This window comes from Lutjanus erythropterus, chromosome 17 (assembly GCF_056507025.1).
Source record: "Lutjanus erythropterus isolate fLutEry1 chromosome 17, fLutEry1.hap2, whole genome shotgun sequence".
In the NCBI taxonomy this organism is placed as follows: domain Eukaryota; kingdom Metazoa; phylum Chordata; class Actinopteri; order Lutjaniformes; family Lutjanidae; genus Lutjanus; species Lutjanus erythropterus.
The window spans coordinates 29,561,092-29,633,180 of record NC_139333.1 but is presented as its reverse complement, the minus strand read 5'-3'; positions in this window follow the sequence as shown (position 1 = coordinate 29,633,180).

Genomic DNA, 72,089 nt, shown 5'->3' with positions numbered 1-72,089 from the left:
CATCTCCGGGAGCTCCTGGCCCTCTCACCACTCATACCAAGGAAACACCAGCTCCATCTCCGGGACCTCCTGGCCCACTCACCACTCATACCCAGTAGACACCAGCTCCATCTCCGGGAGCTCCTGGCCCTCTCACCACTCGTACCGAGGAAACAAACAGACACCAGCTCCATCTCCGGGACCTCCTGGCCCTCCTGGACGACTCCCCACTCATACCCAGGAGACACCACCTCCACCCCCGCTACACTTACGCCAACACCCCGGGACCTCCGGGACCTCCGGGACCACTCACCACTTATACCCAGGGACACCGCCGCCGCCGCCGCCGCCGCCGCCACCACCGGACTCCATACACCCACAACCGGGGCCGGGGCCGGGGCCGGGGCCGGGGCCGGGGCCGGAGCCCGGTCAAGACCCCTTCTCCGCAACCTTTACCTCCGGGCGTGCCCGGGTACCCACGCTTAAGCACCCCCTCCCGCCGACTAAACCCACGAGTCCGCGGCGTCTGGAAGTCGGCGCCCCTGGTACTCCGGGCAAAGGCTCGTGCCCCTGGTACTCTGGAAGTCGCCGCCCCTGGTACTCCGGACAGTACCGGGGGCAGCCCAGCACCTGCCGTGCCTGCCTGCCAGACAGACAGACAGACAGACAGACAGACAGACAGACAGACAGACAGACAGACAGGCAAAGTCATGCGGTGGCCGCTCACCACGCATAACCAGGAGACACCACCACCACCACCACACTTACACCAACTCCCCGGGACCTCCGGAACCTCCGGGACCTCCTGGACGAATCCCCACTCATACCCAGTAGACACCAGCTCCATCTCCGGGAGCTCCTGGCCCTCTCATACCGAGGAAACAAACAAACAAACAGACAGACAGACAGACAGACAGACAGACAGACAGACAGACAGACAGACAGACAGACACCAGCTCCAGCTCCATCTCCGGGAGCTCCTGGCCCTCTCATACCGAGGAAACAAACCCCAGCTCCAGCTCCAGCTCCAGCTCCAGCTCCAGCTCCAGCTCCATCTCCGGGAGCTCCTGGCCCTCTCATACCGAGGAAACAAACCCCAGCTCCAGCTCCAGCTCCAGCTCCAGCTCCAGCTCCAGCTCCATCTCCGGGAGCTCCTGGCCCTCTCATACCGAGGAAACAAACCCCAGCTCCAGCTCCAGCTCCAGCTCCAGCTCCATCTCCGGGAGCTCCTGGCCCTCTCATACCGAGGAAACAAACCCCAGCTCCAGCTCCAGCTCCAGCTCCAGCTCCAGCTCCATCTCCGGGAGCTACTGGCCCTCTCATACCGAGGAAACAAACCCCAGCTCCAGCTCCAGCTCCAGCTCCAGCTCCAGCTCCATCTCCATCTCCATCTCCGGGAGCTCCTGGCCCTCTCACCACTCATACCAAGGAAACACCAGCTCCATCTCCGGGACCTCCTGGCCCACTCACCACTCATACCCAGTAGACACCAGCTCCATCTCCGGGAGCTCCTGGCCCTCTCACCACTCGTACCGAGGAAACAAACAGACACCAGCTCCATCTCCGGGACCTCCTGGCCCTCCTGGACGACTCCCCACTCATACCCAGGAGACACCACCTCCACCCCCGCTACACTTACGCCAACACCCCGGGACCTCCGGGACCTCCGGGACCACTCACCACTTATACCCAGGGACACCGCCGCCGCCGCCGCCGCCGCCGCCACCACCGGACTCCATACACCCACAACCGGGGCCGGGGCCGGGGCCGGGGCCGGGGCCGGGGCCGGAGCCCGGTCAAGACCCCTTCTCCGCAACCTTTACCTCCGGGCGTGCCCGGGTACCCACGCTTAAGCACCCCCTCCCGCCGACTAAACCCACGAGTCCGCGGCGTCTGGAAGTCGGCGCCCCTGGTACTCCGGGCAAAGGCTCGTGCCCCTGGTACTCTGGAAGTCGCCGCCCCTGGTACTCCGGACAGTACCGGGGGCAGCCCAGCACCTGCCGTGCCTGCCTGCCAGACAGACAGACAGACAGACAGACAGACAGACAGACAGACAGACAGACAGACAGGCAAAGTCATGCGGTGGCCGCTCACCACGCATAACCAGGAGACACCACCACCACCACCACACTTACACCAACTCCCCGGGACCTCCGGAACCTCCGGGACCTCCTGGACGAATCCCCACTCATACCCAGTAGACACCAGCTCCATCTCCGGGAGCTCCTGGCCCTCTCATACCGAGGAAACAAACAAACAAACAGACAGACAGACAGACAGACAGACAGACAGACAGACAGACAGACAGACAGACAGACACCAGCTCCAGCTCCATCTCCGGGAGCTCCTGGCCCTCTCATACCGAGGAAACAAACCCCAGCTCCAGCTCCAGCTCCAGCTCCAGCTCCAGCTCCAGCTCCATCTCCGGGAGCTCCTGGCCCTCTCATACCGAGGAAACAAACCCCAGCTCCAGCTCCAGCTCCAGCTCCAGCTCCAGCTCCAGCTCCATCTCCGGGAGCTCCTGGCCCTCTCATACCGAGGAAACAAACCCCAGCTCCAGCTCCAGCTCCAGCTCCAGCTCCATCTCCGGGAGCTCCTGGCCCTCTCATACCGAGGAAACAAACCCCAGCTCCAGCTCCAGCTCCAGCTCCAGCTCCAGCTCCATCTCCGGGAGCTACTGGCCCTCTCATACCGAGGAAACAAACCCCAGCTCCAGCTCCAGCTCCAGCTCCAGCTCCAGCTCCATCTCCATCTCCATCTCCGGGAGCTCCTGGCCCTCTCACCACTCATACCAAGGAAACACCAGCTCCATCTCCGGGACCTCCTGGCCCACTCACCACTCATACCCAGTAGACACCAGCTCCATCTCCGGGAGCTCCTGGCCCTCTCACCACTCGTACCGAGGAAACAAACAGACACCAGCTCCATCTCCGGGACCTCCTGGCCCTCCTGGACGACTCCCCACTCATACCCAGGAGACACCACCTCCACCCCCGCTACACTTACGCCAACACCCCGGGACCTCCGGGACCTCCGGGACCACTCACCACTTATACCCAGGGACACCGCCGCCGCCGCCGCCGCCGCCGCCACCACCGGACTCCATACACCCACAACCGGGGCCGGGGCCGGGGCCGGGGCCGGGGCCGGAGCCCGGTCAAGACCCCTTCTCCGCAACCTTTACCTCCGGGCGTGCCCGGGTACCCACGCTTAAGCACCCCCTCCCGCCGACTAAACCCACGAGTCCGCGGCGTCTGGAAGTCGGCGCCCCTGGTACTCCGGGCAAAGGCTCGTGCCCCTGGTACTCTGGAAGTCGCCGCCCCTGGTACTCCGGACAGTACCGGGGGCAGCCCAGCACCTGCCGTGCCTGCCTGCCAGACAGACAGACAGACAGACAGACAGACAGACAGACAGACAGACAGACAGACAGGCAAAGTCATGCGGTGGCCGCTCACCACGCATAACCAGGAGACACCACCACCACCACCACACTTACACCAACTCCCCGGGACCTCCGGAACCTCCGGGACCTCCTGGACGAATCCCCACTCATACCCAGTAGACACCAGCTCCATCTCCGGGAGCTCCTGGCCCTCTCATACCGAGGAAACAAACAAACAAACAGACAGACAGACAGACAGACAGACAGACAGACAGACAGACAGACAGACAGACAGACACCAGCTCCAGCTCCATCTCCGGGAGCTCCTGGCCCTCTCATACCGAGGAAACAAACCCCAGCTCCAGCTCCAGCTCCAGCTCCAGCTCCAGCTCCAGCTCCATCTCCGGGAGCTCCTGGCCCTCTCATACCGAGGAAACAAACCCCAGCTCCAGCTCCAGCTCCAGCTCCAGCTCCAGCTCCAGCTCCATCTCCGGGAGCTCCTGGCCCTCTCATACCGAGGAAACAAACCCCAGCTCCAGCTCCAGCTCCAGCTCCAGCTCCATCTCCGGGAGCTCCTGGCCCTCTCATACCGAGGAAACAAACCCCAGCTCCAGCTCCAGCTCCAGCTCCAGCTCCAGCTCCATCTCCGGGAGCTACTGGCCCTCTCATACCGAGGAAACAAACCCCAGCTCCAGCTCCAGCTCCAGCTCCAGCTCCAGCTCCATCTCCATCTCCATCTCCGGGAGCTCCTGGCCCTCTCACCACTCATACCAAGGAAACACCAGCTCCATCTCCGGGACCTCCTGGCCCACTCACCACTCATACCCAGTAGACACCAGCTCCATCTCCGGGAGCTCCTGGCCCTCTCACCACTCGTACCGAGGAAACAAACAGACACCAGCTCCATCTCCGGGACCTCCTGGCCCTCCTGGACGACTCCCCACTCATACCCAGGAGACACCACCTCCACCCCCGCTACACTTACGCCAACACCCCGGGACCTCCGGGACCTCCGGGACCACTCACCACTTATACCCAGGGACACCGCCGCCGCCGCCGCCGCCGCCGCCACCACCGGACTCCATACACCCACAACCGGGGCCGGGGCCGGGGCCGGGGCCGGGGCCGGGGCCGGAGCCCGGTCAAGACCCCTTCTCCGCAACCTTTACCTCCGGGCGTGCCCGGGTACCCACGCTTAAGCACCCCCTCCCGCCGACTAAACCCACGAGTCCGCGGCGTCTGGAAGTCGGCGCCCCTGGTACTCCGGGCAAAGGCTCGTGCCCCTGGTACTCTGGAAGTCGCCGCCCCTGGTACTCCGGACAGTACCGGGGGCAGCCCAGCACCTGCCGTGCCTGCCTGCCAGACAGACAGACAGACAGACAGACAGACAGACAGACAGACAGACAGACAGACAGGCAAAGTCATGCGGTGGCCGCTCACCACGCATAACCAGGAGACACCACCACCACCACCACACTTACACCAACTCCCCGGGACCTCCGGAACCTCCGGGACCTCCTGGACGAATCCCCACTCATACCCAGTAGACACCAGCTCCATCTCCGGGAGCTCCTGGCCCTCTCATACCGAGGAAACAAACAAACAAACAGACAGACAGACAGACAGACAGACAGACAGACAGACAGACAGACAGACAGACAGACACCAGCTCCAGCTCCATCTCCGGGAGCTCCTGGCCCTCTCATACCGAGGAAACAAACCCCAGCTCCAGCTCCAGCTCCAGCTCCAGCTCCAGCTCCAGCTCCATCTCCGGGAGCTCCTGGCCCTCTCATACCGAGGAAACAAACCCCAGCTCCAGCTCCAGCTCCAGCTCCAGCTCCAGCTCCAGCTCCATCTCCGGGAGCTCCTGGCCCTCTCATACCGAGGAAACAAACCCCAGCTCCAGCTCCAGCTCCAGCTCCAGCTCCATCTCCGGGAGCTCCTGGCCCTCTCATACCGAGGAAACAAACCCCAGCTCCAGCTCCAGCTCCAGCTCCAGCTCCAGCTCCATCTCCGGGAGCTACTGGCCCTCTCATACCGAGGAAACAAACCCCAGCTCCAGCTCCAGCTCCAGCTCCAGCTCCAGCTCCATCTCCATCTCCATCTCCGGGAGCTCCTGGCCCTCTCACCACTCATACCAAGGAAACACCAGCTCCATCTCCGGGACCTCCTGGCCCACTCACCACTCATACCCAGTAGACACCAGCTCCATCTCCGGGAGCTCCTGGCCCTCTCACCACTCGTACCGAGGAAACAAACAGACACCAGCTCCATCTCCGGGACCTCCTGGCCCTCCTGGACGACTCCCCACTCATACCCAGGAGACACCACCTCCACCCCCGCTACACTTACGCCAACACCCCGGGACCTCCGGGACCTCCGGGACCACTCACCACTTATACCCAGGGACACCGCCGCCGCCGCCGCCGCCGCCGCCACCACCGGACTCCATACACCCACAACCGGGGCCGGGGCCGGGGCCGGGGCCGGGGCCGGAGCCCGGTCAAGACCCCTTCTCCGCAACCTTTACCTCCGGGCGTGCCCGGGTACCCACGCTTAAGCACCCCCTCCCGCCGACTAAACCCACGAGTCCGCGGCGTCTGGAAGTCGGCGCCCCTGGTACTCCGGGCAAAGGCTCGTGCCCCTGGTACTCTGGAAGTCGCCGCCCCTGGTACTCCGGACAGTACCGGGGGCAGCCCAGCACCTGCCGTGCCTGCCTGCCAGACAGACAGACAGACAGACAGACAGACAGACAGACAGACAGACAGACAGACAGGCAAAGTCATGCGGTGGCCGCTCACCACGCATAACCAGGAGACACCACCACCACCACCACACTTACACCAACTCCCCGGGACCTCCGGAACCTCCGGGACCTCCTGGACGAATCCCCACTCATACCCAGTAGACACCAGCTCCATCTCCGGGAGCTCCTGGCCCTCTCATACCGAGGAAACAAACAAACAAACAGACAGACAGACAGACAGACAGACAGACAGACAGACAGACAGACAGACAGACAGACACCAGCTCCAGCTCCATCTCCGGGAGCTCCTGGCCCTCTCATACCGAGGAAACAAACCCCAGCTCCAGCTCCAGCTCCAGCTCCAGCTCCAGCTCCAGCTCCATCTCCGGGAGCTCCTGGCCCTCTCATACCGAGGAAACAAACCCCAGCTCCAGCTCCAGCTCCAGCTCCAGCTCCAGCTCCAGCTCCATCTCCGGGAGCTCCTGGCCCTCTCATACCGAGGAAACAAACCCCAGCTCCAGCTCCAGCTCCAGCTCCAGCTCCATCTCCGGGAGCTCCTGGCCCTCTCATACCGAGGAAACAAACCCCAGCTCCAGCTCCAGCTCCAGCTCCAGCTCCAGCTCCATCTCCGGGAGCTACTGGCCCTCTCATACCGAGGAAACAAACCCCAGCTCCAGCTCCAGCTCCAGCTCCAGCTCCAGCTCCATCTCCATCTCCATCTCCGGGAGCTCCTGGCCCTCTCACCACTCATACCAAGGAAACACCAGCTCCATCTCCGGGACCTCCTGGCCCACTCACCACTCATACCCAGTAGACACCAGCTCCATCTCCGGGAGCTCCTGGCCCTCTCACCACTCGTACCGAGGAAACAAACAGACACCAGCTCCATCTCCGGGACCTCCTGGCCCTCCTGGACGACTCCCCACTCATACCCAGGAGACACCACCTCCACCCCCGCTACACTTACGCCAACACCCCGGGACCTCCGGGACCTCCGGGACCACTCACCACTTATACCCAGGGACACCGCCGCCGCCGCCGCCGCCGCCGCCACCACCGGACTCCATACACCCACAACCGGGGCCGGGGCCGGGGCCGGGGCCGGGGCCGGAGCCCGGTCAAGACCCCTTCTCCGCAACCTTTACCTCCGGGCGTGCCCGGGTACCCACGCTTAAGCACCCCCTCCCGCCGACTAAACCCACGAGTCCGCGGCGTCTGGAAGTCGGCGCCCCTGGTACTCCGGGCAAAGGCTCGTGCCCCTGGTACTCTGGAAGTCGCCGCCCCTGGTACTCCGGACAGTACCGGGGGCAGCCCAGCACCTGCCGTGCCTGCCTGCCAGACAGACAGACAGACAGACAGACAGACAGACAGACAGACAGACAGACAGACAGGCAAAGTCATGCGGTGGCCGCTCACCACGCATAACCAGGAGACACCACCACCACCACCACACTTACACCAACTCCCCGGGACCTCCGGAACCTCCGGGACCTCCTGGACGAATCCCCACTCATACCCAGTAGACACCAGCTCCATCTCCGGGAGCTCCTGGCCCTCTCATACCGAGGAAACAAACAAACAAACAGACAGACAGACAGACAGACAGACAGACAGACAGACAGACAGACAGACAGACAGACACCAGCTCCAGCTCCATCTCCGGGAGCTCCTGGCCCTCTCATACCGAGGAAACAAACCCCAGCTCCAGCTCCAGCTCCAGCTCCAGCTCCAGCTCCAGCTCCATCTCCGGGAGCTCCTGGCCCTCTCATACCGAGGAAACAAACCCCAGCTCCAGCTCCAGCTCCAGCTCCAGCTCCAGCTCCAGCTCCATCTCCGGGAGCTCCTGGCCCTCTCATACCGAGGAAACAAACCCCAGCTCCAGCTCCAGCTCCAGCTCCAGCTCCATCTCCGGGAGCTCCTGGCCCTCTCATACCGAGGAAACAAACCCCAGCTCCAGCTCCAGCTCCAGCTCCAGCTCCAGCTCCATCTCCGGGAGCTACTGGCCCTCTCATACCGAGGAAACAAACCCCAGCTCCAGCTCCAGCTCCAGCTCCAGCTCCAGCTCCATCTCCATCTCCATCTCCGGGAGCTCCTGGCCCTCTCACCACTCATACCAAGGAAACACCAGCTCCATCTCCGGGACCTCCTGGCCCACTCACCACTCATACCCAGTAGACACCAGCTCCATCTCCGGGAGCTCCTGGCCCTCTCACCACTCGTACCGAGGAAACAAACAGACACCAGCTCCATCTCCGGGACCTCCTGGCCCTCCTGGACGACTCCCCACTCATACCCAGGAGACACCACCTCCACCCCCGCTACACTTACGCCAACACCCCGGGACCTCCGGGACCTCCGGGACCACTCACCACTTATACCCAGGGACACCGCCGCCGCCGCCGCCGCCGCCGCCACCACCGGACTCCATACACCCACAACCGGGGCCGGGGCCGGGGCCGGGGCCGGGGCCGGGGCCGGAGCCCGGTCAAGACCCCTTCTCCGCAACCTTTACCTCCGGGCGTGCCCGGGTACCCACGCTTAAGCACCCCCTCCCGCCGACTAAACCCACGAGTCCGCGGCGTCTGGAAGTCGGCGCCCCTGGTACTCCGGGCAAAGGCTCGTGCCCCTGGTACTCTGGAAGTCGCCGCCCCTGGTACTCCGGACAGTACCGGGGGCAGCCCAGCACCTGCCGTGCCTGCCTGCCAGACAGACAGACAGACAGACAGACAGACAGACAGACAGACAGACAGACAGACAGGCAAAGTCATGCGGTGGCCGCTCACCACGCATAACCAGGAGACACCACCACCACCACCACACTTACACCAACTCCCCGGGACCTCCGGAACCTCCGGGACCTCCTGGACGAATCCCCACTCATACCCAGTAGACACCAGCTCCATCTCCGGGAGCTCCTGGCCCTCTCATACCGAGGAAACAAACAAACAAACAGACAGACAGACAGACAGACAGACAGACAGACAGACAGACAGACAGACAGACAGACACCAGCTCCAGCTCCATCTCCGGGAGCTCCTGGCCCTCTCATACCGAGGAAACAAACCCCAGCTCCAGCTCCAGCTCCAGCTCCAGCTCCAGCTCCAGCTCCATCTCCGGGAGCTCCTGGCCCTCTCATACCGAGGAAACAAACCCCAGCTCCAGCTCCAGCTCCAGCTCCAGCTCCAGCTCCAGCTCCATCTCCGGGAGCTCCTGGCCCTCTCATACCGAGGAAACAAACCCCAGCTCCAGCTCCAGCTCCAGCTCCAGCTCCATCTCCGGGAGCTCCTGGCCCTCTCATACCGAGGAAACAAACCCCAGCTCCAGCTCCAGCTCCAGCTCCAGCTCCAGCTCCATCTCCGGGAGCTACTGGCCCTCTCATACCGAGGAAACAAACCCCAGCTCCAGCTCCAGCTCCAGCTCCAGCTCCAGCTCCATCTCCATCTCCATCTCCGGGAGCTCCTGGCCCTCTCACCACTCATACCAAGGAAACACCAGCTCCATCTCCGGGACCTCCTGGCCCACTCACCACTCATACCCAGTAGACACCAGCTCCATCTCCGGGAGCTCCTGGCCCTCTCACCACTCGTACCGAGGAAACAAACAGACACCAGCTCCATCTCCGGGACCTCCTGGCCCTCCTGGACGACTCCCCACTCATACCCAGGAGACACCACCTCCACCCCCGCTACACTTACGCCAACACCCCGGGACCTCCGGGACCTCCGGGACCACTCACCACTTATACCCAGGGACACCGCCGCCGCCGCCGCCGCCGCCGCCACCACCGGACTCCATACACCCACAACCGGGGCCGGGGCCGGGGCCGGGGCCGGGGCCGGAGCCCGGTCAAGACCCCTTCTCCGCAACCTTTACCTCCGGGCGTGCCCGGGTACCCACGCTTAAGCACCCCCTCCCGCCGACTAAACCCACGAGTCCGCGGCGTCTGGAAGTCGGCGCCCCTGGTACTCCGGGCAAAGGCTCGTGCCCCTGGTACTCTGGAAGTCGCCGCCCCTGGTACTCCGGACAGTACCGGGGGCAGCCCAGCACCTGCCGTGCCTGCCTGCCAGACAGACAGACAGACAGACAGACAGACAGACAGACAGACAGACAGACAGACAGGCAAAGTCATGCGGTGGCCGCTCACCACGCATAACCAGGAGACACCACCACCACCACCACACTTACACCAACTCCCCGGGACCTCCGGAACCTCCGGGACCTCCTGGACGAATCCCCACTCATACCCAGTAGACACCAGCTCCATCTCCGGGAGCTCCTGGCCCTCTCATACCGAGGAAACAAACAAACAAACAGACAGACAGACAGACAGACAGACAGACAGACAGACAGACAGACAGACAGACAGACACCAGCTCCAGCTCCATCTCCGGGAGCTCCTGGCCCTCTCATACCGAGGAAACAAACCCCAGCTCCAGCTCCAGCTCCAGCTCCAGCTCCAGCTCCAGCTCCATCTCCGGGAGCTCCTGGCCCTCTCATACCGAGGAAACAAACCCCAGCTCCAGCTCCAGCTCCAGCTCCAGCTCCAGCTCCAGCTCCATCTCCGGGAGCTCCTGGCCCTCTCATACCGAGGAAACAAACCCCAGCTCCAGCTCCAGCTCCAGCTCCAGCTCCATCTCCGGGAGCTCCTGGCCCTCTCATACCGAGGAAACAAACCCCAGCTCCAGCTCCAGCTCCAGCTCCAGCTCCAGCTCCATCTCCGGGAGCTACTGGCCCTCTCATACCGAGGAAACAAACCCCAGCTCCAGCTCCAGCTCCAGCTCCAGCTCCAGCTCCATCTCCATCTCCATCTCCGGGAGCTCCTGGCCCTCTCACCACTCATACCAAGGAAACACCAGCTCCATCTCCGGGACCTCCTGGCCCACTCACCACTCATACCCAGTAGACACCAGCTCCATCTCCGGGAGCTCCTGGCCCTCTCACCACTCGTACCGAGGAAACAAACAGACACCAGCTCCATCTCCGGGACCTCCTGGCCCTCCTGGACGACTCCCCACTCATACCCAGGAGACACCACCTCCACCCCCGCTACACTTACGCCAACACCCCGGGACCTCCGGGACCTCCGGGACCACTCACCACTTATACCCAGGGACACCGCCGCCGCCGCCGCCGCCGCCGCCACCACCGGACTCCATACACCCACAACCGGGGCCGGGGCCGGGGCCGGGGCCGGGGCCGGGGCCGGAGCCCGGTCAAGACCCCTTCTCCGCAACCTTTACCTCCGGGCGTGCCCGGGTACCCACGCTTAAGCACCCCCTCCCGCCGACTAAACCCACGAGTCCGCGGCGTCTGGAAGTCGGCGCCCCTGGTACTCCGGGCAAAGGCTCGTGCCCCTGGTACTCTGGAAGTCGCCGCCCCTGGTACTCCGGACAGTACCGGGGGCAGCCCAGCACCTGCCGTGCCTGCCTGCCAGACAGACAGACAGACAGACAGACAGACAGACAGACAGACAGACAGACAGACAGGCAAAGTCATGCGGTGGCCGCTCACCACGCATAACCAGGAGACACCACCACCACCACCACACTTACACCAACTCCCCGGGACCTCCGGAACCTCCGGGACCTCCTGGACGAATCCCCACTCATACCCAGTAGACACCAGCTCCATCTCCGGGAGCTCCTGGCCCTCTCATACCGAGGAAACAAACAAACAAACAGACAGACAGACAGACAGACAGACAGACAGACAGACAGACAGACAGACAGACAGACACCAGCTCCAGCTCCATCTCCGGGAGCTCCTGGCCCTCTCATACCGAGGAAACAAACCCCAGCTCCAGCTCCAGCTCCAGCTCCAGCTCCAGCTCCAGCTCCATCTCCGGGAGCTCCTGGCCCTCTCATACCGAGGAAACAAACCCCAGCTCCAGCTCCAGCTCCAGCTCCAGCTCCAGCTCCAGCTCCATCTCCGGGAGCTCCTGGCCCTCTCATACCGAGGAAACAAACCCCAGCTCCAGCTCCAGCTCCAGCTCCAGCTCCATCTCCGGGAGCTCCTGGCCCTCTCATACCGAGGAAACAAACCCCAGCTCCAGCTCCAGCTCCAGCTCCAGCTCCAGCTCCATCTCCGGGAGCTACTGGCCCTCTCATACCGAGGAAACAAACCCCAGCTCCAGCTCCAGCTCCAGCTCCAGCTCCAGCTCCATCTCCATCTCCATCTCCGGGAGCTCCTGGCCCTCTCACCACTCATACCAAGGAAACACCAGCTCCATCTCCGGGACCTCCTGGCCCACTCACCACTCATACCCAGTAGACACCAGCTCCATCTCCGGGAGCTCCTGGCCCTCTCACCACTCGTACCGAGGAAACAAACAGACACCAGCTCCATCTCCGGGACCTCCTGGCCCTCCTGGACGACTCCCCACTCATACCCAGGAGACACCACCTCCACCCCCGCTACACTTACGCCAACACCCCGGGACCTCCGGGACCTCCGGGACCACTCACCACTTATACCCAGGGACACCGCCGCCGCCGCCGCCGCCGCCGCCACCACCGGACTCCATACACCCACAACCGGGGCCGGGGCCGGGGCCGGGGCCGGGGCCGGAGCCCGGTCAAGACCCCTTCTCCGCAACCTTTACCTCCGGGCGTGCCCGGGTCCGGGTACCCACGCTTAAGCACCCCCTCCCGCCGACTAAACCCACGAGTCCGCGGCGTCTGGAAGTCGGCGCCCCTGGTACTCCGGGCAAAGGCTCGTGCCCCTGGTACTCTGGAAGTCGCCGCCCCTGGTACTCCGGACAGTACCGGGGGCAGCCCAGCACCTGCCGTGCCTGCCTGCCAGACAGACAGACAGACAGACAGACAGACAGACAGACAGACAGACAGACAGACAGGCAAAGTCATGCGGTGGCCGCTCACCACGCATAACCAGGAGACACCACCACCACCACCACACTTACACCAACTCCCCGGGACCTCCGGAACCTCCGGGACCTCCTGGACGAATCCCCACTCATACCCAGTAGACACCAGCTCCATCTCCGGGAGCTCCTGGCCCTCTCATACCGAGGAAACAAACAAACAAACAGACAGACAGACAGACAGACAGACAGACAGACAGACAGACAGACAGACAGACAGACACCAGCTCCAGCTCCATCTCCGGGAGCTCCTGGCCCTCTCATACCGAGGAAACAAACCCCAGCTCCAGCTCCAGCTCCAGCTCCAGCTCCAGCTCCAGCTCCATCTCCGGGAGCTCCTGGCCCTCTCATACCGAGGAAACAAACCCCAGCTCCAGCTCCAGCTCCAGCTCCAGCTCCAGCTCCAGCTCCATCTCCGGGAGCTCCTGGCCCTCTCATACCGAGGAAACAAACCCCAGCTCCAGCTCCAGCTCCAGCTCCAGCTCCATCTCCGGGAGCTCCTGGCCCTCTCATACCGAGGAAACAAACCCCAGCTCCAGCTCCAGCTCCAGCTCCAGCTCCAGCTCCATCTCCGGGAGCTACTGGCCCTCTCATACCGAGGAAACAAACCCCAGCTCCAGCTCCAGCTCCAGCTCCAGCTCCAGCTCCATCTCCATCTCCATCTCCGGGAGCTCCTGGCCCTCTCACCACTCATACCAAGGAAACACCAGCTCCATCTCCGGGACCTCCTGGCCCACTCACCACTCATACCCAGTAGACACCAGCTCCATCTCCGGGAGCTCCTGGCCCTCTCACCACTCGTACCGAGGAAACAAACAGACACCAGCTCCATCTCCGGGACCTCCTGGCCCTCCTGGACGACTCCCCACTCATACCCAGGAGACACCACCTCCACCCCCGCTACACTTACGCCAACACCCCGGGACCTCCGGGACCTCCGGGACCACTCACCACTTATACCCAGGGACACCGCCGCCGCCGCCGCCGCCGCCGCCACCACCGGACTCCATACACCCACAACCGGGGCCGGGGCCGGGGCCGGGGCCGGGGCCGGAGCCCGGTCAAGACCCCTTCTCCGCAACCTTTACCTCCGGGCGTGCCCGGGTACCCACGCTTAAGCACCCCCTCCCGCCGACTAAACCCACGAGTCCGCGGCGTCTGGAAGTCGGCGCCCCTGGTACTCCGGGCAAAGGCTCGTGCCCCTGGTACTCTGGAAGTCGCCGCCCCTGGTACTCCGGACAGTACCGGGGGCAGCCCAGCACCTGCCGTGCCTGCCTGCCAGACAGACAGACAGACAGACAGACAGACAGACAGACAGACAGACAGACAGACAGGCAAAGTCATGCGGTGGCCGCTCACCACGCATAACCAGGAGACACCACCACCACCACCACACTTACACCAACTCCCCGGGACCTCCGGAACCTCCGGGACCTCCTGGACGAATCCCCACTCATACCCAGTAGACACCAGCTCCATCTCCGGGAGCTCCTGGCCCTCTCATACCGAGGAAACAAACAAACAAACAGACAGACAGACAGACAGACAGACAGACAGACAGACAGACAGACAGACAGACAGACACCAGCTCCAGCTCCATCTCCGGGAGCTCCTGGCCCTCTCATACCGAGGAAACAAACCCCAGCTCCAGCTCCAGCTCCAGCTCCAGCTCCAGCTCCAGCTCCATCTCCGGGAGCTCCTGGCCCTCTCATACCGAGGAAACAAACCCCAGCTCCAGCTCCAGCTCCAGCTCCAGCTCCAGCTCCAGCTCCATCTCCGGGAGCTCCTGGCCCTCTCATACCGAGGAAACAAACCCCAGCTCCAGCTCCAGCTCCAGCTCCAGCTCCATCTCCGGGAGCTCCTGGCCCTCTCATACCGAGGAAACAAACCCCAGCTCCAGCTCCAGCTCCAGCTCCAGCTCCAGCTCCATCTCCGGGAGCTACTGGCCCTCTCATACCGAGGAAACAAACCCCAGCTCCAGCTCCAGCTCCAGCTCCAGCTCCAGCTCCATCTCCATCTCCATCTCCGGGAGCTCCTGGCCCTCTCACCACTCATACCAAGGAAACACCAGCTCCATCTCCGGGACCTCCTGGCCCACTCACCACTCATACCCAGTAGACACCAGCTCCATCTCCGGGAGCTCCTGGCCCTCTCACCACTCGTACCGAGGAAACAAACAGACACCAGCTCCATCTCCGGGACCTCCTGGCCCTCCTGGACGACTCCCCACTCATACCCAGGAGACACCACCTCCACCCCCGCTACACTTACGCCAACACCCCGGGACCTCCGGGACCTCCGGGACCACTCACCACTTATACCCAGGGACACCGCCGCCGCCGCCGCCGCCGCCGCCACCACCGGACTCCATACACCCACAACCGGGGCCGGGGCCGGGGCCGGGGCCGGGGCCGGGGCCGGAGCCCGGTCAAGACCCCTTCTCCGCAACCTTTACCTCCGGGCGTGCCCGGGTACCCACGCTTAAGCACCCCCTCCCGCCGACTAAACCCACGAGTCCGCGGCGTCTGGAAGTCGGCGCCCCTGGTACTCCGGGCAAAGGCTCGTGCCCCTGGTACTCTGGAAGTCGCCGCCCCTGGTACTCCGGACAGTACCGGGGGCAGCCCAGCACCTGCCGTGCCTGCCTGCCAGACAGACAGACAGACAGACAGACAGACAGACAGACAGACAGACAGACAGACAGGCAAAGTCATGCGGTGGCCGCTCACCACGCATAACCAGGAGACACCACCACCACCACCACACTTACACCAACTCCCCGGGACCTCCGGAACCTCCGGGACCTCCTGGACGAATCCCCACTCATACCCAGTAGACACCAGCTCCATCTCCGGGAGCTCCTGGCCCTCTCATACCGAGGAAACAAACAAACAAACAGACAGACAGACAGACAGACAGACAGACAGACAGACAGACAGACAGACAGACAGACACCAGCTCCAGCTCCATCTCCGGGAGCTCCTGGCCCTCTCATACCGAGGAAACAAACCCCAGCTCCAGCTCCAGCTCCAGCTCCAGCTCCAGCTCCAGCTCCATCTCCGGGAGCTCCTGGCCCTCTCATACCGAGGAAACAAACCCCAGCTCCAGCTCCAGCTCCAGCTCCAGCTCCAGCTCCAGCTCCATCTCCGGGAGCTCCTGGCCCTCTCATACCGAGGAAACAAACCCCAGCTCCAGCTCCAGCTCCAGCTCCAGCTCCATCTCCGGGAGCTCCTGGCCCTCTCATACCGAGGAAACAAACCCCAGCTCCAGCTCCAGCTCCAGCTCCAGCTCCAGCTCCATCTCCGGGAGCTACTGGCCCTCTCATACCGAGGAAACAAACCCCAGCTCCAGCTCCAGCTCCAGCTCCAGCTCCAGCTCCATCTCCATCTCCATCTCCGGGAGCTCCTGGCCCTCTCACCACTCATACCAAGGAAACACCAGCTCCATCTCCGGGACCTCCTGGCCCACTCACCACTCATACCCAGTAGACACCAGCTCCATCTCCGGGAGCTCCTGGCCCTCTCACCACTCGTACCGAGGAAACAAACAGACACCAGCTCCATCTCCGGGACCTCCTGGCCCTCCTGGACGACTCCCCACTCATACCCAGGAGACACCACCTCCACCCCCGCTACACTTACGCCAACACCCCGGGACCTCCGGGACCTCCGGGACCACTCACCACTTATACCCAGGGACACCGCCGCCGCCGCCGCCGCCGCCGCCACCACCGGACTCCATACACCCACAACCGGGGCCGGGGCCGGGGCCGGGGCCGGGGCCGGAGCCCGGTCAAGACCCCTTCTCCGCAACCTTTACCTCCGGGCGTGCCCGGGTACCCACGCTTAAGCACCCCCTCCCGCCGACTAAACCCACGAGTCCGCGGCGTCTGGAAGTCGGCGCCCCTGGTACTCCGGGCAAAGGCTCGTGCCCCTGGTACTCTGGAAGTCGCCGCCCCTGGTACTCCGGACAGTACCGGGGGCAGCCCAGCACCTGCCGTGCCTGCCTGCCAGACAGACAGACAGACAGACAGACAGACAGACAGACAGACAGACAGACAGACAGGCAAAGTCATGCGGTGGCCGCTCACCACGCATAACCAGGAGACACCACCACCACCACCACACTTACACCAACTCCCCGGGACCTCCGGAACCTCCGGGACCTCCTGGACGAATCCCCACTCATACCCAGTAGACACCAGCTCCATCTCCGGGAGCTCCTGGCCCTCTCATACCGAGGAAACAAACAAACAAACAGACAGACAGACAGACAGACAGACAGACAGACAGACAGACAGACAGACAGACAGACACCAGCTCCAGCTCCATCTCCGGGAGCTCCTGGCCCTCTCATACCGAGGAAACAAACCCCAGCTCCAGCTCCAGCTCCAGCTCCAGCTCCAGCTCCAGCTCCATCTCCGGGAGCTCCTGGCCCTCTCATACCGAGGAAACAAACCCCAGCTCCAGCTCCAGCTCCAGCTCCAGCTCCAGCTCCAGCTCCATCTCCGGGAGCTCCTGGCCCTCTCATACCGAGGAAACAAACCCCAGCTCCAGCTCCAGCTCCAGCTCCAGCTCCATCTCCGGGAGCTCCTGGCCCTCTCATACCGAGGAAACAAACCCCAGCTCCAGCTCCAGCTCCAGCTCCAGCTCCAGCTCCATCTCCGGGAGCTACTGGCCCTCTCATACCGAGGAAACAAACCCCAGCTCCAGCTCCAGCTCCAGCTCCAGCTCCAGCTCCATCTCCATCTCCATCTCCGGGAGCTCCTGGCCCTCTCACCACTCATACCAAGGAAACACCAGCTCCATCTCCGGGACCTCCTGGCCCACTCACCACTCATACCCAGTAGACACCAGCTCCATCTCCGGGAGCTCCTGGCCCTCTCACCACTCGTACCGAGGAAACAAACAGACACCAGCTCCATCTCCGGGACCTCCTGGCCCTCCTGGACGACTCCCCACTCATACCCAGGAGACACCACCTCCACCCCCGCTACACTTACGCCAACACCCCGGGACCTCCGGGACCTCCGGGACCACTCACCACTTATACCCAGGGACACCGCCGCCGCCGCCGCCGCCGCCGCCACCACCGGACTCCATACACCCACAACCGGGGCCGGGGCCGGGGCCGGGGCCGGGGCCGGGGCCGGAGCCCGGTCAAGACCCCTTCTCCGCAACCTTTACCTCCGGGCGTGCCCGGGTACCCACGCTTAAGCACCCCCTCCCGCCGACTAAACCCACGAGTCCGCGGCGTCTGGAAGTCGGCGCCCCTGGTACTCCGGGCAAAGGCTCGTGCCCCTGGTACTCTGGAAGTCGCCGCCCCTGGTACTCCGGACAGTACCGGGGGCAGCCCAGCACCTGCCGTGCCTGCCTGCCAGACAGACAGACAGACAGACAGACAGACAGACAGACAGACAGACAGACAGACAGGCAAAGTCATGCGGTGGCCGCTCACCACGCATAACCAGGAGACACCACCACCACCACCACACTTACACCAACTCCCCGGGACCTCCGGAACCTCCGGGACCTCCTGGACGAATCCCCACTCATACCCAGTAGACACCAGCTCCATCTCCGGGAGCTCCTGGCCCTCTCATACCGAGGAAACAAACAAACAAACAGACAGACAGACAGACAGACAGACAGACAGACAGACAGACAGACAGACAGACAGACACCAGCTCCAGCTCCATCTCCGGGAGCTCCTGGCCCTCTCATACCGAGGAAACAAACCCCAGCTCCAGCTCCAGCTCCAGCTCCAGCTCCAGCTCCAGCTCCATCTCCGGGAGCTCCTGGCCCTCTCATACCGAGGAAACAAACCCCAGCTCCAGCTCCAGCTCCAGCTCCAGCTCCAGCTCCAGCTCCATCTCCGGGAGCTCCTGGCCCTCTCATACCGAGGAAACAAACCCCAGCTCCAGCTCCAGCTCCAGCTCCAGCTCCATCTCCGGGAGCTCCTGGCCCTCTCATACCGAGGAAACAAACCCCAGCTCCAGCTCCAGCTCCAGCTCCAGCTCCAGCTCCATCTCCGGGAGCTACTGGCCCTCTCATACCGAGGAAACAAACCCCAGCTCCAGCTCCAGCTCCAGCTCCAGCTCCAGCTCCATCTCCATCTCCATCTCCGGGAGCTCCTGGCCCTCTCACCACTCATACCAAGGAAACACCAGCTCCATCTCCGGGACCTCCTGGCCCACTCACCACTCATACCCAGTAGACACCAGCTCCATCTCCGGGAGCTCCTGGCCCTCTCACCACTCGTACCGAGGAAACAAACAGACACCAGCTCCATCTCCGGGACCTCCTGGCCCTCCTGGACGACTCCCCACTCATACCCAGGAGACACCACCTCCACCCCCGCTACACTTACGCCAACACCCCGGGACCTCCGGGACCTCCGGGACCACTCACCACTTATACCCAGGGACACCGCCGCCGCCGCCGCCGCCGCCGCCACCACCGGACTCCATACACCCACAACCGGGGCCGGGGCCGGGGCCGGGGCCGGGGCCGGAGCCCGGTCAAGACCCCTTCTCCGCAACCTTTACCTCCGGGCGTGCCCGGGTACCCACGCTTAAGCACCCCCTCCCGCCGACTAAACCCACGAGTCCGCGGCGTCTGGAAGTCGGCGCCCCTGGTACTCCGGGCAAAGGCTCGTGCCCCTGGTACTCTGGAAGTCGCCGCCCCTGGTACTCCGGACAGTACCGGGGGCAGCCCAGCACCTGCCGTGCCTGCCTGCCAGACAGACAGACAGACAGACAGACAGACAGACAGACAGACAGACAGACAGACAGGCAAAGTCATGCGGTGGCCGCTCACCACGCATAACCAGGAGACACCACCACCACCACCACACTTACACCAACTCCCCGGGACCTCCGGAACCTCCGGGACCTCCTGGACGAATCCCCACTCATACCCAGTAGACACCAGCTCCATCTCCGGGAGCTCCTGGCCCTCTCATACCGAGGAAACAAACAAACAAACAGACAGACAGACAGACAGACAGACAGACAGACAGACAGACAGACAGACAGACAGACACCAGCTCCAGCTCCATCTCCGGGAGCTCCTGGCCCTCTCATACCGAGGAAACAAACCCCAGCTCCAGCTCCAGCTCCAGCTCCAGCTCCAGCTCCAGCTCCATCTCCGGGAGCTCCTGGCCCTCTCATACCGAGGAAACAAACCCCAGCTCCAGCTCCAGCTCCAGCTCCAGCTCCAGCTCCAGCTCCATCTCCGGGAGCTCCTGGCCCTCTCATACCGAGGAAACAAACCCCAGCTCCAGCTCCAGCTCCAGCTCCAGCTCCATCTCCGGGAGCTCCTGGCCCTCTCATACCGAGGAAACAAACCCCAGCTCCAGCTCCAGCTCCAGCTCCAGCTCCAGCTCCATCTCCGGGAGCTACTGGCCCTCTCATACCGAGGAAACAAACCCCAGCTCCAGCTCCAGCTCCAGCTCCAGCTCCAGCTCCATCTCCATCTCCATCTCCGGGAGCTCCTGGCCCTCTCACCACTCATACCAAGGAAACACCAGCTCCATCTCCGGGACCTCCTGGCCCACTCACCACTCATACCCAGTAGACACCAGCTCCATCTCCGGGAGCTCCTGGCCCTCTCACCACTCGTACCGAGGAAACAAACAGACACCAGCTCCATCTCCGGGACCTCCTGGCCCTCCTGGACGACTCCCCACTCATACCCAGGAGACACCACCTCCACCCCCGCTACACTTACGCCAACACCCCGGGACCTCCGGGACCTCCGGGACCACTCACCACTTATACCCAGGGACACCGCCGCCGCCGCCGCCGCCGCCGCCACCACCGGACTCCATACACCCACAACCGGGGCCGGGGCCGGGGCCGGGGCCGGGGCCGGGGCCGGAGCCCGGTCAAGACCCCTTCTCCGCAACCTTTACCTCCGGGCGTGCCCGGGTACCCACGCTTAAGCACCCCCTCCCGCCGACTAAACCCACGAGTCCGCGGCGTCTGGAAGTCGGCGCCCCTGGTACTCCGGGCAAAGGCTCGTGCCCCTGGTACTCTGGAAGTCGCCGCCCCTGGTACTCCGGACAGTACCGGGGGCAGCCCAGCACCTGCCGTGCCTGCCTGCCAGACAGACAGACAGACAGACAGACAGACAGACAGACAGACAGACAGACAGACAGGCAAAGTCATGCGGTGGCCGCTCACCACGCATAACCAGGAGACACCACCACCACCACCACACTTACACCAACTCCCCGGGACCTCCGGAACCTCCGGGACCTCCTGGACGAATCCCCACTCATACCCAGTAGACACCAGCTCCATCTCCGGGAGCTCCTGGCCCTCTCATACCGAGGAAACAAACAAACAAACAGACAGACAGACAGACAGACAGACAGACAGACAGACAGACAGACAGACAGACAGACACCAGCTCCAGCTCCATCTCCGGGAGCTCCTGGCCCTCTCATACCGAGGAAACAAACCCCAGCTCCAGCTCCAGCTCCAGCTCCAGCTCCAGCTCCAGCTCCATCTCCGGGAGCTCCTGGCCCTCTCATACCGAGGAAACAAACCCCAGCTCCAGCTCCAGCTCCAGCTCCAGCTCCAGCTCCAGCTCCATCTCCGGGAGCTCCTGGCCCTCTCATACCGAGGAAACAAACCCCAGCTCCAGCTCCAGCTCCAGCTCCAGCTCCATCTCCGGGAGCTCCTGGCCCTCTCATACCGAGGAAACAAACCCCAGCTCCAGCTCCAGCTCCAGCTCCAGCTCCAGCTCCATCTCCGGGAGCTACTGGCCCTCTCATACCGAGGAAACAAACCCCAGCTCCAGCTCCAGCTCCAGCTCCAGCTCCAGCTCCATCTCCATCTCCATCTCCGGGAGCTCCTGGCCCTCTCACCACTCATACCAAGGAAACACCAGCTCCATCTCCGGGACCTCCTGGCCCACTCACCACTCATACCCAGTAGACACCAGCTCCATCTCCGGGAGCTCCTGGCCCTCTCACCACTCGTACCGAGGAAACAAACAGACACCAGCTCCATCTCCGGGACCTCCTGGCCCTCCTGGACGACTCCCCACTCATACCCAGGAGACACCACCTCCACCCCCGCTACACTTACGCCAACACCCCGGGACCTCCGGGACCTCCGGGACCACTCACCACTTATACCCAGGGACACCGCCGCCGCCGCCGCCGCCGCCGCCACCACCGGACTCCATACACCCACAACCGGGGCCGGGGCCGGGGCCGGGGCCGGGGCCGGGGCCGGAGCCCGGTCAAGACCCCTTCTCCGCAACCTTTACCTCCGGGCGTGCCCGGGTACCCACGCTTAAGCACCCCCTCCCGCCGACTAAACCCACGAGTCCGCGGCGTCTGGAAGTCGGCGCCCCTGGTACTCCGGGCAAAGGCTCGTGCCCCTGGTACTCTGGAAGTCGCCGCCCCTGGTACTCCGGACAGTACCGGGGGCAGCCCAGCACCTGCCGTGCCTGCCTGCCAGACAGACAGACAGACAGACAGACAGACAGACAGACAGACAGACAGACAGACAGGCAAAGTCATGCGGTGGCCGCTCACCACGCATAACCAGGAGACACCACCACCACCACCACACTTACACCAACTCCCCGGGACCTCCGGAACCTCCGGGACCTCCTGGACGAATCCCCACTCATACCCAGTAGACACCAGCTCCATCTCCGGGAGCTCCTGGCCCTCTCATACCGAGGAAACAAACAAACAAACAGACAGACAGACAGACAGACAGACAGACAGACAGACAGACAGACAGACAGACAGACACCAGCTCCAGCTCCATCTCCGGGAGCTCCTGGCCCTCTCATACCGAGGAAACAAACCCCAGCTCCAGCTCCAGCTCCAGCTCCAGCTCCAGCTCCAGCTCCATCTCCGGGAGCTCCTGGCCCTCTCATACCGAGGAAACAAACCCCAGCTCCAGCTCCAGCTCCAGCTCCAGCTCCAGCTCCAGCTCCATCTCCGGGAGCTCCTGGCCCTCTCATACCGAGGAAACAAACCCCAGCTCCAGCTCCAGCTCCAGCTCCAGCTCCATCTCCGGGAGCTCCTGGCCCTCTCATACCGAGGAAACAAACCCCAGCTCCAGCTCCAGCTCCAGCTCCAGCTCCAGCTCCATCTCCGGGAGCTACTGGCCCTCTCATACCGAGGAAACAAACCCCAGCTCCAGCTCCAGCTCCAGCTCCAGCTCCAGCTCCATCTCCATCTCCATCTCCGGGAGCTCCTGGCCCTCTCACCACTCATACCAAGGAAACACCAGCTCCATCTCCGGGACCTCCTGGCCCACTCACCACTCATACCCAGTAGACACCAGCTCCATCTCCGGGAGCTCCTGGCCCTCTCACCACTCGTACCGAGGAAACAAACAGACACCAGCTCCATCTCCGGGACCTCCTGGCCCTCCTGGACCATCTCCGGGACCTCCTGGCCCTCCTGGACGACTCCCCACTCATACCCAGGAGACACCACCTCCACCCCCGCTACACTTACGCCAACACCCCGGGACCTCCGGGACCTCCGGGACCACTCACCACTTATACCCAGGGACACCGCCGCCGCCGCCGCCGCCGCCGCCACCACCGGACTCCATACACCCACAACCGGGGCCGGGGCCGGGGCCGGGGCCGGGGCCGGAGCCCGGTCAAGACCCCTTCTCCGCAACCTTTACCTCCGGGCGTGCCCGGGTACCCACGCTTAAGCACCCCCTCCCGCCGACTAAACCCACGAGTCCGCGGCGTCTGGAAGTCGGCGCCCCTGGTACTCCGGGCAAAGGCTCGTGCCCCTGGTACTCTGGAAGTCGCCGCCCCTGGTACTCCGGACAGTACCGGGGGCAGCCCAGCACCTGCCGTGCCTGCCTGCCAGACAGACAGACAGACAGACAGACAGACAGACAGACAGACAGACAGACAGACAGGCAAAGTCATGCGGTGGCCGCTCACCACGCATAACCAGGAGACACCACCACCACCACCACACTTACACCAACTCCCCGGGACCTCCGGAACCTCCGGGACCTCCTGGACGAATCCCCACTCATACCCAGTAGACACCAGCTCCATCTCCGGGAGCTCCTGGCCCTCTCATACCGAGGAAACAAACAAACAAACAGACAGACAGACAGACAGACAGACAGACAGACAGACAGACAGACAGACAGACAGACACCAGCTCCAGCTCCATCTCCGGGAGCTCCTGGCCCTCTCATACCGAGGAAACAAACCCCAGCTCCAGCTCCAGCTCCAGCTCCAGCTCCAGCTCCAGCTCCATCTCCGGGAGCTCCTGGCCCTCTCATACCGAGGAAACAAACCCCAGCTCCAGCTCCAGCTCCAGCTCCAGCTCCAGCTCCAGCTCCATCTCCGGGAGCTCCTGGCCCTCTCATACCGAGGAAACAAACCCCAGCTCCAGCTCCAGCTCCAGCTCCAGCTCCATCTCCGGGAGCTCCTGGCCCTCTCATACCGAGGAAACAAACCCCAGCTCCAGCTCCAGCTCCAGCTCCAGCTCCAGCTCCATCTCCGGGAGCTACTGGCCCTCTCATACCGAGGAAACAAACCCCAGCTCCAGCTCCAGCTCCAGCTCCAGCTCCAGCTCCATCTCCATCTCCATCTCCGGGAGCTCCTGGCCCTCTCACCACTCATACCAAGGAAACACCAGCTCCATCTCCGGGACCTCCTGGCCCACTCACCACTCATACCCAGTAGACACCAGCTCCATCTCCGGGAGCTCCTGGCCCTCTCACCACTCGTACCGAGGAAACAAACAGACACCAGCTCCATCTCCGGGACCTCCTGGCCCTCCTGGACGACTCCCCACTCATACCCAGGAGACACCACCTCCACCCCCGCTACACTTACGCCAACACCCCGGGACCTCCGGGACCTCCGGGACCACTCACCACTTATACCCAGGGACACCGCCGCCGCCGCCGCCGCCGCCGCCACCACCGGACTCCATACACCCACAACCGGGGCCGGGGCCGGGGCCGGGGCCGGGGCCGGAGCCCGGTCAAGACCCCTTCTCCGCAACCTTTACCTCCGGGCGTGCCCGGGTACCCACGCTTAAGCACCCCCTCCCGCCGACTAAACCCACGAGTCCGCGGCGTCTGGAAGTCGGCGCCCCTGGTACTCCGGGCAAAGGCTCGTGCCCCTGGTACTCTGGAAGTCGCCGCCCCTGGTACTCCGGACAGTACCGGGGGCAGCCCAGCACCTGCCGTGCCTGCCTGCCAGACAGACAGACAGACAGACAGACAGACAGACAGACAGACAGACAGACAGACAGGCAAAGTCATGCGGTGGCCGCTCACCACGCATAACCAGGAGACACCACCACCACCACCACACTTACACCAACTCCCCGGGACCTCCGGAACCTCCGGGACCTCCTGGACGAATCCCCACTCATACCCAGTAGACACCAGCTCCATCTCCGGGAGCTCCTGGCCCTCTCATACCGAGGAAACAAACAAACAAACAGACAGACAGACAGACAGACAGACAGACAGACAGACAGACAGACAGACAGACAGACACCAGCTCCAGCTCCATCTCCGGGAGCTCCTGGCCCTCTCATACCGAGGAAACAAACCCCAGCTCCAGCTCCAGCTCCAGCTCCAGCTCCAGCTCCAGCTCCATCTCCGGGAGCTCCTGGCCCTCTCATACCGAGGAAACAAACCCCAGCTCCAGCTCCAGCTCCAGCTCCAGCTCCAGCTCCAGCTCCATCTCCGGGAGCTCCTGGCCCTCTCATACCGAGGAAACAAACCCCAGCTCCAGCTCCAGCTCCAGCTCCAGCTCCATCTCCGGGAGCTCCTGGCCCTCTCATACCGAGGAAACAAACCCCAGCTCCAGCTCCAGCTCCAGCTCCAGCTCCAGCTCCATCTCCGGGAGCTACTGGCCCTCTCATACCGAGGAAACAAACCCCAGCTCCAGCTCCAGCTCCAGCTCCAGCTCCAGCTCCATCTCCATCTCCATCTCCGGGAGCTCCTGGCCCTCTCACCACTCATACCAAGGAAACACCAGCTCCATCTCCGGGACCTCCTGGCCCACTCACCACTCATACCCAGTAGACACCAGCTCCATCTCCGGGAGCTCCTGGCCCTCTCACCACTCGTACCGAGGAAACAAACAGACACCAGCTCCATCTCCGGGACCTCCTGGCCCTCCTGGACGACTCCCCACTCATACCCAGGAGACACCACCTCCACCCCCGCTACACTTACGCCAACACCCCGGGACCTCCGGGACCTCCGGGACCACTCACCACTTATACCCAGGGACACCGCCGCCGCCGCCGCCGCCGCCGCCACCACCGGACTCCATACACCCACAACCGGGGCCGGGGCCGGGGCCGGGGCCGGGGCCGGAGCCCGGTCAAGACCCCTTCTCCGCAACCTTTACCTCCGGGCGTGCCCGGGTACCCACGCTTAAGCACCCCCTCCCGCCGACTAAACCCACGAGTCCGCGGCGTCTGGAAGTCGGCGCCCCTGGTACTCCGGGCAAAGGCTCGTGCCCCTGGTACTCTGGAAGTCGCCGCCCCTGGTACTCCGGACAGTACCGGGGGCAGCCCAGCACCTGCCGTGCCTGCCTGCCAGACAGACAGACAGACAGACAGACAGACAGACAGACAGACAGACAGACAGACAGGCAAAGTCATGCGGTGGCCGCTCACCACGCATAACCAGGAGACACCACCACCACCACCACACTTACACCAACTCCCCGGGACCTCCGGAACCTCCGGGACCTCCTGGACGAATCCCCACTCATACCCAGTAGACACCAGCTCCATCTCCGGGAGCTCCTGGCCCTCTCATACCGAGGAAACAAACAAACAAACAGACAGACAGACAGACAGACAGACAGACAGACAGACAGACAGACAGACAGACAGACACCAGCTCCAGCTCCATCTCCGGGAGCTCCTGGCCCTCTCATACCGAGGAAACAAACCCCAGCTCCAGCTCCAGCTCCAGCTCCAGCTCCAGCTCCAGCTCCATCTCCGGGAGCTCCTGGCCCTCTCATACCGAGGAAACAAACCCCAGCTCCAGCTCCAGCTCCAGCTCCAGCTCCAGCTCCATCTCCGGGAGCTCCTGGCCCTCTCATACCGAGGAAACAAACCCCAGCTCCAGCTCCAGCTCCAGCTCCAGCTCCATCTCCGGGAGCTCCTGGCCCTCTCATACCGAGGAAACAAACCCCAGCTCCAGCTCCAGCTCCAGCTCCAGCTCCAGCTCCATCTCCGGGAGCTACTGGCCCTCTCATACCGAGGAAACAAACCCCAGCTCCAGCTCCAGCTCCAGCTCCAGCTCCAGCTCCATCTCCATCTCCATCTCCGGGAGCTCCTGGCCCTCTCACCACTCATACCAAGGAAACACCAGCTCCATCTCCGGGACCTCCTGGCCCACTCACCACTCATACCCAGTAGACACCAGCTCCATCTCCGGGAGCTCCTGGCCCTCTCACCACTCGTACCGAGGAAACAAACAGACACCAGCTCCATCTCCGGGACCTCCTGGCCCTCCTGGACGACTCCCCACTCATACCCAGGAGACACCACCTCCACCCCCGCTACACTTACGCCAACACCCCGGGACCTCCGGGACCTCCGGGACCACTCACCACTTATACCCAGGGACACCGCCGCCGCCGCCGCCGCCGCCGCCACCACCGGACTCCATACACCCACAACCGGGGCCGGGGCCGGGGCCGGGGCCGGGGCCGGAGCCCGGTCAAGACCCCTTCTCCGCAACCTTTACCTCCGGGCGTGCCCGGGTACCCACGCTTAAGCACCCCCTCCCGCCGACTAAACCCACGAGTCCGCGGCGTCTGGAAGTCGGCGCCCCTGGTACTCCGGGCAAAGGCTCGTGCCCCTGGTACTCTGGAAGTCGCCGCCCCTGGTACTCCGGACAGTACCGGGGGCAGCCCAGCACCTGCCGTGCCTGCCTGCCAGACAGACAGACAGACAGACAGACAGACAGACAGACAGACAGACAGACAGACAGGCAAAGTCATGCGGTGGCCGCTCACCACGCATAACCAGGAGACACCACCACCACCACCACACTTACACCAACTCCCCGGGACCTCCGGAACCTCCGGGACCTCCTGGACGAATCCCCACTCATACCCAGTAGACACCAGCTCCATCTCCGGGAGCTCCTGGCCCTCTCATACCGAGGAAACAAACAAACAAACAGACAGACAGACAGACAGACAGACAGACAGACAGACAGACAGACAGACAGACAGACACCAGCTCCAGCTCCATCTCCGGGAGCTCCTGGCCCTCTCATACCGAGGAAACAAACCCCAGCTCCAGCTCCAGCTCCAGCTCCAGCTCCAGCTCCAGCTCCATCTCCGGGAGCTCCTGGCCCTCTCATACCGAGGAAACAAACCCCAGCTCCAGCTCCAGCTCCAGCTCCAGCTCCAGCTCCATCTCCGGGAGCTCCTGGCCCTCTCATACCGAGGAAACAAACCCCAGCTCCAGCTCCAGCTCCAGCTCCAGCTCCATCTCCGGGAGCTCCTGGCCCTCTCATACCGAGGAAACAAACCCCAGCTCCAGCTCCAGCTCCAGCTCCAGCTCCAGCTCCATCTCCGGGAGCTACTGGCCCTCTCATACCGAGGAAACAAACCCCAGCTCCAGCTCCAGCTCCAGCTCCAGCTCCAGCTCCATCTCCATCTCCATCTCCGGGAGCTCCTGGCCCTCTCACCACTCATACCAAGGAAACACCAGCTCCATCTCCGGGACCTCCTGGCCCACTCACCACTCATACCCAGTAGACACCAGCTCCATCTCCGGGAGCTCCTGGCCCTCTCACCACTCGTACCGAGGAAACAAACAGACACCAGCTCCATCTCCGGGACCTCCTGGCCCTCCTGGACGACTCCCCACTCATACCCAGGAGACACCACCTCCACCCCCGCTACACTTACGCCAACACCCCGGGACCTCCGGGACCTCCGGGACCACTCACCACTTATACCCAGGGACACCGCCGCCGCCGCCGCCGCCGCCGCCACCACCGGACTCCATACACCCACAACCGGGGCCGGGGCCGGGGCCGGGGCCGGGGCCGGAGCCCGGTCAAGACCCCTTCTCCGCAACCTTTACCTCCGGGCGTGCCCGGGTACCCACGCTTAAGCACCCCCTCCCGCCGACTAAACCCACGAGTCCGCGGCGTCTGGAAGTCGGCGCCCCTGGTACTCCGGGCAAAGGCTCGTGCCCCTGGTACTCTGGAAGTCGCCGCCCCTGGTACTCCGGACAGTACCGGGGGCAGCCCAGCACCTGCCGTGCCTGCCTGCCAGACAGACAGACAGACAGACAGACAGACAGACAGACAGACAGACAGACAGACAGGCAAAGTCATGCGGTGGCCGCTCACCACGCATAACCAGGAGACACCACCACCACCACCACACTTACACCAACTCCCCGGGACCTCCGGAACCTCCGGGACCTCCTGGACGAATCCCCACTCATACCCAGTAGACACCAGCTCCATCTCCGGGAGCTCCTGGCCCTCTCATACCGAGGAAACAAACAAACAAACAGACAGACAGACAGACAGACAGACAGACAGACAGACAGACAGACAGACAGACAGACACCAGCTCCAGCTCCATCTCCGGGAGCTCCTGGCCCTCTCATACCGAGGAAACAAACCCCAGCTCCAGCTCCAGCTCCAGCTCCAGCTCCAGCTCCAGCTCCATCTCCGGGAGCTCCTGGCCCTCTCATACCGAGGAAACAAACCCCAGCTCCAGCTCCAGCTCCAGCTCCAGCTCCAGCTCCATCTCCGGGAGCTCCTGGCCCTCTCATACCGAGGAAACAAACCCCAGCTCCAGCTCCAGCTCCAGCTCCAGCTCCATCTCCGGGAGCTCCTGGCCCTCTCATACCGAGGAAACAAACCCCAGCTCCAGCTCCAGCTCCAGCTCCAGCTCCAGCTCCATCTCCGGGAGCTACTGGCCCTCTCATACCGAGGAAACAAACCCCAGCTCCAGCTCCAGCTCCAGCTCCAGCTCCAGCTCCATCTCCATCTCCATCTCCGGGAGCTCCTGGCCCTCTCACCACTCATACCAAGGAAACACCAGCTCCATCTCCGGGACCTCCTGGCCCACTCACCACTCATACCCAGTAGACACCAGCTCCATCTCCGGGAGCTCCTGGCCCTCTCACCACTCGTACCGAGGAAACAAACAGACACCAGCTCCATCTCCGGGACCTCCTGGCCCTCCTGGACGACTCCCCACTCATACCCAGGAGACACCACCTCCACCCCCGCTACACTTACGCCAACACCCCGGGACCTCCGGGACCTCCGGGACCACTCACCACTTATACCCAGGGACACCGCCGCCGCCGCCGCCGCCGCCGCCACCACCGGACTCCATACACCCACAACCGGGGCCGGGGCCGGGGCCGGGGCCGGGGCCGGAGCCCGGTCAAGACCCCTTCTCCGCAACCTTTACCTCCGGGCGTGCCCGGGTACCCACGCTTAAGCACCCCCTCCCGCCGACTAAACCCACGAGTCCGCGGCGTCTGGAAGTCGGCGCCCCTGGTACTCCGGGCAAAGGCTCGTGCCCCTGGTACTCTGGAAGTCGCCGCCCCTGGTACTCCGGACAGTACCGGGGGCAGCCCAGCACCTGCCGTGCCTGCCTGCCAGACAGACAGACAGACAGACAGACAGACAGACAGACAGACAGACAGACAGACAGGCAAAGTCATGCGGTGGCCGCTCACCACGCATAACCAGGAGACACCACCACCACCACCACACTTACACCAACTCCCCGGGACCTCCGGAACCTCCGGGACCTCCTGGACGAATCCCCACTCATACCCAGTAGACACCAGCTCCATCTCCGGGAGCTCCTGGCCCTCTCATACCGAGGAAACAAACAAACAAACAGACAGACAGACAGACAGACAGACAGACAGACAGACAGACAGACAGACAGACAGACACCAGCTCCAGCTCCATCTCCGGGAGCTCCTGGCCCTCTCATACCGAGGAAACAAACCCCAGCTCCAGCTCCAGCTCCAGCTCCAGCTCCAGCTCCAGCTCCATCTCCGGGAGCTCCTGGCCCTCTCATACCGAGGAAACAAACCCCAGCTCCAGCTCCAGCTCCAGCTCCAGCTCCAGCTCCATCTCCGGGAGCTCCTGGCCCTCTCATACCGAGGAAACAAACCCCAGCTCCAGCTCCAGCTCCAGCTCCAGCTCCATCTCCGGGAGCTCCTGGCCCTCTCATACCGAGGAAACAAACCCCAGCTCCAGCTCCAGCTCCAGCTCCAGCTCCAGCTCCATCTCCGGGAGCTACTGGCCCTCTCATACCGAGGAAACAAACCCCAGCTCCAGCTCCAGCTCCAGCTCCAGCTCCAGCTCCATCTCCATCTCCATCTCCGGGAGCTCCTGGCCCTCTCACCACTCATACCAAGGAAACACCAGCTCCATCTCCGGGACCTCCTGGCCCACTCACCACTCATACCCAGTAGACACCAGCTCCATCTCCGGGAGCTCCTGGCCCTCTCACCACTCGTACCGAGGAAACAAACAGACACCAGCTCCATCTCCGGGACCTCCTGGCCCTCCTGGACGACTCCCCACTCATACCCAGGAGACACCACCTCCACCCCCGCTACACTTACGCCAACACCCCGGGACCTCCGGGACCTCCGGGACCACTCACCACTTATACCCAGGGACACCGCCGCCGCCGCCGCCGCCGCCGCCACCACCGGACTCCATACACCCACAACCGGGGCCGGGGCCGGGGCCGGGGCCGGGGCCGGAGCCCGGTCAAGACCCCTTCTCCGCAACCTTTACCTCCGGGCGTGCCCGGGTACCCACGCTTAAGCACCCCCTCCCGCCGACTAAACCCACGAGTCCGCGGCGTCTGGAAGTCGGCGCCCCTGGTACTCCGGGCAAAGGCTCGTGCCCCTGGTACTCTGGAAGTCGCCGCCCCTGGTACTCCGGACAGTACCGGGGGCAGCCCAGCACCTGCCGTGCCTGCCTGCCAGACAGACAGACAGACAGACAGACAGACAGACAGACAGACAGACAGACAGACAGGCAAAGTCATGCGGTGGCCGCTCACCACGCATAACCAGGAGACACCACCACCACCACCACACTTACACCAACTCCCCGGGACCTCCGGAACCTCCGGGACCTCCTGGACGAATCCCCACTCATACCCAGTAGACACCAGCTCCATCTCCGGGAGCTCCTGGCCCTCTCATACCGAGGAAACAAACAAACAAACAGACAGACAGACAGACAGACAGACAGACAGACAGACAGACAGACAGACAGACAGACACCAGCTCCAGCTCCATCTCCGGGAGCTCCTGGCCCTCTCATACCGAGGAAACAAACCCCAGCTCCAGCTCCAGCTCCAGCTCCAGCTCCAGCTCCAGCTCCATCTCCGGGAGCTCCTGGCCCTCTCATACCGAGGAAACAAACCCCAGCTCCAGCTCCAGCTCCAGCTCCAGCTCCAGCTCCATCTCCGGGAGCTCCTGGCCCTCTCATACCGAGGAAACAAACCCCAGCTCCAGCTCCAGCTCCAGCTCCAGCTCCATCTCCGGGAGCTCCTGGCCCTCTCATACCGAGGAAACAAACCCCAGCTCCAGCTCCAGCTCCAGCTCCAGCTCCAGCTCCATCTCCGGGAGCTACTGGCCCTCTCATACCGAGGAAACAAACCCCAGCTCCAGCTCCAGCTCCAGCTCCAGCTCCAGCTCCATCTCCATCTCCATCTCCGGGAGCTCCTGGCCCTCTCACCACTCATACCAAGGAAACACCAGCTCCATCTCCGGGACCTCCTGGCCCACTCACCACTCATACCCAGTAGACACCAGCTCCATCTCCGGGAGCTCCTGGCCCTCTCACCACTCGTACCGAGGAAACAAACAGACACCAGCTCCATCTCCGGGACCTCCTGGCCCTCCTGGACGACTCCCCACTCATACCCAGGAGACACCACCTCCACCCCCGCTACACTTACGCCAACACCCCGGGACCTCCGGGACCTCCGGGACCACTCACCACTTATACCCAGGGACACCGCCGCCGCCGCCGCCGCCGCCGCCACCACCGGACTCCATACACCCACAACCGGGGCCGGGGCCGGGGCCGGGGCCGGGGCCGGAGCCCGGTCAAGACCCCTTCTCCGCAACCTTTACCTCCGGGCGTGCCCGGGTACCCACGCTTAAGCACCCCCTCCCGCCGACTAAACCCACGAGTCCGCGGCGTCTGGAAGTCGGCGCCCCTGGTACTCCGGGCAAAGGCTCGTGCCCCTGGTACTCTGGAAGTCGCCGCCCCTGGTACTCCGGACAGTACCGGGGGCAGCCCAGCACCTGCCGTGCCTGCCTGCCAGACAGACAGACAGACAGACAGACAGACAGACAGACAGGCAAAGTCATGCGGTGGCCGCTCACCACGCATAACCAGGAGACACCACCACCACCACCACACTTACACCAACTCCCCGGGACCTCCGGAACCTCCGGGACCTCCTGGACGAATCCCCACTCATACCCAGTAGACACCAGCTCCATCTCCGGGAGCTCCTGGCCCTCTCATACCGAGGAAACAAACAAACAAACAGACAGACAGACAGACAGACAGACAGACAGACAGACAGACAGACAGACAGACAGACACCAGCTCCAGCTCCATCTCCGGGAGCTCCTGGCCCTCTCATACCGAGGAAACAAACCCCAGCTCCAGCTCCAGCTCCAGCTCCAGCTCCAGCTCCAGCTCCATCTCCGGGAGCTCCTGGCCCTCTCATACCGAGGAAACAAACCCCAGCTCCAGCTCCAGCTCCAGCTCCAGCTCCAGCTCCATCTCCGGGAGCTCCTGGCCCTCTCATACCGAGGAAACAAACCCCAGCTCCAGCTCCAGCTCCAGCTCCAGCTCCATCTCCGGGAGCTCCTGGCCCTCTCATACCGAGGAAACAAACCCCAGCTCCAGCTCCAGCTCCAGCTCCAGCTCCAGCTCCATCTCCGGGAGCTACTGGCCCTCTCATACCGAGGAAACAAACCCCAGCTCCAGCTCCAGCTCCAGCTCCAGCTCCAGCTCCATCTCCATCTCCATCTCCGGGAGCTCCTGGCCCTCTCACCACTCATACCAAGGAAACACCAGCTCCATCTCCGGGACCTCCTGGCCCACTCACCACTCATACCCAGTAGACACCAGCTCCATCTCCGGGAGCTCCTGGCCCTCTCACCACTCGTACCGAGGAAACAAACAGACACCAGCTCCATCTCCGGGACCTCCTGGCCCTCCTGGACGACTCCCCACTCATACCCAGGAGACACCACCTCCACCCCCGCTACACTTACGCCAACACCCCGGGACCTCCGGGACCTCCGGGACCACTCACCACTTATACCCAGGGACACCGCCGCCGCCGCCGCCGCCGCCGCCACCACCGGACTCCATACACCCACAACCGGGGCCGGGGCCGGGGCCGGGGCCGGGGCCGGAGCCCGGTCAAGACCCCTTCTCCGCAACCTTTACCTCCGGGCGTGCCCGGGTACCCACGCTTAAGCACCCCCTCCCGCCGACTAAACCCACGAGTCCGCGGCGTCTGGAAGTCGGCGCCCCTGGTACTCCGGGCAAAGGCTCGTGCCCCTGGTACTCTGGAAGTCGCCGCCCCTGGTACTCCGGACAGTACCGGGGGCAGCCCAGCACCTGCCGTGCCTGCCTGCCAGACAGACAGACAGACAGACAGACAGACAGACAGACAGACAGACAGACAGACAGGCAAAGTCATGCGGTGGCCGCTCACCACGCATAACCAGGAGACACCACCACCACCACCACACTTACACCAACTCCCCGGGACCTCCGGAACCTCCGGGACCTCCTGGACGAATCCCCACTCATACCCAGTAGACACCAGCTCCATCTCCGGGAGCTCCTGGCCCTCTCATACCGAGGAAACAAACAAACAAACAGACAGACAGACAGACAGACAGACAGACAGACAGACAGACAGACAGACAGACAGACACCAGCTCCAGCTCCATCTCCGGGAGCTCCTGGCCCTCTCATACCGAGGAAACAAACCCCAGCTCCAGCTCCAGCTCCAGCTCCAGCTCCAGCTCCAGCTCCATCTCCGGGAGCTCCTGGCCCTCTCATACCGAGGAAACAAACCCCAGCTCCAGCTCCAGCTCCAGCTCCAGCTCCAGCTCCATCTCCGGGAGCTCCTGGCCCTCTCATACCGAGGAAACAAACCCCAGCTCCAGCTCCAGCTCCAGCTCCAGCTCCATCTCCGGGAGCTCCTGGCCCTCTCATACCGAGGAAACAAACCCCAGCTCCAGCTCCAGCTCCAGCTCCAGCTCCAGCTCCATCTCCGGGAGCTACTGGCCCTCTCATACCGAGGAAACAAACCCCAGCTCCAGCTCCAGCTCCAGCTCCAGCTCCAGCTCCATCTCCATCTCCATCTCCGGGAGCTCCTGGCCCTCTCACCACTCATACCAAGGAAACACCAGCTCCATCTCCGGGACCTCCTGGCCCACTCACCACTCATACCCAGTAGACACCAGCTCCATCTCCGGGAGCTCCTGGCCCTCTCACCACTCGTACCGAGGAAACAAACAGACACCAGCTCCATCTCCGGGACCTCCTGGCCCTCCTGGACGACTCCCCACTCATACCCAGGAGACACCACCTCCACCCCCGCTACACTTACGCCAACACCCCGGGACCTCCGGGACCTCCGGGACCACTCACCACTTATACCCAGGGACACCGCCGCCGCCGCCGCCGCCGCCGCCACCACCGGACTCCATACACCCACAACCGGGGCCGGGGCCGGGGCCGGGGCCGGGGCCGGAGCCCGGTCAAGACCCCTTCTCCGCAACCTTTACCTCCGGGCGTGCCCGGGTACCCACGCTTAAGCACCCCCTCCCGCCGACTAAACCCACGAGTCCGCGGCGTCTGGAAGTCGGCGCCCCTGGTACTCCGGGCAAAGGCTCGTGCCCCTGGTACTCTGGAAGTCGCCGCCCCTGGTACTCCGGACAGTACCGGGGGCAGCCCAGCACCTGCCGTGCCTGCCTGCCAGACAGACAGACAGACAGACAGACAGACAGACAGACAGACAGACAGACAGACAGGCAAAGTCATGCGGTGGCCGCTCACCACGCATAACCAGGAGACACCACCACCACCACCACACTTACACCAACTCCCCGGGACCTCCGGAACCTCCGGGACCTCCTGGACGAATCCCCACTCATACCCAGTAGACACCAGCTCCATCTCCGGGAGCTCCTGGCCCTCTCATACCGAGGAAACAAACAAACAAACAGACAGACAGACAGACAGACAGACAGACAGACAGACAGACAGACAGACAGACAGACACCAGCTCCAGCTCCATCTCCGGGAGCTCCTGGCCCTCTCATACCGAGGAAACAAACCCCAGCTCCAGCTCCAGCTCCAGCTCCAGCTCCAGCTCCAGCTCCATCTCCGGGAGCTCCTGGCCCTCTCATACCGAGGAAACAAACCCCAGCTCCAGCTCCAGCTCCAGCTCCAGCTCCAGCTCCATCTCCGGGAGCTCCTGGCCCTCTCATACCGAGGAAACAAACCCCAGCTCCAGCTCCAGCTCCAGCTCCAGCTCCATCTCCGGGAGCTCCTGGCCCTCTCATACCGAGGAAACAAACCCCAGCTCCAGCTCCAGCTCCAGCTCCAGCTCCAGCTCCATCTCCGGGAGCTACTGGCCCTCTCATACCGAGGAAACAAACCCCAGCTCCAGCTCCAGCTCCAGCTCCAGCTCCAGCTCCATCTCCATCTCCATCTCCGGGAGCTCCTGGCCCTCTCACCACTCATACCAAGGAAACACCAGCTCCATCTCCGGGACCTCCTGGCCCACTCACCACTCATACCCAGTAGACACCAGCTCCATCTCCGGGAGCTCCTGGCCCTCTCACCACTCGTACCGAGGAAACAAACAGACACCAGCTCCATCTCCGGGACCTCCTGGCCCTCCTGGACGACTCCCCACTCATACCCAGGAGACACCACCTCCACCCCCGCTACACTTACGCCAACACCCCGGGACCTCCGGGACCTCCGGGACCACTCACCACTTATACCCAGGGACACCGCCGCCGCCGCCGCCGCCGCCGCCACCACCGGACTCCATACACCCACAACCGGGGCCGGGGCCGGGGCCGGGGCCGGGGCCGGAGCCCGGTCAAGACCCCTTCTCCGCAACCTTTACCTCCGGGCGTGCCCGGGTACCCACGCTTAAGCACCCCCTCCCGCCGACTAAACCCACGAGTCCGCGGCGTCTGGAAGTCGGCGCCCCTGGTACTCCGGGCAAAGGCTCGTGCCCCTGGTACTCTGGAAGTCGCCGCCCCTGGTACTCCGGACAGTACCGGGGGCAGCCCAGCACCTGCCGTGCCTGCCTGCCAGACAGACAGACAGACAGACAGACAGACAGACAGACAGACAGACAGACAGACAGGCAAAGTCATGCGGTGGCCGCTCACCACGCATAACCAGGAGACACCACCACCACCACCACACTTACACCAACTCCCCGGGACCTCCGGAACCTCCGGGACCTCCTGGACGAATCCCCACTCATACCCAGTAGACACCAGCTCCATCTCCGGGAGCTCCTGGCCCTCTCATACCGAGGAAACAAACAAACAAACAGACAGACAGACAGACAGACAGACAGACAGACAGACAGACAGACAGACAGACAGACACCAGCTCCAGCTCCATCTCCGGGAGCTCCTGGCCCTCTCATACCGAGGAAACAAACCCCACAGCTCCAGCTCCAGCTCCAGCTCCATCTCCGGGAGCTCCTGGCCCTCTCATACCGAGGAAACAAACCCCAGCTCCAGCTCCAGCTCCAGCTCCAGCTCCAGCTCCATCTCCGGGAGCTCCTGGCCCTCTCATACCGAGGAAACAAACCCCAGCTCCAGCTCCAGCTCCAGCTCCAGCTCCATCTCCGGGAGCTCCTGGCCCTCTCATACCGAGGAAACAAACCCCAGCTCCAGCTCCAGCTCCAGCTCCAGCTCCAGCTCCATCTCCGGGAGCTACTGGCCCTCTCATACCGAGGAAACAAACCCCAGCTCCAGCTCCAGCTCCAGCTCCAGCTCCAGCTCCATCTCCATCTCCATCTCCGGGAGCTCCTGGCCCTCTCACCACTCATACCAAGGAAACACCAGCTCCATCTCCGGGACCTCCTGGCCCACTCACCACTCATACCCAGTAGACACCAGCTCCATCTCCGGGAGCTCCTGGCCCTCTCACCACTCGTACCGAGGAAACAAACAGACACCAGCTCCATCTCCGGGACCTCCTGGCCCTCCTGGACGACTCCCCACTCATACCCAGGAGACACCACCTCCACCCCCGCTACACTTACGCCAACACCCCGGGACCTCCGGGACCTCCGGGACCACTCACCACTTATACCCAGGGACACCGCCGCCGCCGCCGCCGCCGCCGCCACCACCGGACTCCATACACCCACAACCGGGGCCGGGGCCGGGGCCGGGGCCGGGGCCGGAGCCCGGTCAAGACCCCTTCTCCGCAACCTTTACCTCCGGGCGTGCCCGGGTACCCACGCTTAAGCACCCCCTCCCGCCGACTAAACCCACGAGTCCGCGGCGTCTGGAAGTCGGCGCCCCTGGTACTCCGGGCAAAGGCTCGTGCCCCTGGTACTCTGGAAGTCGCCGCCCCTGGTACTCCGGACAGTACCGGGGGCAGCCCAGCACCTGCCGTGCCTGCCTGCCAGACAGACAGACAGACAGACAGACAGACAGACAGACAGACAGACAGACAGACAGGCAAAGTCATGCGGTGGCCGCTCACCACGCATAACCAGGAGACACCACCACCACCACCACACTTACACCAACTCCCCGGGACCTCCGGAACCTCCGGGACCTCCTGGACGAATCCCCACTCATACCCAGTAGACACCAGCTCCATCTCCGGGAGCTCCTGGCCCTCTCATACCGAGGAAACAAACAAACAAACAGACAGACAGACAGACAGACAGACAGACAGACAGACAGACAGACAGACAGACAGACACCAGCTCCAGCTCCATCTCCGGGAGCTCCTGGCCCTCTCATACCGAGGAAACAAACCCCAGCTCCAGCTCCAGCTCCAGCTCCAGCTCCAGCTCCAGCTCCATCTCCGGGAGCTCCTGGCCCTCTCATACCGAGGAAACAAACCCCAGCTCCAGCTCCAGCTCCAGCTCCAGCTCCAGCTCCATCTCCGGGAGCTCCTGGCCCTCTCATACCGAGGAAACAAACCCCAGCTCCAGCTCCAGCTCCAGCTCCAGCTCCATCTCCGGGAGCTCCTGGCCCTCTCATACCGAGGAAACAAACCCCAGCTCCAGCTCCAGCTCCAGCTCCAGCTCCAGCTCCATCTCCGGGAGCTACTGGCCCTCTCATACCGAGGAAACAAACCCCAGCTCCAGCTCCAGCTCCAGCTCCAGCTCCAGCTCCATCTCCATCTCCATCTCCGGGAGCTCCTGGCCCTCTCACCACTCATACCAAGGAAACACCAGCTCCATCTCCGGGACCTCCTGGCCCACTCACCACTCATACCCAGTAGACACCAGCTCCATCTCCGGGAGCTCCTGGCCCTCTCACCACTCGTACCGAGGAAACAAACAGACACCAGCTCCATCTCCGGGACCTCCTGGCCCTCCTGGACGACTCCCCACTCATACCCAGGAGACACCACCTCCACCCCCGCTACACTTACGCCAACACCCCGGGACCTCCGGGACCTCCGGGACCACTCACCACTTATACCCAGGGACACCGCCGCCGCCGCCGCCGCCGCCGCCACCACCGGACTCCATACACCCACAACCGGGGCCGGGGCCGGGGCCGGGGCCGGGGCCGGAGCCCGGTCAAGACCCCTTCTCCGCAACCTTTACCTCCGGGCGTGCCCGGGTACCCACGCTTAAGCACCCCCTCCCGCCGACTAAACCCACGAGTCCGCGGCGTCTGGAAGTCGGCGCCCCTGGTACTCCGGGCAAAGGCTCGTGCCCCTGGTACTCTGGAAGTCGCCGCCCCTGGTACTCCGGACAGTACCGGGGGCAGCCCAGCACCTGCCGTGCCTGCCTGCCAGACAGACAGACAGACAGACAGACAGACAGACAGACAGACAGACAGACAGACAGGCAAAGTCATGCGGTGGCCGCTCACCACGCATAACCAGGAGACACCACCACCACCACCACACTTACACCAACTCCCCGGGACCTCCGGAACCTCCGGGACCTCCTGGACGAATCCCCACTCATACCCAGTAGACACCAGCTCCATCTCCGGGAGCTCCTGGCCCTCTCATACCGAGGAAACAAACAAACAAACAGACAGACAGACAGACAGACAGACAGACAGACAGACAGACAGACAGACAGACAGACACCAGCTCCAGCTCCATCTCCGGGAGCTCCTGGCCCTCTCATACCGAGGAAACAAACCCCAGCTCCAGCTCCAGCTCCAGCTCCAGCTCCAGCTCCAGCTCCATCTCCGGGAGCTCCTGGCCCTCTCATACCGAGGAAACAAACCCCAGCTCCAGCTCCAGCTCCAGCTCCAGCTCCAGCTCCATCTCCGGGAGCTCCTGGCCCTCTCATACCGAGGAAACAAACCCCAGCTCCAGCTCCAGCTCCAGCTCCAGCTCCATCTCCGGGAGCTCCTGGCCCTCTCATACCGAGGAAACAAACCCCAGCTCCAGCTCCAGCTCCAGCTCCAGCTCCAGCTCCATCTCCGGGAGCTACTGGCCCTCTCATACCGAGGAAACAAACCCCAGCTCCAGCTCCAGCTCCAGCTCCAGCTCCAGCTCCATCTCCATCTCCATCTCCGGGAGCTCCTGGCCCTCTCACCACTCATACCAAGGAAACACCAGCTCCATCTCCGGGACCTCCTGGCCCACTCACCACTCATACCCAGTAGACACCAGCTCCATCTCCGGGAGCTCCTGGCCCTCTCACCACTCGTACCGAGGAAACAAACAGACACCAGCTCCATCTCCGGGACCTCCTGGCCCTCCTGGACGACTCCCCACTCATACCCAGGAGACACCACCTCCACCCCCGCTACACTTACGCCAACACCCCGGGACCTCCGGGACCTCCGGGACCACTCACCACTTATACCCAGGGACACCGCCGCCGCCGCCGCCGCCGCCGCCACCACCGGACTCCATACACCCACAACCGGGGCCGGGGCCGGGGCCGGGGCCGGGGCCGGAGCCCGGTCAAGACCCCTTCTCCGCAACCTTTACCTCCGGGCGTGCCCGGGTACCCACGCTTAAGCACCCCCTCCCGCCGACTAAACCCACGAGTCCGCGGCGTCTGGAAGTCGGCGCCCCTGGTACTCCGGGCAAAGGCTCGTGCCCCTGGTACTCTGGAAGTCGCCGCCCCTGGTACTCCGGACAGTACCGGGGGCAGCCCAGCACCTGCCGTGCCTGCCTGCCAGACAGACAGACAGACAGACAGACAGACAGACAGACAGACAGACAGACAGACAGGCAAAGTCATGCGGTGGCCGCTCACCACGCATAACCAGGAGACACCACCACCACCACCACACTTACACCAACTCCCCGGGACCTCCGGAACCTCCGGGACCTCCTGGACGAATCCCCACTCATACCCAGTAGACACCAGCTCCATCTCCGGGAGCTCCTGGCCCTCTCATACCGAGGAAACAAACAAAATCCCCACTCATACCCAGTAGACACCAGCTCCATCTCCGGGAGCTCCTGGCCCTCTCATACCGAGGAAACAAACAAACAAACAGACAGACAGACAGACAGACAGACAGACAGACAGACAGACAGACAGACAGACAGACACCAGCTCCAGCTCCATCTCCGGGAGCTCCTGGCCCTCTCATACCGAGGAAACAAACCCCAGCTCCAGCTCCAGCTCCAGCTCCAGCTCCAGCTCCAGCTCCATCTCCGGGAGCTCCTGGCCCTCTCATACCGAGGAAACAAACCCCAGCTCCAGCTCCAGCTCCAGCTCCAGCTCCAGCTCCATCTCCGGGAGCTCCTGGCCCTCTCATACCGAGGAAACAAACCCCAGCTCCAGCTCCAGCTCCAGCTCCAGCTCCATCTCCGGGAGCTCCTGGCCCTCTCATACCGAGGAAACAAACCCCAGCTCCAGCTCCAGCTCCAGCTCCAGCTCCAGCTCCATCTCCGGGAGCTACTGGCCCTCTCATACCGAGGAAACAAACCCCAGCTCCAGCTCCAGCTCCAGCTCCAGCTCCAGCTCCATCTCCATCTCCATCTCCGGGAGCTCCTGGCCCTCTCACCACTCATACCAAGGAAACACCAGCTCCATCTCCGGGACCTCCTGGCCCACTCACCACTCATACCCAGTAGACACCAGCTCCATCTCCGGGAGCTCCTGGCCCTCTCACCACTCGTACCGAGGAAACAAACAGACACCAGCTCCATCTCCGGGACCTCCTGGCCCTCCTGGACGACTCCCCACTCATACCCAGGAGACACCACCTCCACCCCCGCTACACTTACGCCAACACCCCGGGACCTCCGGGACCTCCGGGACCACTCACCACTTATACCCAGGGACACCGCCGCCGCCGCCGCCGCCGCCGCCGCCGCCACCACCGGACTCCATACACCCACAACCGGGGCCGGGGCCGGGGCCGGGGCCGGGGCCGGAGCCCGGTCAAGACCCCTTCTCCGCAACCTTTACCTCCGGGCGTGCCCGGGTACCCACGCTTAAGCACCCCCTCCCGCCGACTAAACCCACGAGTCCGCGGCGTCTGGAAGTCGGCGCCCCTGGTACTCCGGGCAAAGGCTCGTGCCCCTGGTACTCTGGACAGTACCGGGAGGTGCCTGACAGACAGACAGACAGACAGACAGACAGACAGACAGACAGACAGACAGACAGGCAAAGTCATGCGGTGGCCGCTCACCACGCATAACCAGGAGACACCACCACCACCACCACACTTACACCTGGACGAATCCCCACTCATACCCAGTAGACACCAGCTCCATCTCCGGGAGCTCCTGGCCCTCTCATACCGAGGAAACAAACAAACAAACAGACAGACAGACAGACAGACAGACAGACAGACAGACAGACAGACAGACAGACAGACACCAGCTCCAGCTCCATCTCCGGGAGCTCCTGGCCCTCTCATACCGAGGAAACAAACCCCAGCTCCAGCTCCAGCTCCAGCTCCAGCTCCAGCTCCAGCTCCATCTCCGGGAGCTCCTGGCCCTCTCATACCGAGGAAACAAACCCCAGCTCCAGCTCCAGCTCCAGCTCCAGCTCCAGCTCCATCTCCGGGAGCTCCTGGCCCTCTCATACCGAGGAAACAAACCCCAGCTCCAGCTCCAGCTCCAGCTCCAGCTCCATCTCCGGGAGCTCCTGGCCCTCTCATACCGAGGAAACAAACCCCAGCTCCAGCTCCAGCTCCAGCTCCAGCTCCAGCTCCATCTCCGGGAGCTACTGGCCCTCTCATACCGAGGAAACAAACCCCAGCTCCAGCTCCAGCTCCAGCTCCAGCTCCAGCTCCATCTCCATCTCCATCTCCGGGAGCTCCTGGCCCTCTCACCACTCATACCAAGGAAACACCAGCTCCATCTCCGGGACCTCCTGGCCCACTCACCACTCATACCCAGTAGACACCAGCTCCATCTCCGGGAGCTCCTGGCCCTCTCACCACTCGTACCGAGGAAACAAACAGACACCAGCTCCATCTCCGGGACCTCCTGGCCCTCCTGGACGACTCCCCACTCATACCCAGGAGACACCACCTCCACCCCCGCTACACTTACGCCAACACCCCGGGACCTCCGGGACCTCCGGGACCACTCACCACTTATACCCAGGGACACCGCCGCCGCCGCCGCCGCCGCCGCCACCACCGGACTCCATACACCCACAACCGGGGCCGGGGCCGGGGCCGGGGCCGGGGCCGGAGCCCGGTCAAGACCCCTTCTCCGCAACCTTTACCTCCGGGCGTGCCCGGGTACCCACGCTTAAGCACCCCCTCCCGCCGACTAAACCCACGAGTCCGCGGCGTCTGGAAGTCGGCGCCCCTGGTACTCCGGGCAAAGGCTCGTGCCCCTGGTACTCTGGAAGTCGCCGCCCCTGGTACTCCGGACAGTACCGGGGGCAGCCCAGCACCTGCCGTGCCTGCCTGCCAGACAGACAGACAGACAGACAGACAGACAGACAGACAGACAGACAGACAGACAGGCAAAGTCATGCGGTGGCCGCTCACCACGCATAACCAGGAGACACCACCACCACCACCACACTTACACCAACTCCCCGGGACCTCCGGAACCTCCGGGACCTCCTGGACGAATCCCCACTCATACCCAGTAGACACCAGCTCCATCTCCGGGAGCTCCTGGCCCTCTCATACCGAGGAAACAAACAAACAAACAGACAGACAGACAGACAGACAGACAGACAGACAGACAGACAGACAGACAGACAGACACCAGCTCCAGCTCCATCTCCGGGAGCTCCTGGCCCTCTCATACCGAGGAAACAAACCCCAGCTCCAGCTCCAGCTCCAGCTCCAGCTCCAGCTCCAGCTCCATCTCCGGGAGCTCCTGGCCCTCTCATACCGAGGAAACAAACCCCAGCTCCAGCTCCAGCTCCAGCTCCAGCTCCAGCTCCATCTCCGGGAGCTCCTGGCCCTCTCATACCGAGGAAACAAACCCCAGCTCCAGCTCCAGCTCCAGCTCCAGCTCCATCTCCGGGAGCTCCTGGCCCTCTCATACCGAGGAAACAAACCCCAGCTCCAGCTCCAGCTCCAGCTCCAGCTCCAGCTCCATCTCCGGGAGCTACTGGCCCTCTCATACCGAGGAAACAAACCCCAGCTCCAGCTCCAGCTCCAGCTCCAGCTCCAGCTCCATCTCCATCTCCATCTCCGGGAGCTCCTGGCCCTCTCACCACTCATACCAAGGAAACACCAGCTCCATCTCCGGGACCTCCTGGCCCACTCACCACTCATACCCAGTAGACACCAGCTCCATCTCCGGGAGCTCCTGGCCCTCTCACCACTCGTACCGAGGAAACAAACAGACACCAGCTCCATCTCCGGGACCTCCTGGCCCTCCTGGACGACTCCCCACTCATACCCAGGAGACACCACCTCCACCCCCGCTACACTTACGCCAACACCCCGGGACCTCCGGGACCTCCGGGACCACTCACCACTTATACCCAGGGACACCGCCGCCGCCGCCGCCGCCGCCGCCACCACCGGACTCCATACACCCACAACCGGGGCCGGGGCCGGGGCCGGGGCCGGGGCCGGAGCCCGGTCAAGACCCCTTCTCCGCAACCTTTACCTCCGGGCGTGCCCGGGTACCCACGCTTAAGCACCCCCTCCCGCCGACTAAACCCACGAGTCCGCGGCGTCTGGAAGTCGGCGCCCCTGGTACTCCGGGCAAAGGCTCGTGCCCCTGGTACTCTGGAAGTCGCCGCCCCTGGTACTCCGGACAGTACCGGGGGCAGCCCAGCACCTGCCGTGCCTGCCTGCCAGACAGACAGACAGACAGACAGACAGACAGACAGACAGACAGACAGACAGACAGGCAAAGTCATGCGGTGGCCGCTCACCACGCATAACCAGGAGACACCACCACCACCACCACACTTACACCAACTCCCCGGGACCTCCGGAACCTCCGGGACCTCCTGGACGAATCCCCACTCATACCCAGTAGACACCAGCTCCATCTCCGGGAGCTCCTGGCCCTCTCATACCGAGGAAACAAACAAACAAACAGACAGACAGACAGACAGACAGACAGACAGACAGACAGACAGACAGACAGACAGACACCAGCTCCAGCTCCATCTCCGGGAGCTCCTGGCCCTCTCATACCGAGGAAACAAACCCCAGCTCCAGCTCCAGCTCCAGCTCCAGCTCCAGCTCCAGCTCCATCTCCGGGAGCTCCTGGCCCTCTCATACCGAGGAAACAAACCCCAGCTCCAGCTCCAGCTCCAGCTCCAGCTCCAGCTCCATCTCCGGGAGCTCCTGGCCCTCTCATACCGAGGAAACAAACCCCAGCTCCAGCTCCAGCTCCAGCTCCAGCTCCATCTCCGGGAGCTCCTGGCCCTCTCATACCGAGGAAACAAACCCCAGCTCCAGCTCCAGCTCCAGCTCCAGCTCCAGCTCCATCTCCGGGAGCTACTGGCCCTCTCATACCGAGGAAACAAACCCCAGCTCCAGCTCCAGCTCCAGCTCCAGCTCCAGCTCCATCTCCATCTCCATCTCCGGGAGCTCCTGGCCCTCTCACCACTCATACCAAGGAAACACCAGCTCCATCTCCGGGACCTCCTGGCCCACTCACCACTCATACCCAGTAGACACCAGCTCCATCTCCGGGAGCTCCTGGCCCTCTCACCACTCGTACCGAGGAAACAAACAGACACCAGCTCCATCTCCGGGACCTCCTGGCCCTCCTGGACGACTCCCCACTCATACCCAGGAGACACCACCTCCACCCCCGCTACACTTACGCCAACACCCCGGGACCTCCGGGACCTCCGGGACCACTCACCACTTATACCCAGGGACACCGCCGCCGCCGCCGCCGCCGCCGCCACCACCGGACTCCATACACCCACAACCGGGGCCGGGGCCGGGGCCGGGGCCGGGGCCGGAGCCCGGTCAAGACCCCTTCTCCGCAACCTTTACCTCCGGGCGTGCCCGGGTACCCACGCTTAAGCACCCCCTCCCGCCGACTAAACCCACGAGTCCGCGGCGTCTGGAAGTCGGCGCCCCTGGTACTCCGGGCAAAGGCTCGTGCCCCTGGTACTCTGGAAGTCGCCGCCCCTGGTACTCCGGACAGTACCGGGGGCAGCCCAGCACCTGCCGTGCCTGCCTGCCAGACAGACAGACAGACAGACAGACAGACAGACAGACAGACAGACAGACAGACAGGCAAAGTCATGCGGTGGCCGCTCACCACGCATAACCAGGAGACACCACCACCACCACCACACTTACACCAACTCCCCGGGACCTCCGGAACCTCCGGGACCTCCTGGACGAATCCCCACTCATACCCAGTAGACACCAGCTCCATCTCCGGGAGCTCCTGGCCCTCTCATACCGAGGAAACAAACAAACAAACAGACAGACAGACAGACAGACAGACAGACAGACAGACAGACAGACAGACAGACAGACACCAGCTCCAGCTCCATCTCCGGGAGCTCCTGGCCCTCTCATACCGAGGAAACAAACCCCAGCTCCAGCTCCAGCTCCAGCTCCAGCTCCAGCTCCAGCTCCATCTCCGGGAGCTCCTGGCCCTCTCATACCGAGGAAACAAACCCCAGCTCCAGCTCCAGCTCCAGCTCCAGCTCCAGCTCCATCTCCGGGAGCTCCTGGCCCTCTCATACCGAGGAAACAAACCCCAGCTCCAGCTCCAGCTCCAGCTCCAGCTCCATCTCCGGGAGCTCCTGGCCCTCTCATACCGAGGAAACAAACCCCAGCTCCAGCTCCAGCTCCAGCTCCAGCTCCAGCTCCATCTCCGGGAGCTACTGGCCCTCTCATACCGAGGAAACAAACCCCAGCTCCAGCTCCAGCTCCAGCTCCAGCTCCAGCTCCATCTCCATCTCCATCTCCGGGAGCTCCTGGCCCTCTCACCACTCATACCAAGGAAACACCAGCTCCATCTCCGGGACCTCCTGGCCCACTCACCACTCATACCCAGTAGACACCAGCTCCATCTCCGGGAGCTCCTGGCCCTCTCACCACTCGTACCGAGGAAACAAACAGACACCAGCTCCATCTCCGGGACCTCCTGGCCCTCCTGGACGACTCCCCACTCATACCCAGGAGACACCACCTCCACCCCCGCTACACTTACGCCAACACCCCGGGACCTCCGGGACCTCCGGGACCACTCACCACTTATACCCAGGGACACCGCCGCCGCCGCCGCCGCCGCCGCCGCCGCCACCACCGGACTCCATACACCCACAACCGGGGCCGGGGCCGGGGCCGGGGCCGGGGCCGGAGCCCGGTCAAGACCCCTTCTCCGCAACCTTTACCTCCGGGCGTGCCCGGGTACCCACGCTTAAGCACCCCCTCCCGCCGACTAAACCCACGAGTCCGCGGCGTCTGGAAGTCGGCGCCCCTGGTACTCCGGGCAAAGGCTCGTGCCCCTGGTACTCTGGAAGTCGCCGCCCCTGGTACTCCGGACAGTACCGGGGGCAGCCCAGCACCTGCCGTGCCTGCCTGCCAGACAGACAGACAGACAGACAGACAGACAGACAGACAGACAGACAGACAGACAGGCAAAGTCATGCGGTGGCCGCTCACCACGCATAACCAGGAGACACCACCACCACCACCACACTTACACCAACTCCCCGGGACCTCCGGAACCTCCGGGACCTCCTGGACGAATCCCCACTCATACCCAGTAGACACCAGCTCCATCTCCGGGAGCTCCTGGCCCTCTCATACCGAGGAAACAAACAAACAAACAGACAGACAGACAGACAGACAGACAGACAGACAGACAGACAGACAGACAGACAGACACCAGCTCCAGCTCCATCTCCGGGAGCTCCTGGCCCTCTCATACCGAGGAAACAAACCCCAGCTCCAGCTCCAGCTCCAGCTCCAGCTCCAGCTCCAGCTCCATCTCCGGGAGCTCCTGGCCCTCTCATACCGAGGAAACAAACCCCAGCTCCAGCTCCAGCTCCAGCTCCAGCTCCAGCTCCATCTCCGGGAGCTCCTGGCCCTCTCATACCGAGGAAACAAACCCCAGCTCCAGCTCCAGCTCCAGCTCCAGCTCCATCTCCGGGAGCTCCTGGCCCTCTCATACCGAGGAAACAAACCCCAGCTCCAGCTCCAGCTCCAGCTCCAGCTCCAGCTCCATCTCCGGGAGCTACTGGCCCTCTCATACCGAGGAAACAAACCCCAGCTCCAGCTCCAGCTCCAGCTCCAGCTCCAGCTCCATCTCCATCTCCATCTCCGGGAGCTCCTGGCCCTCTCACCACTCATACCAAGGAAACACCAGCTCCATCTCCGGGACCTCCTGGCCCACTCACCACTCATACCCAGTAGACACCAGCTCCATCTCCGGGAGCTCCTGGCCCTCTCACCACTCGTACCGAGGAAACAAACAGACACCAGCTCCATCTCCGGGACCTCCTGGCCCTCCTGGACGACTCCCCACTCATACCCAGGAGACACCACCTCCACCCCCGCTACACTTACGCCAACACCCCGGGACCTCCGGGACCTCCGGGACCACTCACCACTTATACCCAGGGACACCGCCGCCGCCGCCGCCGCCGCCGCCGCCGCCACCACCGGACTCCATACACCCACAACCGGGGCCGGGGCCGGGGCCGGGGCCGGGGCCGGAGCCCGGTCAAGACCCCTTCTCCGCAACCTTTACCTCCGGGCGTGCCCGGGTACCCACGCTTAAGCACCCCCTCCCGCCGACTAAACCCACGAGTCCGCGGCGTCTGGAAGTCGGCGCCCCTGGTACTCCGGGCAAAGGCTCGTGCCCCTGGTACTCTGGAAGTCGCCGCCCCTGGTACTCCGGACAGTACCGGGGGCAGCCCAGCACCTGCCGTGCCTGCCTGCCAGACAGACAGACAGACAGACAGACAGACAGACAGACAGACAGACAGACAGACAGGCAAAGTCATGCGGTGGCCGCTCACCACGCATAACCAGGAGACACCACCACCACCACCACACTTACACCAACTCCCCGGGACCTCCGGAACCTCCGGGACCTCCTGGACGAATCCCCACTCATACCCAGTAGACACCAGCTCCATCTCCGGGAGCTCCTGGCCCTCTCATACCGAGGAAACAAACAAACAAACAGACAGACAGACAGACAGACAGACAGACAGACAGACAGACAGACAGACAGACAGACACCAGCTCCAGCTCCATCTCCGGGAGCTCCTGGCCCTCTCATACCGAGGAAACAAACCCCAGCTCCAGCTCCAGCTCCAGCTCCAGCTCCAGCTCCAGCTCCATCTCCGGGAGCTCCTGGCCCTCTCATACCGAGGAAACAAACCCCAGCTCCAGCTCCAGCTCCAGCTCCAGCTCCAGCTCCATCTCCGGGAGCTCCTGGCCCTCTCATACCGAGGAAACAAACCCCAGCTCCAGCTCCAGCTCCAGCTCCAGCTCCATCTCCGGGAGCTCCTGGCCCTCTCATACCGAGGAAACAAACCCCAGCTCCAGCTCCAGCTCCAGCTCCAGCTCCAGCTCCATCTCCGGGAGCTACTGGCCCTCTCATACCGAGGAAACAAACCCCAGCTCCAGCTCCAGCTCCAGCTCCAGCTCCAGCTCCATCTCCATCTCCATCTCCGGGAGCTCCTGGCCCTCTCACCACTCATACCAAGGAAACACCAGCTCCATCTCCGGGACCTCCTGGCCCACTCACCACTCATACCCAGTAGACACCAGCTCCATCTCCGGGAGCTCCTGGCCCTCTCACCACTCGTACCGAGGAAACAAACAGACACCAGCTCCATCTCCGGGACCTCCTGGCCCTCCTGGACGACTCCCCACTCATACCCAGGAGACACCACCTCCACCCCCGCTACACTTACGCCAACACCCCGGGACCTCCGGGACCTCCGGGACCACTCACCACTTATACCCAGGGACACCGCCGCCGCCGCCGCCGCCGCCGCCGCCGCCACCACCGGACTCCATACACCCACAACCGGGGCCGGGGCCGGGGCCGGGGCCGGGGCCGGAGCCCGGTCAAGACCCCTTCTCCGCAACCTTTACCTCCGGGCGTGCCCGGGTACCCACGCTTAAGCACCCCCTCCCGCCGACTAAACCCACGAGTCCGCGGCGTCTGGAAGTCGGCGCCCCTGGTACTCCGGGCAAAGGCTCGTGCCCCTGGTACTCTGGAAGTCGCCGCCCCTGGTACTCCGGACAGTACCGGGGGCAGCCCAGCACCTGCCGTGCCTGCCTGCCAGACAGACAGACAGACAGACAGACAGACAGACAGACAGACAGACAGACAGACAGGCAAAGTCATGCGGTGGCCGCTCACCACGCATAACCAGGAGACACCACCACCACCACCACACTTACACCAACTCCCCGGGACCTCCGGAACCTCCGGGACCTCCTGGACGAATCCCCACTCATACCCAGTAGACACCAGCTCCATCTCCGGGAGCTCCTGGCCCTCTCATACCGAGGAAACAAACAAACAAACAGACAGACAGACAGACAGACAGACAGACAGACAGACAGACAGACAGACAGACAGACACCAGCTCCAGCTCCATCTCCGGGAGCTCCTGGCCCTCTCATACCGAGGAAACAAACCCCAGCTCCAGCTCCAGCTCCAGCTCCAGCTCCAGCTCCAGCTCCATCTCCGGGAGCTCCTGGCCCTCTCATACCGAGGAAACAAACCCCAGCTCCAGCTCCAGCTCCAGCTCCAGCTCCAGCTCCATCTCCGGGAGCTCCTGGCCCTCTCATACCGAGGAAACAAACCCCAGCTCCAGCTCCAGCTCCAGCTCCAGCTCCATCTCCGGGAGCTCCTGGCCCTCTCATACCGAGGAAACAAACCCCAGCTCCAGCTCCAGCTCCAGCTCCAGCTCCAGCTCCATCTCCGGGAGCTACTGGCCCTCTCATACCGAGGAAACAAACCCCAGCTCCAGCTCCAGCTCCAGCTCCAGCTCCAGCTCCATCTCCATCTCCATCTCCGGGAGCTCCTGGCCCTCTCACCACTCATACCAAGGAAACACCAGCTCCATCTCCGGGACCTCCTGGCCCACTCACCACTCATACCCAGTAGACACCAGCTCCATCTCCGGGAGCTCCTGGCCCTCTCACCACTCGTACCGAGGAAACAAACAGACACCAGCTCCATCTCCGGGACCTCCTGGCCCTCCTGGACGACTCCCCACTCATACCCAGGAGACACCACCTCCACCCCCGCTACACTTACGCCAACACCCCGGGACCTCCGGGACCTCCGGGACCACTCACCACTTATACCCAGGGACACCGCCGCCGCCGCCGCCGCCGCCGCCGCCGCCACCACCGGACTCCATACACCCACAACCGGGGCCGGGGCCGGGGCCGGGGCCGGGGCCGGAGCCCGGTCAAGACCCCTTCTCCGCAACCTTTACCTCCGGGCGTGCCCGGGTACCCACGCTTAAGCACCCCCTCCCGCCGACTAAACCCACGAGTCCGCGGCGTCTGGAAGTCGGCGCCCCTGGTACTCCGGGCAAAGGCTCGTGCCCCTGGTACTCTGGAAGTCGCCGCCCCTGGTACTCCGGACAGTACCGGGGGCAGCCCAGCACCTGCCGTGCCTGCCTGCCAGACAGACAGACAGACAGACAGACAGACAGACAGACAGACAGACAGACAGACAGGCAAAGTCATGCGGTGGCCGCTCACCACGCATAACCAGGAGACACCACCACCACCACCACACTTACACCAACTCCCCGGGACCTCCGGAACCTCCGGGACCTCCTGGACGAATCCCCACTCATACCCAGTAGACACCAGCTCCATCTCCGGGAGCTCCTGGCCCTCTCATACCGAGGAAACAAACAAACAAACAGACAGACAGACAGACAGACAGACAGACAGACAGACAGACAGACAGACAGACAGACACCAGCTCCAGCTCCATCTCCGGGAGCTCCTGGCCCTCTCATACCGAGGAAACAAACCCCAGCTCCAGCTCCAGCTCCAGCTCCAGCTCCAGCTCCAGCTCCATCTCCGGGAGCTCCTGGCCCTCTCATACCGAGGAAACAAACCCCAGCTCCAGCTCCAGCTCCAGCTCCAGCTCCAGCTCCATCTCCGGGAGCTCCTGGCCCTCTCATACCGAGGAAACAAACCCCAGCTCCAGCTCCAGCTCCAGCTCCAGCTCCATCTCCGGGAGCTCCTGGCCCTCTCATACCGAGGAAACAAACCCCAGCTCCAGCTCCAGCTCCAGCTCCAGCTCCAGCTCCATCTCCGGGAGCTACTGGCCCTCTCATACCGAGGAAACAAACCCCAGCTCCAGCTCCAGCTCCAGCTCCAGCTCCAGCTCCATCTCCATCTCCATCTCCGGGAGCTCCTGGCCCTCTCACCACTCATACCAAGGAAACACCAGCTCCATCTCCGGGACCTCCTGGCCCACTCACCACTCATACCCAGTAGACACCAGCTCCATCTCCGGGAGCTCCTGGCCCTCTCACCACTCGTACCGAGGAAACAAACAGACACCAGCTCCATCTCCGGGACCTCCTGGCCCTCCTGGACGACTCCCCACTCATACCCAGGAGACACCACCTCCACCCCCGCTACACTTACGCCAACACCCCGGGACCTCCGGGACCTCCGGGACCACTCACCACTTATACCCAGGGACACCGCCGCCGCCGCCGCCGCCGCCGCCGCCGCCACCACCGGACTCCATACACCCACAACCGGGGCCGGGGCCGGGGCCGGGGCCGGGGCCGGAGCCCGGTCAAGACCCCTTCTCCGCAACCTTTACCTCCGGGCGTGCCCGGGTACCCACGCTTAAGCACCCCCTCCCGCCGACTAAACCCACGAGTCCGCGGCGTCTGGAAGTCGGCGCCCCTGGTACTCCGGGCAAAGGCTCGTGCCCCTGGTACTCTGGAAGTCGCCGCCCCTGGTACTCCGGACAGTACCGGGGGCAGCCCAGCACCTGCCGTGCCTGCCTGCCAGACAGACAGACAGACAGACAGACAGACAGACAGACAGACAGACAGACAGACAGGCAAAGTCATGCGGTGGCCGCTCACCACGCATAACCAGGAGACACCACCACCACCACCACACTTACACCAACTCCCCGGGACCTCCGGAACCTCCGGGACCTCCTGGACGAATCCCCACTCATACCCAGTAGACACCAGCTCCATCTCCGGGAGCTCCTGGCCCTCTCATACCGAGGAAACAAACAAACAAACAGACAGACAGACAGACAGACAGACAGACAGACAGACAGACAGACAGACAGACAGACACCAGCTCCAGCTCCATCTCCGGGAGCTCCTGGCCCTCTCATACCGAGGAAACAAACCCCAGCTCCAGCTCCAGCTCCAGCTCCAGCTCCAGCTCCAGCTCCATCTCCGGGAGCTCCTGGCCCTCTCATACCGAGGAAACAAACCCCAGCTCCAGCTCCAGCTCCAGCTCCAGCTCCAGCTCCATCTCCGGGAGCTCCTGGCCCTCTCATACCGAGGAAACAAACCCCAGCTCCAGCTCCAGCTCCAGCTCCAGCTCCATCTCCGGGAGCTCCTGGCCCTCTCATACCGAGGAAACAAACCCCAGCTCCAGCTCCAGCTCCAGCTCCAGCTCCAGCTCCATCTCCGGGAGCTACTGGCCCTCTCATACCGAGGAAACAAACCCCAGCTCCAGCTCCAGCTCCAGCTCCAGCTCCAGCTCCATCTCCATCTCCATCTCCGGGAGCTCCTGGCCCTCTCACCACTCATACCAAGGAAACACCAGCTCCATCTCCGGGACCTCCTGGCCCACTCACCACTCATACCCAGTAGACACCAGCTCCATCTCCGGGAGCTCCTGGCCCTCTCACCACTCGTACCGAGGAAACAAACAGACACCAGCTCCATCTCCGGGACCTCCTGGCCCTCCTGGACGACTCCCCACTCATACCCAGGAGACACCACCTCCACCCCCGCTACACTTACGCCAACACCCCGGGACCTCCGGGACCTCCGGGACCACTCACCACTTATACCCAGGGACACCGCCGCCGCCGCCGCCGCCGCCGCCGCCGCCACCACCGGACTCCATACACCCACAACCGGGGCCGGGGCCGGGGCCGGGGCCGGGGCCGGAGCCCGGTCAAGACCCCTTCTCCGCAACCTTTACCTCCGGGCGTGCCCGGGTACCCACGCTTAAGCACCCCCTCCCGCCGACTAAACCCACGAGTCCGCGGCGTCTGGAAGTCGGCGCCCCTGGTACTCCGGGCAAAGGCTCGTGCCCCTGGTACTCTGGAAGTCGCCGCCCCTGGTACTCCGGACAGTACCGGGGGCAGCCCAGCACCTGCCGTGCCTGCCTGCCAGACAGACAGACAGACAGACAGACAGACAGACAGACAGACAGACAGACAGACAGGCAAAGTCATGCGGTGGCCGCTCACCACGCATAACCAGGAGACACCACCACCACCACCACACTTACACCAACTCCCCGGGACCTCCGGAACCTCCGGGACCTCCTGGACGAATCCCCACTCATACCCAGTAGACACCAGCTCCATCTCCGGGAGCTCCTGGCCCTCTCATACCGAGGAAACAAACAAACAAACAGACAGACAGACAGACAGACAGACAGACAGACAGACAGACAGACAGACAGACAGACACCAGCTCCAGCTCCATCTCCGGGAGCTCCTGGCCCTCTCATACCGAGGAAACAAACCCCAGCTCCAGCTCCAGCTCCAGCTCCAGCTCCAGCTCCAGCTCCATCTCCGGGAGCTCCTGGCCCTCTCATACCGAGGAAACAAACCCCAGCTCCAGCTCCAGCTCCAGCTCCAGCTCCAGCTCCATCTCCGGGAGCTCCTGGCCCTCTCATACCGAGGAAACAAACCCCAGCTCCAGCTCCAGCTCCAGCTCCAGCTCCATCTCCGGGAGCTCCTGGCCCTCTCATACCGAGGAAACAAACCCCAGCTCCAGCTCCAGCTCCAGCTCCAGCTCCAGCTCCATCTCCGGGAGCTACTGGCCCTCTCATACCGAGGAAACAAACCCCAGCTCCAGCTCCAGCTCCAGCTCCAGCTCCAGCTCCATCTCCATCTCCATCTCCGGGAGCTCCTGGCCCTCTCACCACTCATACCAAGGAAACACCAGCTCCATCTCCGGGACCTCCTGGCCCACTCACCACTCATACCCAGTAGACACCAGCTCCATCTCCGGGAGCTCCTGGCCCTCTCACCACTCGTACCGAGGAAACAAACAGACACCAGCTCCATCTCCGGGACCTCCTGGCCCTCCTGGACGACTCCCCACTCATACCCAGGAGACACCACCTCCACCCCCGCTACACTTACGCCAACACCCCGGGACCTCCGGGACCTCCGGGACCACTCACCACTTATACCCAGGGACACCGCCGCCGCCGCCGCCGCCGCCGCCGCCGCCACCACCGGACTCCATACACCCACAACCGGGGCCGGGGCCGGGGCCGGGGCCGGGGCCGGAGCCCGGTCAAGACCCCTTCTCCGCAACCTTTACCTCCGGGCGTGCCCGGGTACCCACGCTTAAGCACCCCCTCCCGCCGACTAAACCCACGAGTCCGCGGCGTCTGGAAGTCGGCGCCCCTGGTACTCCGGGCAAAGGCTCGTGCCCCTGGTACTCTGGAAGTCGCCGCCCCTGGTACTCCGGACAGTACCGGGGGCAGCCCAGCACCTGCCGTGCCTGCCTGCCAGACAGACAGACAGACAGACAGACAGACAGACAGACAGACAGACAGACAGACAGGCAAAGTCATGCGGTGGCCGCTCACCACGCATAACCAGGAGACACCACCACCACCACCACACTTACACCAACTCCCCGGGACCTCCGGAACCTCCGGGACCTCCTGGACGAATCCCCACTCATACCCAGTAGACACCAGCTCCATCTCCGGGAGCTCCTGGCCCTCTCATACCGAGGAAACAAACAAACAAACAGACAGACAGACAGACAGACAGACAGACAGACAGACAGACAGACAGACAGACAGACACCAGCTCCAGCTCCATCTCCGGGAGCTCCTGGCCCTCTCATACCGAGGAAACAAACCCCAGCTCCAGCTCCAGCTCCAGCTCCAGCTCCAGCTCCAGCTCCATCTCCGGGAGCTCCTGGCCCTCTCATACCGAGGAAACAAACCCCAGCTCCAGCTCCAGCTCCAGCTCCAGCTCCAGCTCCATCTCCGGGAGCTCCTGGCCCTCTCATACCGAGGAAACAAACCCCAGCTCCAGCTCCAGCTCCAGCTCCAGCTCCATCTCCGGGAGCTCCTGGCCCTCTCATACCGAGGAAACAAACCCCAGCTCCAGCTCCAGCTCCAGCTCCAGCTCCAGCTCCATCTCCGGGAGCTACTGGCCCTCTCATACCGAGGAAACAAACCCCAGCTCCAGCTCCAGCTCCAGCTCCAGCTCCAGCTCCATCTCCATCTCCATCTCCGGGAGCTCCTGGCCCTCTCACCACTCATACCAAGGAAACACCAGCTCCATCTCCGGGACCTCCTGGCCCACTCACCACTCATACCCAGTAGACACCAGCTCCATCTCCGGGAGCTCCTGGCCCTCTCACCACTCGTACCGAGGAAACAAACAGACACCAGCTCCATCTCCGGGACCTCCTGGCCCTCCTGGACGACTCCCCACTCATACCCAGGAGACACCACCTCCACCCCCGCTACACTTACGCCAACACCCCGGGACCTCCGGGACCTCCGGGACCACTCACCACTTATACCCAGGGACACCGCCGCCGCCGCCGCCGCCGCCGCCGCCGCCACCACCGGACTCCATACACCCACAACCGGGGCCGGGGCCGGGGCCGGGGCCGGGGCCGGAGCCCGGTCAAGACCCCTTCTCCGCAACCTTTACCTCCGGGCGTGCCCGGGTACCCACGCTTAAGCACCCCCTCCCGCCGACTAAACCCACGAGTCCGCGGCGTCTGGAAGTCGGCGCCCCTGGTACTCCGGGCAAAGGCTCGTGCCCCTGGTACTCTGGAAGTCGCCGCCCCTGGTACTCCGGACAGTACCGGGGGCAGCCCAGCACCTGCCGTGCCTGCCTGCCAGACAGACAGACAGACAGACAGACAGACAGACAGACAGACAGACAGACAGACAGGCAAAGTCATGCGGTGGCCGCTCACCACGCATAACCAGGAGACACCACCACCACCACCACACTTACACCAACTCCCCGGGACCTCCGGAACCTCCGGGACCTCCTGGACGAATCCCCACTCATACCCAGTAGACACCAGCTCCATCTCCGGGAGCTCCTGGCCCTCTCATACCGAGGAAACAAACAAACAAACAGACAGACAGACAGACAGACAGACAGACAGACAGACAGACAGACAGACAGACAGACACCAGCTCCAGCTCCATCTCCGGGAGCTCCTGGCCCTCTCATACCGAGGAAACAAACCCCAGCTCCAGCTCCAGCTCCAGCTCCAGCTCCAGCTCCAGCTCCATCTCCGGGAGCTCCTGGCCCTCTCATACCGAGGAAACAAACCCCAGCTCCAGCTCCAGCTCCAGCTCCAGCTCCAGCTCCATCTCCGGGAGCTCCTGGCCCTCTCATACCGAGGAAACAAACCCCAGCTCCAGCTCCAGCTCCAGCTCCAGCTCCATCTCCGGGAGCTCCTGGCCCTCTCATACCGAGGAAACAAACCCCAGCTCCAGCTCCAGCTCCAGCTCCAGCTCCAGCTCCATCTCCGGGAGCTACTGGCCCTCTCATACCGAGGAAACAAACCCCAGCTCCAGCTCCAGCTCCAGCTCCAGCTCCAGCTCCATCTCCATCTCCATCTCCGGGAGCTCCTGGCCCTCTCACCACTCATACCAAGGAAACACCAGCTCCATCTCCGGGACCTCCTGGCCCACTCACCACTCATACCCAGTAGACACCAGCTCCATCTCCGGGAGCTCCTGGCCCTCTCACCACTCGTACCGAGGAAACAAACAGACACCAGCTCCATCTCCGGGACCTCCTGGCCCTCCTGGACGACTCCCCACTCATACCCAGGAGACACCACCTCCACCCCCGCTACACTTACGCCAACACCCCGGGACCTCCGGGACCTCCGGGACCACTCACCACTTATACCCAGGGACACCGCCGCCGCCGCCGCCGCCGCCGCCGCCGCCACCACCGGACTCCATACACCCACAACCGGGGCCGGGGCCGGGGCCGGGGCCGGGGCCGGAGCCCGGTCAAGACCCCTTCTCCGCAACCTTTACCTCCGGGCGTGCCCGGGTACCCACGCTTAAGCACCCCCTCCCGCCGACTAAACCCACGAGTCCGCGGCGTCTGGAAGTCGGCGCCCCTGGTACTCCGGGCAAAGGCTCGTGCCCCTGGTACTCTGGAAGTCGCCGCCCCTGGTACTCCGGACAGTACCGGGGGCAGCCCAGCACCTGCCGTGCCTGCCTGCCAGACAGACAGACAGACAGACAGACAGACAGACAGACAGACAGACAGACAGACAGGCAAAGTCATGCGGTGGCCGCTCACCACGCATAACCAGGAGACACCACCACCACCACCACACTTACACCAACTCCCCGGGACCTCCGGAACCTCCGGGACCTCCTGGACGAATCCCCACTCATACCCAGTAGACACCAGCTCCATCTCCGGGAGCTCCTGGCCCTCTCATACCGAGGAAACAAACAAACAAACAGACAGACAGACAGACAGACAGACAGACAGACAGACAGACAGACAGACAGACAGACACCAGCTCCAGCTCCATCTCCGGGAGCTCCTGGCCCTCTCATACCGAGGAAACAAACCCCAGCTCCAGCTCCAGCTCCAGCTCCAGCTCCAGCTCCAGCTCCATCTCCGGGAGCTCCTGGCCCTCTCATACCGAGGAAACAAACCCCAGCTCCAGCTCCAGCTCCAGCTCCAGCTCCAGCTCCATCTCCGGGAGCTCCTGGCCCTCTCATACCGAGGAAACAAACCCCAGCTCCAGCTCCAGCTCCAGCTCCAGCTCCATCTCCGGGAGCTCCTGGCCCTCTCATACCGAGGAAACAAACCCCAGCTCCAGCTCCAGCTCCAGCTCCAGCTCCAGCTCCATCTCCGGGAGCTACTGGCCCTCTCATACCGAGGAAACAAACCCCAGCTCCAGCTCCAGCTCCAGCTCCAGCTCCAGCTCCATCTCCATCTCCATCTCCGGGAGCTCCTGGCCCTCTCACCACTCATACCAAGGAAACACCAGCTCCATCTCCGGGACCTCCTGGCCCACTCACCACTCATACCCAGTAGACACCAGCTCCATCTCCGGGAGCTCCTGGCCCTCTCACCACTCGTACCGAGGAAACAAACAGACACCAGCTCCATCTCCGGGACCTCCTGGCCCTCCTGGACGACTCCCCACTCATACCCAGGAGACACCACCTCCACCCCCGCTACACTTACGCCAACACCCCGGGACCTCCGGGACCTCCGGGACCACTCACCACTTATACCCAGGGACACCGCCGCCGCCGCCGCCGCCGCCGCCGCCGCCACCACCGGACTCCATACACCCACAACCGGGGCCGGGGCCGGGGCCGGGGCCGGGGCCGGAGCCCGGTCAAGACCCCTTCTCCGCAACCTTTACCTCCGGGCGTGCCCGGGTACCCACGCTTAAGCACCCCCTCCCGCCGACTAAACCCACGAGTCCGCGGCGTCTGGAAGTCGGCGCCCCTGGTACTCCGGGCAAAGGCTCGTGCCCCTGGTACTCTGGAAGTCGCCGCCCCTGGTACTCCGGACAGTACCGGGGGCAGCCCAGCACCTGCCGTGCCTGCCTGCCAGACAGACAGACAGACAGACAGACAGACAGACAGACAGACAGACAGACAGACAGGCAAAGTCATGCGGTGGCCGCTCACCACGCATAACCAGGAGACACCACCACCACCACCACACTTACACCAACTCCCCGGGACCTCCGGAACCTCCGGGACCTCCTGGACGAATCCCCACTCATACCCAGTAGACACCAGCTCCATCTCCGGGAGCTCCTGGCCCTCTCATACCGAGGAAACAAACAAACAAACAGACAGACAGACAGACAGACAGACAGACAGACAGACAGACAGACAGACAGACAGACACCAGCTCCAGCTCCATCTCCGGGAGCTCCTGGCCCTCTCATACCGAGGAAACAAACCCCAGCTCCAGCTCCAGCTCCAGCTCCAGCTCCAGCTCCAGCTCCATCTCCGGGAGCTCCTGGCCCTCTCATACCGAGGAAACAAACCCCAGCTCCAGCTCCAGCTCCAGCTCCAGCTCCAGCTCCATCTCCGGGAGCTCCTGGCCCTCTCATACCGAGGAAACAAACCCCAGCTCCAGCTCCAGCTCCAGCTCCAGCTCCATCTCCGGGAGCTCCTGGCCCTCTCATACCGAGGAAACAAACCCCAGCTCCAGCTCCAGCTCCAGCTCCAGCTCCAGCTCCATCTCCGGGAGCTACTGGCCCTCTCATACCGAGGAAACAAACCCCAGCTCCAGCTCCAGCTCCAGCTCCAGCTCCAGCTCCATCTCCATCTCCATCTCCGGGAGCTCCTGGCCCTCTCACCACTCATACCAAGGAAACACCAGCTCCATCTCCGGGACCTCCTGGCCCACTCACCACTCATACCCAGTAGACACCAGCTCCATCTCCGGGAGCTCCTGGCCCTCTCACCACTCGTACCGAGGAAACAAACAGACACCAGCTCCATCTCCGGGACCTCCTGGCCCTCCTGGACGACTCCCCACTCATACCCAGGAGACACCACCTCCACCCCCGCTACACTTACGCCAACACCCCGGGACCTCCGGGACCTCCGGGACCACTCACCACTTATACCCAGGGACACCGCCGCCGCCGCCGCCGCCGCCGCCGCCGCCACCACCGGACTCCATACACCCACAACCGGGGCCGGGGCCGGGGCCGGGGCCGGGGCCGGAGCCCGGTCAAGACCCCTTCTCCGCAACCTTTACCTCCGGGCGTGCCCGGGTACCCACGCTTAAGCACCCCCTCCCGCCGACTAAACCCACGAGTCCGCGGCGTCTGGAAGTCGGCGCCCCTGGTACTCCGGGCAAAGGCTCGTGCCCCTGGTACTCTGGAAGTCGCCGCCCCTGGTACTCCGGACAGTACCGGGGGCAGCCCAGCACCTGCCGTGCCTGCCTGCCAGACAGACAGACAGACAGACAGACAGACAGACAGACAGACAGACAGACAGACAGGCAAAGTCATGCGGTGGCCGCTCACCACGCATAACCAGGAGACACCACCACCACCACCACACTTACACCAACTCCCCGGGACCTCCGGAACCTCCGGGACCTCCTGGACGAATCCCCACTCATACCCAGTAGACACCAGCTCCATCTCCGGGAGCTCCTGGCCCTCTCATACCGAGGAAACAAACAAACAAACAGACAGACAGACAGACAGACAGACAGACAGACAGACAGACAGACAGACAGACAGACACCAGCTCCAGCTCCATCTCCGGGAGCTCCTGGCCCTCTCATACCGAGGAAACAAACCCCAGCTCCAGCTCCAGCTCCAGCTCCAGCTCCAGCTCCAGCTCCATCTCCGGGAGCTCCTGGCCCTCTCATACCGAGGAAACAAACCCCAGCTCCAGCTCCAGCTCCAGCTCCAGCTCCAGCTCCATCTCCGGGAGCTCCTGGCCCTCTCATACCGAGGAAACAAACCCCAGCTCCAGCTCCAGCTCCAGCTCCAGCTCCATCTCCGGGAGCTCCTGGCCCTCTCATACCGAGGAAACAAACCCCAGCTCCAGCTCCAGCTCCAGCTCCAGCTCCAGCTCCATCTCCGGGAGCTACTGGCCCTCTCATACCGAGGAAACAAACCCCAGCTCCAGCTCCAGCTCCAGCTCCAGCTCCAGCTCCATCTCCATCTCCATCTCCGGGAGCTCCTGGCCCTCTCACCACTCATACCAAGGAAACACCAGCTCCATCTCCGGGACCTCCTGGCCCACTCACCACTCATACCCAGTAGACACCAGCTCCATCTCCGGGAGCTCCTGGCCCTCTCACCACTCGTACCGAGGAAACAAACAGACACCAGCTCCATCTCCGGGACCTCCTGGCCCTCCTGGACGACTCCCCACTCATACCCAGGAGACACCACCTCCACCCCCGCTACACTTACGCCAACACCCCGGGACCTCCGGGACCTCCGGGACCACTCACCACTTATACCCAGGGACACCGCCGCCGCCGCCGCCGCCGCCGCCGCCGCCACCACCGGACTCCATACACCCACAACCGGGGCCGGGGCCGGGGCCGGGGCCGGGGCCGGAGCCCGGTCAAGACCCCTTCTCCGCAACCTTTACCTCCGGGCGTGCCCGGGTACCCACGCTTAAGCACCCCCTCCCGCCGACTAAACCCACGAGTCCGCGGCGTCTGGAAGTCGGCGCCCCTGGTACTCCGGGCAAAGGCTCGTGCCCCTGGTACTCTGGAAGTCGCCGCCCCTGGTACTCCGGACAGTACCGGGGGCAGCCCAGCACCTGCCGTGCCTGCCTGCCAGACAGACAGACAGACAGACAGACAGACAGACAGACAGACAGACAGACAGACAGGCAAAGTCATGCGGTGGCCGCTCACCACGCATAACCAGGAGACACCACCACCACCACCACACTTACACCAACTCCCCGGGACCTCCGGAACCTCCGGGACCTCCTGGACGAATCCCCACTCATACCCAGTAGACACCAGCTCCATCTCCGGGAGCTCCTGGCCCTCTCATACCGAGGAAACAAACAAACAAACAGACAGACAGACAGACAGACAGACAGACAGACAGACAGACAGACAGACAGACAGACACCAGCTCCAGCTCCATCTCCGGGAGCTCCTGGCCCTCTCATACCGAGGAAACAAACCCCAGCTCCAGCTCCAGCTCCAGCTCCAGCTCCAGCTCCAGCTCCATCTCCGGGAGCTCCTGGCCCTCTCATACCGAGGAAACAAACCCCAGCTCCAGCTCCAGCTCCAGCTCCAGCTCCAGCTCCATCTCCGGGAGCTCCTGGCCCTCTCATACCGAGGAAACAAACCCCAGCTCCAGCTCCAGCTCCAGCTCCAGCTCCATCTCCGGGAGCTCCTGGCCCTCTCATACCGAGGAAACAAACCCCAGCTCCAGCTCCAGCTCCAGCTCCAGCTCCAGCTCCATCTCCGGGAGCTACTGGCCCTCTCATACCGAGGAAACAAACCCCAGCTCCAGCTCCAGCTCCAGCTCCAGCTCCAGCTCCATCTCCATCTCCATCTCCGGGAGCTCCTGGCCCTCTCACCACTCATACCAAGGAAACACCAGCTCCATCTCCGGGACCTCCTGGCCCACTCACCACTCATACCCAGTAGACACCAGCTCCATCTCCGGGAGCTCCTGGCCCTCTCACCACTCGTACCGAGGAAACAAACAGACACCAGCTCCATCTCCGGGACCTCCTGGCCCTCCTGGACGACTCCCCACTCATACCCAGGAGACACCACCTCCACCCCCGCTACACTTACGCCAACACCCCGGGACCTCCGGGACCTCCGGGACCACTCACCACTTATACCCAGGGACACCGCCGCCGCCGCCGCCGCCGCCGCCGCCGCCACCACCGGACTCCATACACCCACAACCGGGGCCGGGGCCGGGGCCGGGGCCGGGGCCGGAGCCCGGTCAAGACCCCTTCTCCGCAACCTTTACCTCCGGGCGTGCCCGGGTACCCACGCTTAAGCACCCCCTCCCGCCGACTAAACCCACGAGTCCGCGGCGTCTGGAAGTCGGCGCCCCTGGTACTCCGGGCAAAGGCTCGTGCCCCTGGTACTCTGGAAGTCGCCGCCCCTGGTACTCCGGACAGTACCGGGGGCAGCCCAGCACCTGCCGTGCCTGCCTGCCAGACAGACAGACAGACAGACAGACAGACAGACAGACAGACAGACAGACAGACAGGCAAAGTCATGCGGTGGCCGCTCACCACGCATAACCAGGAGACACCACCACCACCACCACACTTACACCAACTCCCCGGGACCTCCGGAACCTCCGGGACCTCCTGGACGAATCCCCACTCATACCCAGTAGACACCAGCTCCATCTCCGGGAGCTCCTGGCCCTCTCATACCGAGGAAACAAACAAACAAACAGACAGACAGACAGACAGACAGACAGACAGACAGACAGACAGACAGACAGACAGACACCAGCTCCAGCTCCATCTCCGGGAGCTCCTGGCCCTCTCATACCGAGGAAACAAACCCCAGCTCCAGCTCCAGCTCCAGCTCCAGCTCCAGCTCCAGCTCCATCTCCGGGAGCTCCTGGCCCTCTCATACCGAGGAAACAAACCCCAGCTCCAGCTCCAGCTCCAGCTCCAGCTCCAGCTCCATCTCCGGGAGCTCCTGGCCCTCTCATACCGAGGAAACAAACCCCAGCTCCAGCTCCAGCTCCAGCTCCAGCTCCATCTCCGGGAGCTCCTGGCCCTCTCATACCGAGGAAACAAACCCCAGCTCCAGCTCCAGCTCCAGCTCCAGCTCCAGCTCCATCTCCGGGAGCTACTGGCCCTCTCATACCGAGGAAACAAACCCCAGCTCCAGCTCCAGCTCCAGCTCCAGCTCCAGCTCCATCTCCATCTCCATCTCCGGGAGCTCCTGGCCCTCTCACCACTCATACCAAGGAAACACCAGCTCCATCTCCGGGACCTCCTGGCCCACTCACCACTCATACCCAGTAGACACCAGCTCCATCTCCGGGAGCTCCTGGCCCTCTCACCACTCGTACCGAGGAAACAAACAGACACCAGCTCCATCTCCGGGACCTCCTGGCCCTCCTGGACGACTCCCCACTCATACCCAGGAGACACCACCTCCACCCCCGCTACACTTACGCCAACACCCCGGGACCTCCGGGACCTCCGGGACCACTCACCACTTATACCCAGGGACACCGCCGCCGCCGCCGCCGCCGCCGCCGCCGCCACCACCGGACTCCATACACCCACAACCGGGGCCGGGGCCGGGGCCGGGGCCGGGGCCGGAGCCCGGTCAAGACCCCTTCTCCGCAACCTTTACCTCCGGGCGTGCCCGGGTACCCACGCTTAAGCACCCCCTCCCGCCGACTAAACCCACGAGTCCGCGGCGTCTGGAAGTCGGCGCCCCTGGTACTCCGGGCAAAGGCTCGTGCCCCTGGTACTCTGGAAGTCGCCGCCCCTGGTACTCCGGACAGTACCGGGGGCAGCCCAGCACCTGCCGTGCCTGCCTGCCAGACAGACAGACAGACAGACAGACAGACAGACAGACAGACAGACAGACAGACAGGCAAAGTCATGCGGTGGCCGCTCACCACGCATAACCAGGAGACACCACCACCACCACCACACTTACACCAACTCCCCGGGACCTCCGGAACCTCCGGGACCTCCTGGACGAATCCCCACTCATACCCAGTAGACACCAGCTCCATCTCCGGGAGCTCCTGGCCCTCTCATACCGAGGAAACAAACAAACAAACAGACAGACAGACAGACAGACAGACAGACAGACAGACAGACAGACAGACAGACAGACACCAGCTCCAGCTCCATCTCCGGGAGCTCCTGGCCCTCTCATACCGAGGAAACAAACCCCAGCTCCAGCTCCAGCTCCAGCTCCAGCTCCAGCTCCAGCTCCATCTCCGGGAGCTCCTGGCCCTCTCATACCGAGGAAACAAACCCCAGCTCCAGCTCCAGCTCCAGCTCCAGCTCCAGCTCCATCTCCGGGAGCTCCTGGCCCTCTCATACCGAGGAAACAAACCCCAGCTCCAGCTCCAGCTCCAGCTCCAGCTCCATCTCCGGGAGCTCCTGGCCCTCTCATACCGAGGAAACAAACCCCAGCTCCAGCTCCAGCTCCAGCTCCAGCTCCAGCTCCATCTCCGGGAGCTACTGGCCCTCTCATACCGAGGAAACAAACCCCAGCTCCAGCTCCAGCTCCAGCTCCAGCTCCAGCTCCATCTCCATCTCCATCTCCGGGAGCTCCTGGCCCTCTCACCACTCATACCAAGGAAACACCAGCTCCATCTCCGGGACCTCCTGGCCCACTCACCACTCATACCCAGTAGACACCAGCTCCATCTCCGGGAGCTCCTGGCCCTCTCACCACTCGTACCGAGGAAACAAACAGACACCAGCTCCATCTCCGGGACCTCCTGGCCCTCCTGGACGACTCCCCACTCATACCCAGGAGACACCACCTCCACCCCCGCTACACTTACGCCAACACCCCGGGACCTCCGGGACCTCCGGGACCACTCACCACTTATACCCAGGGACACCGCCGCCGCCGCCGCCGCCGCCGCCGCCGCCACCACCGGACTCCATACACCCACAACCGGGGCCGGGGCCGGGGCCGGGGCCGGGGCCGGAGCCCGGTCAAGACCCCTTCTCCGCAACCTTTACCTCCGGGCGTGCCCGGGTACCCACGCTTAAGCACCCCCTCCCGCCGACTAAACCCACGAGTCCGCGGCGTCTGGAAGTCGGCGCCCCTGGTACTCCGGGCAAAGGCTCGTGCCCCTGGTACTCTGGAAGTCGCCGCCCCTGGTACTCCGGACAGTACCGGGGGCAGCCCAGCACCTGCCGTGCCTGCCTGCCAGACAGACAGACAGACAGACAGACAGACAGACAGACAGACAGACAGACAGACAGGCAAAGTCATGCGGTGGCCGCTCACCACGCATAACCAGGAGACACCACCACCACCACCACACTTACACCAACTCCCCGGGACCTCCGGAACCTCCGGGACCTCCTGGACGAATCCCCACTCATACCCAGTAGACACCAGCTCCATCTCCGGGAGCTCCTGGCCCTCTCATACCGAGGAAACAAACAAACAAACAGACAGACAGACAGACAGACAGACAGACAGACAGACAGACAGACAGACAGACAGACACCAGCTCCAGCTCCATCTCCGGGAGCTCCTGGCCCTCTCATACCGAGGAAACAAACCCCAGCTCCAGCTCCAGCTCCAGCTCCAGCTCCAGCTCCAGCTCCATCTCCGGGAGCTCCTGGCCCTCTCATACCGAGGAAACAAACCCCAGCTCCAGCTCCAGCTCCAGCTCCAGCTCCAGCTCCATCTCCGGGAGCTCCTGGCCCTCTCATACCGAGGAAACAAACCCCAGCTCCAGCTCCAGCTCCAGCTCCAGCTCCATCTCCGGGAGCTCCTGGCCCTCTCATACCGAGGAAACAAACCCCAGCTCCAGCTCCAGCTCCAGCTCCAGCTCCAGCTCCATCTCCGGGAGCTACTGGCCCTCTCATACCGAGGAAACAAACCCCAGCTCCAGCTCCAGCTCCAGCTCCAGCTCCAGCTCCATCTCCATCTCCATCTCCGGGAGCTCCTGGCCCTCTCACCACTCATACCAAGGAAACACCAGCTCCATCTCCGGGACCTCCTGGCCCACTCACCACTCATACCCAGTAGACACCAGCTCCATCTCCGGGAGCTCCTGGCCCTCTCACCACTCGTACCGAGGAAACAAACAGACACCAGCTCCATCTCCGGGACCTCCTGGCCCTCCTGGACGACTCCCCACTCATACCCAGGAGACACCACCTCCACCCCCGCTACACTTACGCCAACACCCCGGGACCTCCGGGACCTCCGGGACCACTCACCACTTATACCCAGGGACACCGCCGCCGCCGCCGCCGCCGCCGCCGCCGCCACCACCGGACTCCATACACCCACAACCGGGGCCGGGGCCGGGGCCGGGGCCGGGGCCGGAGCCCGGTCAAGACCCCTTCTCCGCAACCTTTACCTCCGGGCGTGCCCGGGTACCCACGCTTAAGCACCCCCTCCCGCCGACTAAACCCACGAGTCCGCGGCGTCTGGAAGTCGGCGCCCCTGGTACTCCGGGCAAAGGCTCGTGCCCCTGGTACTCTGGAAGTCGCCGCCCCTGGTACTCCGGACAGTACCGGGGGCAGCCCAGCACCTGCCGTGCCTGCCTGCCAGACAGACAGACAGACAGACAGACAGACAGACAGACAGACAGACAGACAGACAGGCAAAGTCATGCGGTGGCCGCTCACCACGCATAACCAGGAGACACCACCACCACCACCACACTTACACCAACTCCCCGGGACCTCCGGAACCTCCGGGACCTCCTGGACGAATCCCCACTCATACCCAGTAGACACCAGCTCCATCTCCGGGAGCTCCTGGCCCTCTCATACCGAGGAAACAAACAAACAAACAGACAGACAGACAGACAGACAGACAGACAGACAGACAGACAGACAGACAGACAGACACCAGCTCCAGCTCCATCTCCGGGAGCTCCTGGCCCTCTCATACCGAGGAAACAAACCCCAGCTCCAGCTCCAGCTCCAGCTCCAGCTCCAGCTCCAGCTCCATCTCCGGGAGCTCCTGGCCCTCTCATACCGAGGAAACAAACCCCAGCTCCAGCTCCAGCTCCAGCTCCAGCTCCAGCTCCATCTCCGGGAGCTCCTGGCCCTCTCATACCGAGGAAACAAACCCCAGCTCCAGCTCCAGCTCCAGCTCCAGCTCCATCTCCGGGAGCTCCTGGCCCTCTCATACCGAGGAAACAAACCCCAGCTCCAGCTCCAGCTCCAGCTCCAGCTCCAGCTCCATCTCCGGGAGCTACTGGCCCTCTCATACCGAGGAAACAAACCCCAGCTCCAGCTCCAGCTCCAGCTCCAGCTCCAGCTCCATCTCCATCTCCATCTCCGGGAGCTCCTGGCCCTCTCACCACTCATACCAAGGAAACACCAGCTCCATCTCCGGGACCTCCTGGCCCACTCACCACTCATACCCAGTAGACACCAGCTCCATCTCCGGGAGCTCCTGGCCCTCTCACCACTCGTACCGAGGAAACAAACAGACACCAGCTCCATCTCCGGGACCTCCTGGCCCTCCTGGACGACTCCCCACTCATACCCAGGAGACACCACCTCCACCCCCGCTACACTTACGCCAACACCCCGGGACCTCCGGGACCTCCGGGACCACTCACCACTTATACCCAGGGACACCGCCGCCGCCGCCGCCGCCGCCGCCGCCGCCACCACCGGACTCCATACACCCACAACCGGGGCCGGGGCCGGGGCCGGGGCCGGGGCCGGAGCCCGGTCAAGACCCCTTCTCCGCAACCTTTACCTCCGGGCGTGCCCGGGTACCCACGCTTAAGCACCCCCTCCCGCCGACTAAACCCACGAGTCCGCGGCGTCTGGAAGTCGGCGCCCCTGGTACTCCGGGCAAAGGCTCGTGCCCCTGGTACTCTGGAAGTCGCCGCCCCTGGTACTCCGGACAGTACCGGGGGCAGCCCAGCACCTGCCGTGCCTGCCTGCCAGACAGACAGACAGACAGACAGACAGACAGACAGACAGACAGACAGACAGACAGGCAAAGTCATGCGGTGGCCGCTCACCACGCATAACCAGGAGACACCACCACCACCACCACACTTACACCAACTCCCCGGGACCTCCGGAACCTCCGGGACCTCCTGGACGAATCCCCACTCATACCCAGTAGACACCAGCTCCATCTCCGGGAGCTCCTGGCCCTCTCATACCGAGGAAACAAACAAACAAACAGACAGACAGACAGACAGACAGACAGACAGACAGACAGACAGACAGACAGACAGACACCAGCTCCAGCTCCATCTCCGGGAGCTCCTGGCCCTCTCATACCGAGGAAACAAACCCCAGCTCCAGCTCCAGCTCCAGCTCCAGCTCCAGCTCCAGCTCCATCTCCGGGAGCTCCTGGCCCTCTCATACCGAGGAAACAAACCCCAGCTCCAGCTCCAGCTCCAGCTCCAGCTCCAGCTCCATCTCCGGGAGCTCCTGGCCCTCTCATACCGAGGAAACAAACCCCAGCTCCAGCTCCAGCTCCAGCTCCAGCTCCATCTCCGGGAGCTCCTGGCCCTCTCATACCGAGGAAACAAACCCCAGCTCCAGCTCCAGCTCCAGCTCCAGCTCCAGCTCCATCTCCGGGAGCTACTGGCCCTCTCATACCGAGGAAACAAACCCCAGCTCCAGCTCCAGCTCCAGCTCCAGCTCCAGCTCCATCTCCATCTCCATCTCCGGGAGCTCCTGGCCCTCTCACCACTCATACCAAGGAAACACCAGCTCCATCTCCGGGACCTCCTGGCCCACTCACCACTCATACCCAGTAGACACCAGCTCCATCTCCGGGAGCTCCTGGCCCTCTCACCACTCGTACCGAGGAAACAAACAGACACCAGCTCCATCTCCGGGACCTCCTGGCCCTCCTGGACGACTCCCCACTCATACCCAGGAGACACCACCTCCACCCCCGCTACACTTACGCCAACACCCCGGGACCTCCGGGACCTCCGGGACCACTCACCACTTATACCCAGGGACACCGCCGCCGCCGCCGCCGCCGCCGCCACCACCGGACTCCATACACCCACAACCGGGGCCGGGGCCGGGGCCGGGGCCGGGGCCGGAGCCCGGTCAAGACCCCTTCTCCGCAACCTTTACCTCCGGGCGTGCCCGGGTACCCACGCTTAAGCACCCCCTCCCGCCGACTAAACCCACGAGTCCGCGGCGTCTGGAAGTCGGCGCCCCTGGTACTCCGGGCAAAGGCTCGTGCCCCTGGTACTCTGGAAGTCGCCGCCCCTGGTACTCCGGACAGTACCGGGGGCAGCCCAGCACCTGCCGTGCCTGCCTGCCAGACAGACAGACAGACAGACAGACAGACAGACAGACAGACAGACAGACAGACAGGCAAAGTCATGCGGTGGCCGCTCACCACGCATAACCAGGAGACACCACCACCACCACCACACTTACACCAACTCCCCGGGACCTCCGGAACCTCCGGGACCTCCTGGACGAATCCCCACTCATACCCAGTAGACACCAGCTCCATCTCCGGGAGCTCCTGGCCCTCTCATACCGAGGAAACAAACAAACAAACAGACAGACAGACAGACAGACAGACAGACAGACAGACAGACAGACAGACAGACAGACACCAGCTCCAGCTCCATCTCCGGGAGCTCCTGGCCCTCTCATACCGAGGAAACAAACCCCAGCTCCAGCTCCAGCTCCAGCTCCAGCTCCAGCTCCAGCTCCATCTCCGGGAGCTCCTGGCCCTCTCATACCGAGGAAACAAACCCCAGCTCCAGCTCCAGCTCCAGCTCCAGCTCCAGCTCCATCTCCGGGAGCTCCTGGCCCTCTCATACCGAGGAAACAAACCCCAGCTCCAGCTCCAGCTCCAGCTCCAGCTCCATCTCCGGGAGCTCCTGGCCCTCTCATACCGAGGAAACAAACCCCAGCTCCAGCTCCAGCTCCAGCTCCAGCTCCAGCTCCATCTCCGGGAGCTACTGGCCCTCTCATACCGAGGAAACAAACCCCAGCTCCAGCTCCAGCTCCAGCTCCAGCTCCAGCTCCATCTCCATCTC